Raw genomic sequence first — 72,089 nt, 5'->3', positions numbered from 1 at the left:
AATTAAGAAAAGAAGAGAAAATGATTAGTGCTTAGGTTGAACCGAAATAGATAAATGATCTTAGAAATGAAATGGTGACTCAAAATACATTTTTTAAGTGGTTCAAAGGTTAAAATCCTTCTACTCCACTAGTCAGTGTTATTGCTATATTCTGGGTATTTGATTACAGGGTCTTTCTTACAATATATCATCCAACACTTATTAACTCTCAAGGTCTCCATATTTATAGGAGATGGCACTTGGGAGTTGGTAAGAAGGTCATCCCGTGACCTTCTTACCTATCATATCAACTCTGTGACATTCATGATTAATTCCTAAACCTGACACATAAGTGTGGTCAAATCAATAGGTAAGGGGATAATGGGCCGCACGGCCCAAACTAGTTGTGGATGTCTGAATACGCACGTTCCTGCTGCGTGTCCGAGAATTCAGGGGTATATCAGACACGTGATGTCTGATATATGCACGTTTACCTTGCGTGGTTGACTTTATAAAAGGTCACAGCCTCCAACTCCAGCTCGCACCACGAGCTGGATGCTTCCCTCGACCTGCGGCCTTCAGAGTCCAGACTCAGTCCTTAAGCAATCTTGGCGAACCCTTAGGTTACCTCGAGCTAAGGAGGTAGGACCTTACGATGGCAGCTCCGGTCTTGGGGATGTCCACGTGGTAGTCATGATTAGGCCGTATCTCAGCTCGCTAATCAGCCCGTGGGAAAATCAGGGTGTACAACTTTTATATGTTATCTACTTGAAATATATTCGATGCATAATCGATGCTATTTCGATGACATATCGATACATTGTTTGTTAATTTTATTTTGTATATAATCGATGAAATTTCGATGTTGATTCGAGGGTGGCTTAGTCAGTTGTTATTTGATAAATGTATTTTGATGCCATTTCGATGGTACATCGATAGTTTGTTTGTTTATTTGTAAAATCAGTTTCGATGGTATATCGATAGTATTTCGATGCTGATTCAAAGGTGACTTAGGTAGTTGTTATTTGTTAAATGTATTTCGATGCCATTACGATAGTTTATTTGTTTATTTGTAAAATCAGTTTCAATGTGTTGACGCGGTTCTTCGACAACAGATAATTATATGAATAAAGGAGAGGGATTAGTGCTAAATAATGAACCGCAATAGATGAATGATCTCAAAGGAAAATTATAACTCGAATAGTTTTTTTAGGTGGTTCAAAGGTTAAAATCCTTCTACTCCACCAGCCAATATTATTGATATATCTCCGATATTCCTTACAGGGTATTTCTTTACAAATAAGAAGCCAACCCTTTGCAACTCCCAAGGTCTCCATATTTATAGGGAGAGGGCACCTGGGTGTTGGCAAAGGAGGTCATCCCGTGACCTTCTTACCCATCATGTCACTTCTGTGACATTCATGATTAATTCCTAAAACCTGACAATGAAGTGTGGTCTAATCAATAGGTAAGGGGGATAATGGGCTGCATGACCCAACCCAGTCGTGGGTGCCTGAACACGCACGTTTATGCTGCGTGTCCGAGAATTCAGGAATGAAGTAGACACATGATGTCTGATATATGCACGTTTACATTGCGTGGTTGAATTTATAAGAGGTTAGAGGTGTCAGCTCAAGCTCATACCCCGAGCTTGATGTAGCCTCAGCTCGTGGTGTCCACACTGCTGACCCGATGCCTTAGTAATTGCACTAAACCTTTGGTTATCTCGAACTAAAGAGGTGGGGCCTTGTAATAGCAGCTCCGGGTAGGTGGCTTCCACGTGGCTGATATAATTATGCCCTTTTCCAGCTCGCTAATAACCCGTGGATATTTAGGGCGTACACAATGGTATATCGATAGTATTTTGATGCTGGTTCAAGGGTGGCTTAGTCAGATGTATTTTGATGGCTTATCGATAGTTTTTTTTTGTTTATTTGTAAAATCAGTTCGATGGTATATCGATAGTTGTTTAACGCCCAAAATGTGACAACCACTAAGCGGTGGTTGTAGTATAATCGGGCGGTCGATCCACAAGGAGGTAACCTAAAATCAAAAGATTAGTAGAAAATAACATAAAAAGTTAGTAACAATAAATAAATAAAATTGTAAATGGAAAGAGGTTTGAGATTTTGGTATTGTATTTTTTTTGATGAAATGATAAAGTGAGATAGGTAAGATAAATGTAAGATGTAATCAAGAGTTTGAGAAATGGAAAGGTTTCAAGAATCATCCATATGCTTGCTTAGTTATTAGTTACTTGATTTACAAAAATACACAAGTAAATAGTTCACATCCCAACATTTACTTGGAAAATCTAACATTAAAGTCCATAGTTTTTTTTTCTAACAAAAGTTCATTTGAGTTATAAAGTTCTTTACTTTAAAAGCACAAAGTTAATCTTATGAAACATCTAAAAATGACAAAATACCCAAGGGCAATAATGCAATAAAAGATTAGACATAAAATTATGTATCAATATTACTTTTACTAATTAGAAGCACATAGAAAGAGCATGACTAATCCTATATACTATTAGCATAAGTAAATAAAGATAACAAAATAAAGATAGAGATGAAAGAACATAAATAACTCAAATATATTACATTAAGAACATAGTAAATCAAAGTAGCAAAATAACATCACTTGCATATGGAATCATCCCTAACCTTCCTAGGAAGATTAGGCCATTATGCTCATGATTCTCACAAAATTCTAAGAAGAAAATATGAGAAGAAAGTGAGTGGAAATTTTGCTATAGTTTCTCTACTCTCAAAATTACATTCCAAATGTGAAGAAAGTGTCCCTATTTATAGATGGGGAAAATGACTAAAAAGAAATTAAACAACAAAATGGGGTTTACAAAATAAATCTGAAATATTAATAATAAAATATGATTTTGAAAAATCAAATCTTATTATTAATATCACCCTAGCTATTTTTGTGTATAGTCAAAATGCTCTTTTTCTAAAAAACCACAAAAACATAATCTATAAAGCTCAAAATAGCAATTTACAAAGCCCAATACCCACAAAACATGGCTGGTGACACAAGGGGGTTTTGACCCATTTTCAACCAATGAGAGAGTGCCACGTAGGCAGCCTTGGCTGAAGAAAATGCCTTGGGCCTTGACTGGGTCGTTGGGTGCCTTGGGTGCATGGAGTGTTGGGCTTTCATATGCATTTGAGCCTTTGTGGAATGGTCACGTTGAAATGCTGAAGAAAATATGCATATATGCATATATGTGGGTCAATGCTGATGGTCACGTTGAAATGAAGCAAAGGGCTAACATGGGTCAGTCAAAGGTGGGTCAAAGATGGCTGTTGGGACGCGTGGTGGGCTGTGGTGATGACACGTGGTAGCTGGGCAAAGAGAAGAGAGAGCTTGTTGCTGGGCTTGGGCCGAAAAATTGGGCTCCTTCACTTCAAAAATGCCACATTCCCTTTTATTTTTCAGATTTAACTCTTTCTTTATTCTTTTCTTTTTCTTTATGCCAAAATACCAATTAATTCCTACAAAATAACAATAAATTAAATCATAATCAAATATTTTCATTCATAAAATAAATCATATTGATTCCATGAAAATATTAATTAAAACTTAATTTATTTTGACTATTAAAATCAATAAATGTGTATTTTTTTCACCACTAATCAATAGTATTTCGATGTTGTTTCGATGCATGCTTGTATATGTTTAGTTTTATTTTTGCTTCGATGCCAAATCGATGGTAATTCGATGGCATTTCGACGACAACAGCAGACTGAGTATTTTTTGTGTAAATTCAACTAATTCTCTCTTGTTTTTTTAGGTATTTTACAGATGCACCCAAACATATCCCACTGCTTGAGATCCCCATAGAGGATCATTATGTCGTTCGTATGACCTATAGGGGTTCTGGGAGGTTAACAAAATTGAAGAAAAGGTTTGAGGAGCATGGATTGTTGGGGAGGGTGAATGAGTCTATTTTATGACCATTCTTCACAGCCCTTGCCTTTTTGTTCTCTGGGGCATTGGTGCACACACTGATTTTGCGGAAGGTGAAGTCTCCGCGTGGCGATGATGTGCACTTCTTGATGGGCCCAAACTTATGTAAGTTTAGAGTGACGAGTTTACCATTATGACTGGCCTGAGTGGCATGAGCTGCTCATGTCCACCACTTTCCGCTGACATTCAACCTCACCTTACGTTCTCCCGCCTACTTGATACATATTTCAATGTGGAACCCAAGAAAGACATTAGGTTCAATATGTTGGAACGAGCTTTTAGTATGTGCGATGTACCTGATGATTTGTACAAGCTCGTTTTGGTTTACTTTGTGGAAGGGATACTATTGGCTGCTGAGAACGACAATGCTATTTGGCGAGATTCATTGTCGATGGTTGAGGATTTAGATTATTTTGAGAAGTATCCATGGGGATCCCTTTCATTCGATACAAATGTGAAACAATTCAGTAGAGATATGGAAGCAATTGGTGCTACAATACCTGGTAAGAAGGCGAAGAAGACCACTGAGGTGGAGTCTTCTAAGGGTGTTTAGGTGGAGGCAAAGTACACTTGTAAGGGGTATCCACCAGCCTTGCAATGTTGGGCATTCGAAATGATTCTTGATTTGCAGAAGGAATATGCCAAGCCCTGTGGATTCAAATTTCCTAGGATGCTACAGTGGGAGAGCACAGGCCAGCTGAAGCATTTGCATGTGAAGGATGCTCCTGGGGCTTATAGGTTGTGTTGGGTGAGATGGCCAGACTATTAGGTGCAGTGGACTAGGTTAAGGCCTCTTTAGATATCATCCTTAAGAATCAAGAAGTCTTATTGGAGAAGCTGGCAACACTTGGTGGTATACCTACTCTTACACCTACTCCAACAGAGGATGTAGAGTACGCCATTCTCCCCACATGTTACGAGCCTCCTGTTGGAGAGGCCACATGTAACGCCCTAAACTCCAGAGACTGTTACGGTGCGCATTTTAAACAGTGCTAAACTCGCTAAATGAGTCATTTGGCCATAATCGTGTAACTAAGTATGATTAGCGATCTAGGATTAAATTTTTTGGCTAAGATATAATGTTTCACTAGAACGTTTACTATATACATTGGGATCCCAAAAAATATAATTTAAAGGTTCATTGCAAGAAAATATTTACAACCAGCCAATCTAAGCGGCAAAATAAGGCATATCCTTAGTTCCTCTTTCAACCCTCGGCCGTGGCGGTCGAGCAGCCGCATATGTACACATCGTCACCTAAGCTCTCCAACTCAAGGATGGTCCAGCTTTCTTTTGCCTTTACCTGCACCACATAGCACCCGTGAGCCGAAGCCCAGAAAGAAAAATTAATATGCTCATGATCAATAATATCTTGTCATCAAATCATAAAGTGCATGCCTAGCAATAATAGCCTTAATCATGCATGCAAATAAGTTCAGAAAATGAACGAGTGATTGATCAACAAGTCACTAACACGGGGTCTGCACCTTTAAACGAGTGACTGATCAACAAGTCACTAATAGGGGGTCTGTACCTATAAACGAGTGACTAATTAACAAGTCATTAACAGGGGGTCTGCACCTTTAAACGAGTGGCTCATCAACAAGTCACTAATAGGGGGTCTGTACCTTTAAACGAATGACTAATTAACAAGTCACTAACAGGGGGTCTGTACCTTTAAACAAGTGACTAATTAACAAGTCACTAACAGGGGGTCTGTACCTTTAGCCATGTGACGAAGCAATCACTTGAACCTTTTGGCGTTGGCTCTAAGTAACTAGTCATAGACTAGACAAGCGCTTATAATTTTCATCGAACTTAGGGTCGGTCCAGCATTAATACTCCATATGAGTCATTCAATGCTGATGTCGATTAGATCTAATCTTTTATCGGCTCTGCGTTCATGACGCTTATGCCGTTTCTGACTCTTAGGTCAGTAACACGCGACCAGTGCCGATTCTGACTAGTAAGTCAGTGCCAATGTAATGCCCCGAATTCTCCGATGAGGTTTAATGGCGGGATTAGTAGGCCGGGAGGGCCATACTTGTTTAATTAAGCCATTAAATGATATTATGCACGTGTATGTGAATTATATTATAATATGATGTTAAATGCATGCATGTGGGTCCGCATTTTAATTATAGGGGTGTGATGATAATTTTGCCCGTTGAGGGTATAATTGTATATTTGTATGCATGTCGGTGATATATGTTGAGACCACATTATAATGTGGGTTTGTTCGAGCTTTTCGGCATGAGACGACCATGGTATGTTAATTAGCGGTCTGGTCATAACAAGTTTAAGTTCGAGGCTCGGGAGGAGTCTCGGGGTGATTATAATGATTAGAGCGTTACTGGAAATTAAAGGGTAACAGGATGTGAATTATTGGTGTTTGGGATTATTGAGAATAACGGGAATTGGAGAGCGTTAATTATGATTAACGAGATAGGTTGGAAATGACAGATATGCCCTTTGGAGCCTTTAAAAACCCTTAATTGACCTAGGGGTATAATGGTATTTTACCCCTAGGGTAGATATAAGCTGAGTTCAGCAGTAAAATTGGTGAGAAAAACAAAGCAAGTTTGGAGCTTACCCGTACCTTCCTTCCCCTTCATTTTCTTTGTGATTTTTGGTGATCTTGTTGAGGATTCAAGCTTGAGAAATAGACTTTGGGAGTTTGGGAGAGTGTTCCACCATTGAAGAGCATCACAACTTGAGTTTGAGGTAAGTTTCTAGCCATTAGTTTTCTGGCATACTTTGTTTTGGTGTTTAGTTTCAGCTCATGTTTTTGTGGTGGATTGTTGGAATTGATGGAAGTTTTGGTTGGGGTTTAACTTGGGTTTTGCTAAGGGAGTGATATAGATTAAGTTTAGGGGTTGTGTTGGGGGTTTGAGTGGTGTTTAAGCTTGGTTTGGAAGGTTGGTTCCAAAAGAAATCGCAAGGGAAGAAAAACAGGGATTTTGGCTGAACTGGAGGTTGGGCCGCGGCATGGCCAGGGAGGGCCGCGGCCCTTGAAGAGTGCTGAAGTTGGCCACCTCTGTTTGAGGGGCGAGCCATGGCATGGTCAAGGAGGGCCGCGGCCCTTAGTGGCTTTTTGGTCAGAAATGGATTTTTGGCTTAGGGATGTTAGTCTTAGGCCTCGGGGTCGATCCTACTACCCGGTTTAGTAGTACTCGATGTCTCGGAGGCTAGATTTGGGTTTGGGACCCCTTTATTATTCATTTTATTGATGGAATCTCATAATTGGTTATGACCAGGTAACCGCTAAAGGACCAAACGGTTGATCGTTCTCAAGGGTCGTTCTTATTATTAATTCTCGCTCGAACAGTAGGTAAGAAAATTGCACCCTGTGTATATGTGACATGCGAGTTTGCTATTGAGGCATGTTGATTGATAAATGTGGATATGGATTACATATTAAATGCTAGTATATGTTGATTACTTGTACATGTACTGACTAGTCAGGGACACTGACCTAAAGAGTCAGAAATGGCAGAGCGTCATGAACGCCGGGCCAAATGAAGATTAGATCTAATCGATATCAGTGTTGAATGGCTCTAAAGCATTAACACTGGACCGACCCTAAGGTCGATGAACTTATAAGAGTTTGGCTAGTCTGAGACTAGTTATTCAGAGCCAAGGCATATGGCCCCAGTGACTGTTTGTCACATGGCTAGGGAACGCTGTTCCAGGGTTATGACTCTAAGGTCATGAGGAAGGTTATGTTGGTGACTATTCACCATACACCTATCGTGTTCAAACTTATGAAAGGTTCACTTATCAGTTAAGCCCGAGTGACCCTATCGTCACATGGCTAGAGGGGGCCGTACCCACTTCTGTGACCTTTGCGACTGTCACCTATTTGTTTGGGCTGTTGGTCCTGAAAGATTATTACGATCATTGTTGATATTATATCATGTTTTATTATGCTTTTCTTGCTGGGCCTTGGCTGATGGGTACTATGTGGTGCAGGTAAAGGGAAAGAAAAGCTCACCCAGCCTTGAGTGGAGAGCTTAGGTGGTGATGTGTACATATGCGGCCGCTTGACCACCACGACCAAGGAGTTCTCAGAGGAACTAGGGGGTTTACCCTATTTTGCCGCTTAGGTCAGCGGGATTGTAATTTGAAACAGTAATGGCCATTTTGTACTGAGAATGATTTGTAAATGTTTTGATTAGCTCTGCAGAGCAGTTTGTAATGAAAAATATCCATTCCTTTTTATTAGTTTTCCACCTTAACCTGTTAATCATACTTAGAGCACATTTCTAACCAAAGGACTCGGGTAGCGGGTCAAATTTCTGGTTCACCGTAACTGTTCTGGGGTAACGAGGGCGTTACAGCCACGCACAAGTAAGCAATGCTACCAGGCATATATCATATGTCAAATATCCGAATACAGGGTGTTGAATCCCAAAAGAGGGTGTTTTAATAATTAAACTCGCAAGTGCACGAATCGTTTCGGAATATAATGTTCATGTAAGTACGAGGTCGAACCCATGAGAGTTGACTAACATCAAAAGAAACTATTTCAAACAAAGCAATAATATTCTAACCTAGTTCCAAATATTTGATGAGATTTTGTTTTAGAAAAATAAAAGACAAGTAATAAAAAGATTTAAGATTAAATACAAAGAAATGGTTTTCAAATGAAATATATAAAATAAGATTATTAAGATTTTAGAATCCACAAAATGCAAGTTCAATAGTATTTATAAGTATATTGATTCCTAAGTTTTGATATAGTTGAAATAAATCACACTATATATTTTTTTCAAAATATATTTTCTATTCAAGCACAAGTTACTCTTTCAAAAATGTAGGATTTTTCTTCACTTATATAAGATATAATTTCTAAGCATTAGTTGTGTTACAACCTAATGAAACTACAAAAAATCAAAGAGATTATGTTTCGGCAAAATATGATACTTATTCTCTAAGAATTAGATGTGAACAATTTAATGAAAAACATTTAATCAAAGAATATCATATTTTTGCATAATGAAGAACTAAGTGTAATATGCTTTAACACTCAATAATAGATGAAAAATGCATATCTTTGATAGAAAAATCCATAAACAATATTACACAAATGGGAAATCAACATACAATAAAAAATACTTTCTAGTTACATTTTGCTTCATCATCATCTTAATAACTTTTGAAAAAGATTAGAAGCTCATAACTAGATAAAAATTACAAAATAACATACTTGACATGCTCTTCAAAAGATGAAAATGGTAGAGAGAAACTAGTGAAAAGAAGAGAGAAAAATGTGTAGAAGATGTTGAAAAAAAGATGAAGAAGAAGAGCCCCCCAAATGGTCTTACAAGACTCTATTTATAGGCAAAATGTGGAGATTAAATTAATCAAATTAAAATAAATAAATTGATTAATTTAATTGTGTTGGGAAGTGGTAGGATAAATAGAGTAAGTGTAAGGGTATTGGAAAGATGAAATGTTTGGTTGGGTAAAAGGATTAGTGAAAAGCTAGGGTAAAAAAATAAATTAGGAATGTTTATTTAGGTAAGAAAAATAGGGAAAAGTGAATTGATATTTGAGTGAAAAATATTGGGAATGAAAATGTGATTTTTGGGTCTTTTTGGTGGTTGTTTGGTGCTTGGTCTAGGCTGGCCGAAATGGGCTTGGGCTGAATGCAATGGGGCCCGTGTGGCTGGAAATGGGCAGCTGGTCATAAGCAGGTGTTGGAGTTGCTTTGGAGGTTGAATTGGAGCTGGGCCAAACGTGAATTGGTGCTGGGAATTGCTGGGGAGTTGAAACGTTGACAGCTGGCGTTGGAAGCATATGCTGAAGCTGAAGCATAGGCGTTGGAAGAAAGTGGCATTTGACTTGGGGCTGAAGCTGGCGTTGGTGGCAAGAGCTGATTGATGAAGTAGTGGCAAGGACAGCTGGCGTGGAGAGGGAATGCTGAAGGCTGAGGAGGACAGCTTCGGATTGGGCCAGGCAGCAGGTGGGCCTTGCTTGGGCATGGAGAAATACCACTTTCCTTGCTTTCCCTTTACAGAAATGCCATTTTTTCACCATTCTACTTGCTTTTAAAGAGCAAATATCATACAAAAAATTTTCCCTATAAAACAAAAATAAATTAAATTAAAACTAAATATTTTCAATAATGAAATATACAACAAAAGTTCAATGAAAATATTAATTAAAATTTAATTTACTTAAACATTTAAGCTCAAAATTGCATCTTTTTACTCTTAACTTAACAATATTATTTTTAAATAATTAAACTATAAATTTTTTCAATAATATACTATAAAAACACACAAAAATATATAAAAATCAAAATTAACCTAATAAATTCAAAATCACTTAAAAACTTGATAAATCAATTAAAAACTCAAGGATTAAGCAACAGTTAGCACATAAAAAGTGGTAAATAACTCTATTTTATAGAGTTATCACAGGGCATTCAACATGCTTACTTAGCAATTGTTAGCATAATTAGGACCATGCACAAACACAGAGACTCAAACTCTGATCAATCTCACATTTAACATTCATGGCATGCCCTAACCACATGTTTCTCGTGCATCACAAATAAGCAAGATTTTCCAAGCATTTAATATGCAATCAATGTCCACATTTAGATACTCAACATGCCTCAATAATAACCACGTATGTCATATATATATGGTGCAGTTTTCTTACCTTTGGTCCAAGCACATGTTACCAATAAACGAGCCACAAGCACGATCTTGATTCCAAGCCCCTAGTGAAAACCTAGTCACAACCATAATATAAAACCTCATCAAAATGAGTAAATAAATACTTCTAAACCCAACCCAAGCCTCCAGGACGTCGAATCTCACTCAACTAGGTAGTAGGATCGATCTGAGGCCCTTAGAGTTAAGTTCTCATGACTAAAACACAATTCTGGAAACTTTTTCCCTTAAGTGTCGCAGCCCTCCATAAATCATGTCGCAACCCGCCCCCTGACAGAGCCCTCCTCCTTTTTCAGCAAGCTTGGGCCGCGGCCCAACCATGAACCAGCCTAAAAACTTCATTTTCTCCTTTTTAAAACCTTCCAAAAACCTATCCAAACGTCTCCAAACTCAAAAAATCAAAGTTCCCAAACTTCCCCATGATCTAAAACCAACAAAACCCAAGCCTCAATTCAACAAAAAACACATCAAAACACAAAATCCAATTCAAGCTTAAAAACTTTAAAAACTTAGAACTTAAAACTTGGATTACCTCCGCTTGAGTTGTTTCCCAACTAAATCCTCCAGCTAATAAGCTTCTAATCTTCCCTAGAATTGCTATGCCTTGATCCTCGCTTGAATCCGAGTCTTAGAACTCAAGTTTTCTTCGAAAATGCGATCAGGAGACGAAAATGGAACTTTGAAGGAGAGAGAGCGTTCTGAACGTTCTTTTTATTTCTTAACAGGTTACTTCAAGCTTAAGTAGCCTCAAACAAATCCTAATACTCGGGGTCTCAAAAGCGTCCCCGGGGGAAAAATAGTCAAAACCTCCAGAATTTCCCTCTGATCTTACTAACTCCCAATTGATCATCAAATACTTATTCCCATTACCCAATAACCCGGTAATGTGCTAAATACCCCTTGACTCACTCCGAGTTGAGAATAAATCCCATTGTGACTATTCCACTAGCTTACCTCCTAGGATCGTCTCGTGCGGAGTAACCCTAGCATAACCAAATAATAATAAAACACTATACACACATCACATATATGCCAAATGTGCCCGAAATGACCAAAATATGAAAATCACCCAATTAATCAGAAATGGGTTCACATGCATATTTAATACACATAAACATGCATATAATCATTTAATAACATAATAAATCAATTATGGCCCTCCTGCCCTCCTAATTAAGGTCCTAAACCTTATTAGGAAATTTGGGTCATTACACCACACCTCCTCAACCAATGCAAACAATCTTAGGTACTACTAATCCAAGAGATTTTACATGTTTTAAAGAGATTGGATACTAATTGCTCCTGTTATAGGTAAGCGCACTAGACAGAGACCATGTTTTAAAGAGATTTGATTAATTTGGTGATTTTCATATTTTGGCCATTTCGGGCATATTGACATATATGTGGCATGTGTGTGAGGTGCTTTATTATTATTTGGTTATGCTAGGGTTACTCAGCATGAGACGATCCTAGGAGATAAGCTAGTAGGAAAGTCACAACTGGATTTATACTTAACTCGGAGTGAGTTAAGGGGTATTTAACACATTACTGGGTTATTGGGTAATAAGAATAATTATTTGATGATAAATTGGGAGTTAGTAAGATCAAGGGAAATTCTGGAGGTTTTGACTATTTTCCCCCGGGGGATGTTTTCGGGACCGCGAGCATTATGATTTGTTTGAGGCTACTTAAGCTTGAAGTAACCTATTAAGAAATAAAAAGAACGTTCAGTAAGTTCTCTCTCCCTCAAAGTTCTATTTTCGTCTCCTGATCGCATTTTCGAAGGATACTTGAGTTCTAGGACTCGGATTCAAGCGAGGATCGAGGCATAGCGATTCTAGGGAAGATTAGAAGCTTATTAACCAGAGGATTTAGTTGGGAAACAACTCAATCAGAGGTAATTCAAGTTTTAAGTTCTAAGTTTTTAAAGTTTTTAAGCTTGAATTGGACGTTGTGTTTTGATGATTTTTTGATTGAATTGAAGCTTGGGTTTTGTTGGTTTTGGATCATGGGGATGTTTGGGAACTTTTATTTTTGAATTTGGAGATGTTTGGATAGGTTTTTGGAAGGTTGGGCTGCGACCCTGTTCTAGGGCGTCGCGGCCCAAGCTTGCTGAAGGAGGAGGCAGGCTCTGTTTGGGGGGCGGGCCGCAGCATGGTGTCTGGAGGGCTGCGACACTTAAGGGGAAAAATTGCCAGATTTGATTTTTATTCGTGGGAACTTAACTCTAAGGGCCTGTGATTGATCCTACTACTCAGTTGAGTGGGATTCGATATCCCGGAGGCTTGGGTTGGGTTTGGAAGTATTTATTTACTCATTTTGATGAGGTTTTATATTATGGTTGTGACTAGGTTTTCACTAGGGGCTTGGAATCAGGATCGTGCTTGTGGCTCGTTTATTGGTAACCTATGCTTGGACAAAAGGTAAGAAAACTGCACCCAGTATCTGATGCACGAGAAACATTTGGTTAGGGCAAGCCATGAATGTTGAATATGAGATTGATCAGAGCTTGAGTCTCTGTGTTTGTGCATGATCTTAATTATGCTAGCAATTGTTAAATAAACATGCTGAATGCCCTACTGTTAGGGTATCATTGCTTACTTGTGTGTGGCACTGACTTACTAGTCAGAATCGGCAATGGTGTCAGAACTGACTGTGAAGCTGTGACTTACTAGTCAAATTCAGCAGTGGTACTGAGCACTGGTCGTGTGTTATGGACCTAAGAGTCAGTAGCGGCATAAGCGTCTTGAACGCAGAGTCGATAAAAGATTAGATCTAATCGACATCTGCATTTAATGACTTATCATGAGCATTAATGCCAGACCGACCTCAAGTTCGATGAAAACTAAATGCGCTTGTCTAGCCTATGGCTAGTTACTCAGAGCCAGGGCCAGAAGGCCCAGGTGACTGTATCATCACATGACTGAGGGTACGGAACCCACACAAGTGACTCCTTAGCCACTCATCTAAGGGTGCAGATCCCATGTTAGTGACTTGCTTATTAGTCACTCATCTAAGGGTGCAGATCCCATGTTAGTGACTTGCTTATCAGTCACTCATCTAAGGGTGCGGATCTCATGTTAGTGACTTTGAATAGGGTTATAAGCCCCAACATGGTTATCAGAACCTCAAGTGTAAATCACTCATCTGTTTAGGATTGGCTTGATAGTCATCCTTATAGATGGACCCAAAACGGGTATGTTTTAAATATTTATAACTCGCAAGCGCAAGAATCGTATATGAAATATAGTGTTCGTGTAAGCACGGGATCGAACCCAAAGGAGTTGTCTAAAATCGAAAAGAACCAAAATTAATAAATTCTAACCTAGTTCCAAAGATTGATGAGAATTTGTAACAATAAAAATAAAATAAAATATAATAATAAAGAAATTAAAGACAATATATATAACATAAATTAATAATAGAGATGAAGGTGGTAAAATAAGATTATTAAGGATTAGAATCCACAAAATATAAGTTTAATAATATTTATAAGTACATTGATTCCCAAGTTTTAGTGATAGTTAAAATAAATCAAACTATCATTTTCTAAATAGATTTATAATTTTAAGCACAAATTATTTCTAAAAAGATAGGGTTTTTCTTCACTTTTCAAAATTATAATTTCAAAGCATTTAGTGTAAATCAATCTAATGAAATAACAAATAAATCAATGAACATTATTTATAAGGCAAAACATAATATTTTTTTTCTAAGCATGGATGTGTACAATTTAATGGCACATCTTACACAAAGAATATTATGTTTTGCACTAATGAAGAACAAAGTGTAAATATGTGCTAACAATCCAAAATACATGATATTTAAGATGAAAGAAGATATTTGAAGAAGAAAATTCCATAAACTTTGTTGCACAAAATGGGAAACCAACATACAAAATAAACACTATCTAGTTACATATTGTGTCATCATCACCTTAATAATCTTAAAAAGATTAGAGACACATAACTAGGATAGCAAATACAAACTAAAAATTACAAACATAAATAGGAAAATTTGGAGGATGAACCCCCAAATTTTTCCTCTAAAAATACATAGAAAAAAAATAAAAAGAAGAAGAAGATGAAGAAAATTGAGAGGTTTTGAATGTGTAGAAACTTTGTGTAGAGTAACCTCCTCTCCTCTAAAATGGACACCCTAAATGGTCTTCAAAACTCCCTATTTATAGCCACAAATGAGGTATTAAAATAATCAATTCAAATTAATCAAATTGATTAAATTAATTTAATTAATTATAATATGGTAAATAGGGGTAAATTATAGGGTATAATAATTATGTTTTGGGGTAAAATGTGTAGAAAGTGGAGTAAAAAGTGATATTTTTGTCATAGGGGACAAATGTGCTTTTGGACAATTTATGGGTTCAAGATACAAAATGGCATGCATGGGGTGCTAGGCAAAGTGGCTGCTATGCCTGGCGTTGGGAGCAGCTAGGCAGGCTGCTAGTGGACGAGGCGTTGATGGCTGGGAGGACTTCTGCTTATTGGGCCGAATGCTGGTGGCTGGCCCACGGCTGAGAAGAGGCAAATGAGATATTGCTGAAGGAAGGAAATGGTGATGTTTGGAGGCTGGCACGTGGAGGTGGAGAGGTTGAATTGATGAGGAATAAATGGTGGGCTCTGGTTGATGAAGGAATGGGCATGGGCTTCCTACTTGGGCCTGGACAGGTGGGCCTTTGCAACTTGATCCATGGCATTTAAAAATGCCATTTTCTTTCTTTCTTTTCCTTAGAAATGTCAATTTTCCTTTATTTTTCTTGCTTTTTCAAGAGCAAAAATTCCCTACAAAATAAATATAAAATAAATTATAATACAATATTTTCAACTATAAAATAAATCAATTTAATTCTTTGAAAATATTAATTATAACTTAATTTATATTTTATATTTGAGTTCAATAATACAACATTTTTTTACCACTAACTTAACAATAATAATTCAAATAATTAACTACAACATTTTACAACAAAATAACTATAAAAACACACAAAAGTATATAAAATCATGATAAGACTAATAAATTCAAAATTACTTAAAAACTTAATAAATCAATTAAAAACTCAAGAATTAAGCAACAATTAGCACATAAAAAGTGTTAAAATAACTCTATTTTGTAGAGTTATTAGAGGGCATGGCCCACAACCATCATTATTTGAACTTATTTGCATGCGTGATTAAGGCTATTACTGCTAGGCATGCACATTATAATTTGATGACATGTTATTACTGTTTATGAGTATATTGAGTTTTCTTGCTGGGCTTCGGCTCACGGGTGCTATATGGTGCAGGTAAATGCAAAAGAAAGCTGGACCATCCTTGAGTTGGAGAGCTTAGGTGACGATGTGTACATATGTGGCTACTCGACCGCCACGGGAGAGGGTTGAAAGAGGAACTAGGGTTTAACCCTGTTTTGTCGCTTAGATCAGTTGGTTGTAAATATTTCCTTGTAATGAAATTTTAAATTATATTTTTGGGATCCCAATGTATACATTAAACGTTTTAGTGAAACGTTATATCTTAACCAAAAATTTTAATCCTAAACTGCTAATCATACTTAGTTACACAATTATGGCCAAATGACTCGGTTAGCGAGTTTAACACTGTTCAAAATGCACACCGTAACGGTCCCCAGAGTTTAGGACGTTACAGGACCACTTATCAAAACCCATGCCTTCTAGGTATTGAGCAATAGCTGGGTCTTTTGATTTGATTTTTTCGAAGTGAGTGTGGAACTCAGATTTCCTAAAAGCATATGCTGCATTATACATCAACACATGAAAATGACCAGTCTTGAATTTAGCAACCACATTCATACTATTGTGGTGGTGGCAAGCACCGTGATAGGCATCGGGGAAAATAGTTTCAAAGGCATGTATAATACTTTCATGCCTGTTAGATACTAACGCCAGGTCCTCAACTTCCCCAATCATTTCCTTTAACTTTGACATGAAATACTTCCAAGAATCATGATTCTCACTATCCATAATACCAAATGCAACTGGATATAGATGGTTATTTGCATCCAGCGCGACTGTACATAACATCTGCCCACCGTATTTTGTCTTTAAAATAGTGTCGTCCACACATAACATAGGACGACATGTACGAAACCCTTTTCTACTAACTCCGAGTGAGAAAAAACAATATTGGAACCGATCATCCTCAGTGACAAAATTTGTCAACGTCCCGGGATTTTTCTGTTGAAGCATGAACATGTACGATGGTAACTTCTGGTAGGATGCGTCCAGTGTCCCTTTGACATAAGAAAAAGCCTTCTCTCGATATCTCCAAGATTTTCCATATGTCAACTCAATGCCATAATCATTCTTAATGTCTTCTCTTATGTTATTTTCCATGTACGCATTCGATCCAGTCTGAGATTTCTTCTTTATGCAATGACCAATAACCCAAGGTGCAGCTTGACAATGGCCTTTATGTCAGAGGTAAAGTGGGCAAGTGTGTTTATTGGTGAAACGAGTTATCTCTAACATATCCGATTTAGGCATTCTCTTCCCGCTCAATCTCCACCCATAATCAGGACCCTTGCAAGTGATATACCAAACTTCAGTACCTGACTTATTCACCACAAACTCGAAGTTCTGCTTCATTGCATACAAGTGTGCCTTCGTCTTCAACTCTAACTTTTTTTCGAAAACCTTCCCAACTTCTATTACTCCACAACTCATTGCATACAAGTGTGGGGATAACATAAGAGGGGTATGGGATATCTTCAGCAATATATGCCGGAGACTCCATCTATTTCTATCGTCTTGTGTAGTTGGACGACTGCTCTCTGAGCCAGGAGTCCTCCGTCCTTGGCTTTCTTGATGTCTTAGCAAGGGTCATACATTTAAATTATCTACTTGCTCCACATGTAGCATCGACAACCGATCCTCGAAGTTATCATCAGAACTACTGCACCCCTCAACTTTTTCATCATCATCACCAAAATGGGCACATGGATTTGTTGGGGAAAAAAGTTTCATTTTGACTAGGACCTCCCATGCATACACTTGGCACAAGAGTTGTTTATGGAACAGCCGTGCAGGATTGATTATTGTTGACGCGGTTTTTCGTTAACAGTGTATTACGAAATTAGCTGGAATAAATTAGTGCTTAAGGATAAACCATAATCAGGAAAATAACACTTGGGAATGTTAGAAATGAAATATCAAGAGCACTCATTTCTTTTTTACGTGGTTCGGAGGCTAAAATCCCCCTAGTCCAAGAGTCGATATTATTAATGTATATCTCTCTATATTTTTGCAGAGTATCGCATTACCGAGAAAGAACCCAACCCCTTCCCTATCCAAGGTCTTGGTATTTATAGAAGAACCATCCCAGGAAAGGGGTCGGGGTCCTCACGTGAATACAAATTCTTCCTGTCACTTGTCTTACACAAATGATGAATATTATAATTTACAATAAGGTATGGTCTAATCATTAGGTAAAAATGATCATGGGTCGTCTGGCATAATTGGACACGTGATGTCTGATCACACACGTTTATATTACATGTCCAAGAATTCAGGGATAAACGGACATCTGATGTCTGATCATGCACGTTTATATATAACGTATTCATGTATATACAGATTCCTGGAAATGTCAGATCTGTAGCGTACCCCGACCTGAACATAACTCCAGCTCGTGTCAAGGACGCTGCGCTTTATATGTGTCTCCACATCGTGTCTTATTGCTTCGTATTCCTCAGCTCGTGTTATTACCTGGGGAGTCGCACTGCCCTCGCAGAGGAAATATCACCTTGTAGATCCTTTAGTATTGTTCTTAGCTAGTCAGTTGTACTCGAGCTGTCTGAAAGACCCAGGCTGAATAGCAGGACGTACATTTTCCCCCCAAGTCCCTGCCCATGTCCTAAGACGTCACTCTGACTGACATGGTGGGGACTTTTAAACTTCTGCCGCGATTTCCCAGGTTCGACACTACTTGAGTATGGGACACGTGGAACGCCGTGATTGGCGTCTGTTCGAGTTTCGAGGATTGCATTAAATGGCCTGGCCACCTTTTCGCCGCCGTTTAATCTTTTGAAACATGACCTTTATATCTTGCACTAGCTTGATTGGATGGTGCACGTTTCCTTATGCCTTTTACGTATAAATAGGGCTGGCAATTTTCAGTGTTCATCACCTTTCATTCAAAAAATTTCCTCATTTTCTCTCTTCTGAGCTTAAAAAACCCTTCTTCCTTTTCTGATAAAATCCAAAAAATCCCAACAAACTGTCACCAAAACCCTCGGAAACCCAGTCACCAAGGATTCTTCTAGGAACTCTCCATCTACGCTGCTTGCTTATTTTGTTTGAAGAATACACTGCAAGTTTTCTGTTTTTCCGAAACTTTTCTTTCACTGGTTTTCGCGTGTTTCTATTCTTTTTTTTTATTATGCTAATCTGCACTTCACCGTCATTAACATTAGGTTGTTCCTAAACGTTTTTGGTACATAGGTTTCGATTTAGGTTTATTGAGTAGGTCCTAAAATATGTCCAGGATTGTGTTGTTCATATACTAGGTAATTTCTGGGTAATTTTAGGAAATACCCATTCGACTTGGAGAAGATGAAAGACTTTTAGGGCTCGACATTAGTTTTCTTAGGGGATACGCTTCTAGGGTGGTATTGGTCTAAACCGCTTCCCAAGGAGGGTAGTGGCCTGATTTTCTGACACACGGATCCCTAAACATCAGGGGTCTGTTGGGAAACCTAGGCGCGTAGCATAGATAGCGCGTGGCACCACATCGCAGGCTGAGCTTGCATTAGCTCGTGTGTTAGAATCCTCAGCCCTTTGTTATTTCTTGCCTGTATAAAAAATTCTAGGTCGCCCACTAAGAGTTCCATCGTTCTTGTTCGATAGGCGAGCTCATGGCACCCAAGAAAGGCGCGCCCAAGAAGAACGTAGCTGGCTCATCGTCTCAATGAGCCAACAAGGGAAAAAAGGTTGCCTCCAAATCCCCCATCCCCCAGCTCCGATTATCAAGGACCTTTCTTTCTCTCTCAAGCTCTCAACCAAAATGCACTCTTAACCTGCAATAATTAATTAATTTCAGCTCTAATTCTCTTGCTATTTTTATTTCCAATTCCAACTAGAACAATAGAAAGAAGCCTCCAACATTTTCTTGGATAGGGGGTTGTACACCCCAAACTTAGCTTCAAAACTGCCTCTTTCTCTCTTTTTTTTTTTTCAAAATAACATTGTAACAGTAAAGATATATATATATAGCAAGAGAAATATGAATATTTTTATGTGAGCTCATTCCCACACACCCCCAACTTAGATCCCATCATTGTCCCCAATGTGGCTACACAAATACATTATGCCAATTATTAACTCACTCCCCTAACCAATAGTAAATAATTTGTCCTTGATAAATTTCAGAGGCTAGGTTCGGTCACTGAAGGATAAAAATTATGGGCATGGGGGTGGTAAACATTGATGGGTGTTAAGAAGGATTAGGCAAGTTGGCTCAAATAAGGGTGACTAAGGGCAATTAATATTCATCGGGTTAGCTTGAAAGGCTCAATCGTCCAAGGATGGCCTAGATCATTTCTAAGTTGTAAAGCTAGCTAGGATTTCCCCTCAAGGATTACACTAACCAATTCTAGATGCTTAAACTTTCTCAAGGTGTTGGTTATTCTAGAAAATCAAAGCATAGTAGGATAACACAAGCACACATCGGTTGAAAGAATAACTATTAGATTAGGCATTTGGACAACAATAGCACCTAAACTAGCATATTCAACACACAGACACAAGGCATATCACAAATGGAGGAAAGTGGAAGTTTTCATCATCGAGCTCTACGCCAAACAAAACTAAACAAAAGTACCTCTCGATACAACTAACACATACTGACAAGAACAAAGACATCAACAACAAAACAAATAAAACAAGACAGAAAACAGAAAAACATATAATTATTTAACATAAAGTCGAAAGGTAAAGGAACGAAGAAACCCCCTTGCAACTAATCAGACTCCTCAGCAAGAGAGTCCATCGCGTTATCTTCAACAGCAGCCCATGGCTCCAAAATCTGCTCGGGGAAGGCAGGAAACGAAGGTGCAGTTTTGGGGAGATTATTTTGAAGTGCTTTATTAAAAAGGCTTGTTTGCTAAATTCCATGCTCTAGCATCCTGGAACATTTTATAAACTTGCTTGCCAAAACTGAACTGCTTCCCCAAACTGTGAAAATCAGTAATCGTAACCCCAAAATTGCACCTCCATTGTACCTAAAAAAAAAAAAAAAAAGAAGAAAAGCACTAAAACAAAAAAAAAAAAAAATTAATAACAAAAAATATATTTATGAAATGAAAAATGCCTCAGTAACTTTTTGTTTTTTTTTTACTTTTCAAATTTTTTTTTTAGTATGTGCAGATGCAACTAGCTGCCCTCATGATTCATCTTTAATCACAGCAGCTCTATTCACTTCATTATTCAAGGATCCATCAAAATGGACAAGGTCTTGTTTTGATTAACCTCGCCACCCCCAAACTTAAGGTTTTTCCCCTTCACCTTCAACTTTCTTCCTGAAATTTCATCACGCAAGTCCAATGCACCACAAGGAAAGACTTTAATTATCAAGAATGAATCAGAGAAACTTGATGCTAGATGTCTGGAACTTGCTTTCATTTTAGAATTAGAGAAATACACCCGCTGCCTCACTTCGAACCTTTGGGAATGAGTGATGGACCCAAAACGGGTATGTTTTAAATATTTATACTCGCAAGCGCACGAATCGTATTTATAGAATAGTTTTGTGTAAGCACGAGGTCGAACCCAAAGGAGTTGTCTAAAATTGAAAAGGAAACTATTTTAAATCAAAATTTATAAATTCTAACCTAGCTCCAAAAATTGATGCAAATTTGTAACAATAAAAATAAAATAAAAGACAATAATAAAGATATTAAAGACAATATATATAACATAAATTAATAATAGAAATGAAGATGGTAAAAGAAAGATTATTAAGATAATAGAATCCACAAAATGTAAGTTTAATAATATTTATTAGTATATTGATTCCCAAGTTTTAGTGATAGTTAAAATAATTTAAACTATCATTTTCTAAATAGATTTATAAATTTAAGTACAAATTATTTCTAAAAAGATAGGATTTTTCTTCACTTTTCAAAATTATAATTTCAAAGCATTTAGTGTAAATCAATCTAATGAAATAACAAATAAATCAATGAACATTATTTATAAGACAAAACATAATATTTTTGTTCTAAGCATGGATGTGTACAATTTAATGACACATCTTACACAAAGAATATTATGTATTTGCACTAATGAAGAACAAAGTTTAAATATGTGTTAACAATCCAAAATACATGATATTTAAGATGAAAGAAGATATTTGAAGAAGAAAATTCCATAAACTTTGTTGCACAAAATGGGTTATCAACATACAAAATAAATACTATCTGGTTACAAATTGTTTCATCATCACCTTAATAATCTTAAAAAGATTAGAAACACATAACTAAAATAGCAAATACAAACTAAAAATTACAAACATAAATAGGAAAATTTGGAGGATGAACCCCCAAAATTTTCCTCTAAAAATACATAGAAAGTAACCAAAAAGAAGAAAAAGATGAAGAGAATTGAGAGGTTTTGAATGTGTAGAAATTATGGTATAGTAACCTCCCCTAAAAAATTGACACCTAAATGGTCTTCAAAACTCCCTATTTATAACCAAAAATGAGGTATTAAAATAATCAATTCAAATTAATTAAATTGATTAAATTAATTTAGTTAATTATAATATGGTAAATAGGGGTAAAATATAGGGTGTAATAATGATGTTTTGGGGTAAAATGTGTAAAAAGTGATGTAAAAATGTTGGCATTTTTGACAATAGGGGACAATTGTACTTTGGACAATTTATGGGCTCAAGATAAATAAAAGGCTCGTTTGGGGTTTGTTGGCTGAGTGTGGCTGGGAGGGTAGGGCAGGCGTGATGAGGTGCTTTCGGGCAGGTGGATTGCTGGCATTGGGGTATGCTGCTGGAGCTGTGGGCTTCGTGGGCCTTGGTGGTTTGATTGCTGAAGGTGCACGGCTGGAAAGAGTTGATGCTGGCAGGAAGCTGGTGCATCAGGAAGCTTGAACGTGAGGCAGGAGGAAGGCTGATTGAAGGAAGTGCTTCGTGGGCCAAGTGGCTGTTGGGCCTAGAAGGTGGCAGGGCCCATGAGGCTTATGGCGTTTGGGCCTTTGCAACTTGATCCATGGCATTTTTAAAAATGTCATTTTCCTTTCTTTCTTTTTCCTTAAAAATGCCAATTTCTTTCATTTTTCTTGGCTTTTCAAGAGCACAAATACACCAAAATTCCTAACAAAATAAACATAAATTAAATCAAAATTAAATATTTTCAATTATCCAATAAATCATATTAATTCATTGAAAATATTAATTATAACTTAATTTATATTTAACATTTAAGCTTAATAATACCATATTTTTTTACCACTAACTTAACAATAATAATTCAAATAATTAACTACAACATTTTACAACAAAATAACTATAAAAACACACAAAAATCTATAAAATTAAAATAAGCCTAATAAATTCAAAATTACTTAAAAAATTAATAAATTACTTAAAAACTCAAGAATTAAGCAACAATTAGCACATAAAAAGTGGTAAAATAACTCTATTTTGTAGAGTTATCAATGAGCTTTCCTACCACACTTCTTTTTCTTCTTTCTACGTGGCTCTTGCAAATGAGATGGTGCCTTGTTTATACTTGCCCCTAGCTCATTGTTGCTCTCAAATTCTTTAAGAGATAGCCTCATCTTCACTTTCTTGTTATACCTTGTGGGTACCTCTTCCTCCATATTAGAGTTCTTGACAGTGATGGCAAAACAATCTCCTACTTCATCTGGAGAACGTATAGGATTGAATACCTTGAAAGTTATCTGTTCTTCTTGAGCTCTCATTGTGAGATCCCCTTTTTCCACGTCAATCAAGGTCCTCCCGGTAGCTAAAAATGGCCTACCCAAGATAATAGGAACATCTCTATCCGCTTCATAATCAAGGATGATGAAATCAGCCGGAAAAATGAATTTATCAACTTGCACAAGTACATCTTCAATTTTTCCTTCCGGGTGCGCCATAGAAAGATCTGCCAATTGCAAAGTGACTGTAGTTGGCCTCGCTTCTCCAATTCCCAACTTCTTAAAAATAGACATGGGCATCAAGTTAATACTAGCTCCCAAGTCACATAAAGCTCTACCCACATCTCTTCCACCAATAGAGCAAGGAATTGTAAAGCTACCCGGATCCTTCAACTTAGGAGGAATTTTACTCTTCAACATGGCACTACAGCCTTCCGTCAAGGCCACCGTTTCAAACTCACCAAGTCTCCTTTTCTTAGTCAAAATGTCCTTAAAAAACTTTACATAATTTGGCATTTGCTCCAAGGCCTCCACTAGTGGTATATTGATATGGAGTTGCTTCAAAACGTCTAAAAACCTTCGGAATTGGCCATCTTGTTGCTGTTTTTGAAATCTTTGAGGGAATGGCGGAGGTGGCTTGTGTAAAGTCTTTTCTGCAGTAGAATGCTGACCCGATGTTGTATCAACTGGGGAGAATTCAGCAGTTGCACTTGCTGGTTTTTTACTCGTTTCCCCCTTGGTTTGGATTGAAGTGGGCTCCTTGCTGCCCTTTGTTTTCTCCTCATTCACTTCCAGATTTTTCCCACTCCATAGATTGATTGCCTTGCATTGTTCTTTGCCATCCCTCCTTGGATTCTCTTTATCACTAGGCAAGGAACCTTGTGGCCTATTTTTCAAATCATTCGCCAAATGCCCCAATTGAATTTCAAGATTCCGGAGAGAGGCTGCTTGACTCTGAATTACAGCATCATTCTTGGCCATATAATCTCTCATTAAACTCTCCAAAGAACTTGATTGAGAGCCTTGAGGTTGGTGAGCTCTTGGTTGTTGAGGAAACCCCGGTGGAAATGACTGTTTTCCTTGTGCTTGTGCTCCACTTGAACTTGCTCCTTGACCCCCCCATGACAGGTTTGGATGATGTCTCCAAGCTGTATTGTAAGAGTTTGAATATGGGTTGTTGCGGTTGAAATTTTGATTACCCACATAGCAAACCGAGGCTGGATTCGAAGGGTAATTCTCAAAAGTATGTCCGTCTCCACAATAAACACATGAGATTTCTACACTTTGAATGGCAGCGGCTGGCTGTATGTTCCCTCCCAAACTCATGTTCTTTAGAATGTTGGTCATTGAGGTCATTTGAGCGGTTAGAGCGGTTAACGCATCAACTTCAAGAACTCCCGCCACCTTTCGACTTGTAGGGGCTCTAGTGGTTGACCATTGATAGTTATTGCTTGCAATCCTTTCCAAAATCTCGAATGCTTCATTGTAAGACTTGGAAAGAATGGCTCCATTGGCTGAAGCATCCAATACCATTTGAGAGGCTGCATTGAGACCATTGTAAAATGTCTCTATTTGTATGCAATGAGGGATACCATGGTGCAGACGCTTTCTCAACAACTCCTTGAATCTTTACCAAGCTTCACTAGTGGACTCATCTTCCAATTGCTGAAAAGACATAATCTCACTTCGAAACTTTGCATTTCTAGTGGGAGGGAAGTACTTCCTTAAGAATTTTTCAGCCAAGTCGTTCCAATTTGTCACCGAATCGGGAGGAAGGGTGTTGAGCAATGATCTAGCTCGATCCCTTAAAGAGAACGGGAACAACTTCAATCTTAGCGCCTCTTCACTTACTCCTTGTAGCTTGAAAGAGTCACTCACCTCCAAAAATGAGCGAAGATGGAGATGAGGATCTTCTGTTGGCAACCCACTAAATTGACCAACTGTTTGGAGCATTTAGAACATGACAGGTTTGAGCTCAAACTGAGGTGCTTGAATTTCGGGCCTCACAATGCCCGGATTGAGCTCGTTGAACATAGGGGCAGCATATTCCCTTATTGCTCTGGCTCTATCATCCGCCAAGGCAATAGGATTAGCCATGTTATGCGCACCCCCTTCTTCTCCAACATTTTCAGCCATGTTGCAGCGGCTTTTAGCCTTTTGTGCCTTTCTTCTTTGTCTAAAAGTACGTTCAATTTTGGGGTCAATAGGAGCAAGTTCAAATTCTTCTTGTTCGTTCATGCACTCGATTAATCCTGAAAAACACACAGTCCAAACAAGCAGAATTAGAACCAAACAAACAGAATAAATTGCAAAATAGTTGATAATACACAATTTAATTTCAATCCCCGGCAACGGCGCCAAAAACTTGTTACTCTTAAGCCAAAAACCTTAAGCCAAACCTCACCATAAACCTTAAGCCAAAAACAAAGCCTAAAATCTCTAGCACTAACACCATTTCTCATCCAAAACACATAAAACAATAAGATCAAAAAAATAGAATTTGATGAAAGCACAAGACAAGTTCAGTCGTGGGGGTTTACGTGAAAGTTATCAACCGGATAGGAGCTTTTGAATGACCTCAAGAACATTTTGCTAGAAGAAAAGTTTATCATATGAGAAAATCGTATAATAAACTTGGGGGGGGGGGGGCAAATGTTATCCCCAAAAATTGGAGATCGATGAAGTGGAAATAGAGGTGACAAGTGGCAGTACATGGTCCGTAAACGACACATTAATAGTCAATAAATATATTGGCTCCTCAGAGTTGTGATAAAGTGATCTGGCTAATGAAGAATTTTGACTGGCCAGTCAAGTGTTATGACCGACTAGGCATGACCTTGTCCGACCAGTCATATGGTTGTCTGCCCAGACATGACCTTGTCTGCCCAGGAATGACCTTGCCTGCCCAAGCATGACCTTGCCTGCCTAGGCATGACTTTGTCCGACCAGGCATGAACTTGGCCGATCGATCATGACCATGTCCGACCAGTCAAGTGCATGTCTGCCCAGTCAAGTGCGTGACTGCCCAGTGAAGGTGTGTTCGACCAGCTTGAATGAGGTATGGGTCGACCAGATAGAGGAGGACTACGCCAAGATTCCCAGAAACGACTTCAACAAGAATCGGTCTTGGCATACACGGGAATCTCTCAATTTATCCCACAAATTTAGTGTATTGTTACATTTTGAATATTAATGTAATTTAAATATAATGAGAATAATAAAATATCCCGAATATGGGGGGATATCATCTGTACGATCCTAAGCTTATAAATACAAGGCTTATGGCATCAGAAAGATGATTCTTTTTTTTTTTGAACTTTTGGGTGTTCTTGGGGAACTTTTGATCCGAATTTTCTAGAGAGAGAGAGAGTACTTGTATTTGAGAGAATTCTTGTATTCTTGTAATCTGCATTGAAGAAACTCAGTTGACTCAGGTTCATTTGATCTTGAGTGCAGATCTATAATCACAACTCTAAGTGGATTAGGCTATTACCAACATATTGGGGCTGGACCACTATAAAAATTACGTGTGTTATTTACTTTCTTTTCAAAATCGTCTGTGTCGTTTATTTCTCTTGAAGGTTTTTGTCGTTTTTGACGTCTACACGTCGTTGGCCAAAAACGCGGTCAACAAGATACATCTCTAATTCTACGTTAAGGGGTAGTATCGCCACGAAAAATTATTTATAAAAGTATTAAGATTTGTATGCAAGATAAAGTTTTTATTTAGTTTGTGGGAATTGTATGGTTTGAAGTTATGAACATTAATTTATGTATTGTTTAATAAAGTTTTTGTAAATTCAGAATTTCAGTATTGTCGTATTCAGGTTAAAATTGTTTTTTTTACAATATATATGTATGTTAAGAAATGAGGTCGTTACAGGCTGGCTCATTGACGATCCTTGGGAAAGTTGTCAAACGGGGGTACTTGGTGATTATGCGACATTGGCGCAGAACTTGGAGTTGAGGTTCTAACCGATCGATTTGGCCTGGGTCAACTATCCCGGCAGGACTTACGAGTCCCGCCTTGCCTCTTTCCGACGTTAACGTTGGTTGCAAGAAGAGGTAGTTGAGCCAAGACCTCCTCGATTTTCTTGTTTACTTTGGCTAGATGGCTCCTCAATTGCATGTTCTCCAAGTTCGGATTCGGCGGCAGAGGCGCTAAACTTCCCGTATCGTCTTGGCCCATCGGTTGCTTTCCCGACCGCTGCTGAATTTCTGGGCTTTGTTCGTCAGAAACAACGATATGGTGAGCCTCCTGCCCACCATGCTGATCTGTTTCGTTACCGTGCCTTGAACGAGTGACCACCATGATGAATTTTGTTCTGAATCTTTTTTCACTAGCACTAACTTGCAGCTTTCAATGAAAACACCAAACTGTTGACGCGGTTTTTCGCCAACAATGTATTACGAAATTAGCTGGAATAAATTAGTGCTTAAGGATAAACCGTAATTAGGAAAATAACACTTGGGGATGTTAGAAATGAAATATCAAGAACACTCGTTTCTTTTTTACGTGGTTCGTAGGCTAAAATCCCCCTAGTCCACGAGTCGATATTATTACTGTATATCTCTCTATATTTTTGCAGAGTATTGCATTACCGAGAAAGAAACCAACCCCTTCCCTATCAAAGTTCTTGGTATTTATAGAAGAACCATCCCAGGATAGGGGTTGGGGTCATCATGTGAATACAAATCTTTCCTGTCACTTGTCTTACACAAATGATGAATATTATAATTTACAATAAGGTATGCTCTAATCATTAGGTAAAAATGATCATGAGTCGTCTGGCATAATCGGACACGTGATGTCTAATCACGCACGTTTATATTACGTGTCCGTGAATTCAGGGATAAACGGACATGTAATGCCTGATCACGCACGTTTATATATAACGTATTCAGGTATATAAAGATTACTGGAAATGGTAGATCTGTAGTGTACCCTGACCTGAACATAACTCTAGCTCGCGTCAAGGACGATGTGCTTCATATGCGTCTCCTGCTCGTGTCTTATTGCTTCGTATTCCTCAGCTCGTGTTATTACCTGGGGAGTCGCACTGCCCTTGCAGAGGAAATATCACCTTGTAGATCCTTTAGTACTTTTTTTAGCTAGTCAGCTGTACTCGAGCTGTTTGAAAGACCCAGGCTGAATACCAGGACATACACTGAGCTAGGAGTCCTCCGTCCTTGGCTTTCTTGACGTCTTGGCAAGGGTCGTATATTTAAATTATCTACTTGCTCCACAGGTAGCATTGACAACCGATCCTCGAAGTTATCATCAGAACTACTGCACTCCTCAACTTTTTCATCATCATCACCAAAATGGGCACCTGGATCGTCATTGACATAAGGTTCGTACTCATACCCATCATCATGCGGGAGATTTGTTGGGGGAAAAAGTTTCATTTTGACTAGGACCTCCCATGCATACACTTGGCACATGAACTGTTTGTGGAACAACCGTGCAGGATTGATTATGATTTTCCATATTAACACTTGCTTTAGGAGATGGATCAAGAAGAGCAATATTCTTTGCAATCGAACTAACGCATAAAGGAACCCGATGTCTTAAGGACTTCGAATTGTCAAGAATAAGAGCACTAACTCCTTCATCATCCGTGATTTTAGTGGGATCTAGGCTAAAATCATTGCATGTAAACGACACTTCCAACTTTAAGTTAAACAATGACCTATCCACTTTCAGCTTCGAATACAACTTCTCCAATAATTCTATGTAACCAACATCAATTGGTATGTGTATTATAGTGTTCAAACTAGCTTTGAAATTCTATTTCTCTCATTTCAGTTCCCAAACACCGTTGTAAGAAACAATTATATTAACTCTGGAACCTGCAAATTTACAAAAAAAAAAAGCATAAGAAAATTATAAAAATAAAGTATAATTGATGATGAATTAATGGTAAATCGATGTGAATCGATGCCTAAGTAACGCTATCTATATTGTAGTTCAACATCGATGCCACATCGATGATATTTCGATGCATAATCGATGTTGATGGTCGCCATCTGTACGCGATTCTATTTCGATGGTATATCGATGCTGAACCAAATCAACATATATGGCATCAATTCAACATCGATATACCATTGATATTATATCGAAAATAACATCTAAATTATATGTTTGCCCCAACATCGAAATTCCATCGATGTATTATCGAAATGCAATCGATTTACCATCGATTTCGAATGGTACCCACATATTTCCAGATCCGAAGAACAGATCAAAAAATGTAGAAAAAATATCACACTCAATACCAGAACAGTTCAAATATAATATTTAACCATGACATTTCATATTCACACGTAAATAGAATGAAATAATACTTACTCATGATTTTTTCTCTTAAAAAACGCCAGTAATGACAATTTTTTCACTTGAAATGAAACTTCTAGATCTGAGTAGTCTAATTTCTTCACTGATTTCAGTATATTCGACAATGCTATTTAGGTAGCTGTGAAAATGATTGTCAAGGATGGAGGAGAGAGAGAGAGAGAGAGAGATAGTGAGAGACATGTGTAAGTGTTAAATTTCTCAAATTTTTAACCTTGGGTATTTTTGTCCAAAATAAAAATGGAAGCACATTAGTAGAAGAATTTTTATGATGACATGTTAAAAAATTTAACTATATTATGATGCATATAGTGTAAAATTTCCCTAAGCAAATTAGTAATCAAACTCATTACTTTATTCTAAACAAAGTTTTATTCAATCCTTTTGAGATTTGGGTCATATGGGATTTTTTGATATATGAAATGTTTTTTCATGTCTTTATTGTAGTCATGTGTCTCATTCATTAATAAATATGCCTAGTTTAAATCATACACTCGAAAATCATAAATAAACATGCCCACGTTGTTTGACGCAGTATTTGTGTAGCAAATTTAATCAGAGAGTGGGCCTTCTAAGCAACTTAAATGGTACATCATTCATTAAGCATATCAGAGTAACTTCCTTTCTCAAAATCACATGATCAATATTGTTATAAATGGAAAAAGAACAAAAAAAAAATTAAAAAAAGGACGCTGTGGATTGAATGGTCACATGACATATTTTATAATTTATAAATACTAGGATTTTTTTTTTTTTTGGATTATTAGCAACACGGGTTGTCACTACTTATTCGAATATTTTTTTTTTTTACTTTTTCCTTAGAAAAGTGCTTCATCATTTAAAAAAGCACAGCCACATAAGGTGCAGATTCCTTACAAGAAAAAAGACGGTGGTAGCTAAGACATCAGATCACTTAGCTAAACTATCAGCAGTAGAGTTAAAAGCTCTAGGAACATATTTGAACCAATAGTTCATCACATGAAATCAGAATTTCGGAAGAAATAAAAAACCGCACGAATAAATAAATGAATCTTGAAGTTTTATTGAACCATTACCAAAAACAGAGATTTTGTCCAGCATTTCGAGCTAAACAAATAGTAGATTTGACAAAATTCAAAAGGTTAAAAAAGACTCCCATACCATCATCACCAACAACTTTGCAACAAAATCAAATTCCATAACCCTTTCAAAAGATCATAATAATAATAATATTCATGAAGAGCCTTTACATGTTATTGTCAATCAAATTATATTAATAAAAAATCAATGTATAAAAAGTAATAAAACAAGAGCAAAATATTTTATTTAGAATAGTTACTAGAATTTTGAAAATAGAATATCAAATTTGATATATAGTTAAACTGAATCTGAAACGACTAAAACAATAATTTTCCATTAAAAATCATTAGAAAACGTATTTGTTAGGCTAGTTTATTTTATTTTAAATGAAGACGCAAGCTATACCATTGGCCTCTTCAAAATCCATAACAGGCCAAGGTGTGATAGTGGGAACCCTGCAACTGCAACAAGTTCAGCCAAGGTGAGCGTGGCACCACATAACAGGCCAGCTCCCTAGTCTAAATGTATTATTAGGGGCCATGGGAGGAACCCCTTCCATCAGTTTTTTACTTCTCCCTCCTCATGAGCCTGGCCTGGCCTGGCCTGGCCTGGGCGTGGCACTGGCACGGCATGTTTCAACTCCCGGCCCCATCTCAACTTTTTATTGTTTCTTTTCCTGAGATCTCAAACCTATGCAACACGTTGAACTTCGAGCAATTTTTTTTTGTTGGTTTTTATTTTTATTGTCACGAATGACCATAAATATTTATATATAATCACTGTTCAAATTTCAACGGTTTGAATTAGTTGTTTTCTAAGATAAAACAATTTAACAGATAGGCATTGCTTTGATCAGCATCACTAATATCTGACTTTTGCAACTTAAATAATACAGGTTGGAAAACGTTATTTTGTTTCTTAGCCATATATTTGGTTTTAAAGCGCGTTAATTATTAATGATATAGTCAAATTAATCTTGTTCTGCCTTGGTCTAACTGTCTCATTATTATATAACTCGAATCGAGAAGACTAGCTAACCCAAAAGGCAGAGTAATAGTTTTAGTCCTTCAAAGTCAGACAGAACCAAAGTAGATAGCTCTAGTTTACACATAAATACAGATATATGTACTGCTATAATAATAAAACAAGCCACATTATTGGATGAACACAAACATTGTAGTCTTTGTTCTGAGAAGAAGTGAATCATGGGCAGATTAAGTCGTGTGTTCCTTGTATTCTTCCTTGATATCTATGTGGTCCTACTAATACTCATCACACCACCTGTTTGTGGGAGTAATACTATTACTGGATCGCCCTCGAAGAAACACGGCGTTGCTTTCTTCATCTTTGGAGATTCTTTCTTGGACGCCGGTAACAACAACTACATCAACACCACAACTCTAGACCAAGCAAACTTCTGGCCTTATGGAGAGACTTACTTCAAGTTCCCCACCGGAAGATTCTCCGATGGCCGGTTGATATCGGATTTTATTGGTGAGATTTGCTTATGTGCATCATATCTATATTTATATGTGTATATCTCGAGTCGAGATACCAATGTTGTCTTCTTGTTTATACAAAATCAACTTTGGTCTAACTAACTTATATCTTGTCTCTGCCTATACTTTTTTAATCATCTACTCCCATAATAATTAATAGCCCTTTGTGTTTATTAATTGTTGTTTATTTTGTATATGTCATATGTCTATATATGTTTTTTTGCAGCTGAATATGCTAACCTACCACTCATTCCACCTTTTCTACAACCGGGGTTTCGCCATTATTATGATGGGGTTAACTTTGCTTCTTCAGGAGCTGGTGCTCTGGTTGAAACATTTCAAGGATCGGTATGTTTGTATTAAACTATTTAGATTCTCTTGTGTAATTAATACCAATCAATATTGAGCGAGACTCAATTCAATTCAAACATACATTATAATTTATAGTTAATGGTTCTCTAACTTGTAGAATACTAAAATCATAATGGTTCAGTTTCTTCATTTCCCCTGAAGAAAAGGGCCATAAGAAATGAATCTGGTTAGCTATAATTATCTGTCATTTGAATGAGCCAAATTCACTTTTGTAAGTGTGGACATGTACCTAATATTTTATGTCCACAAATTGATAAAGTGGGAGCAGATTTTTTCAAATGAGGCTCTCAAGAAACTACTTGGTTATTCTTGTCACGTGATCATATATTTGATAGAGACTATTTCAAGTCAAAAAGGGAAATAAAGTGAAACAATGTAAAAAAAAAAAAAGAGAGAATTGATATCAATGGAAATGGTTGGTGGCTTGTAAGCAGCATTGTTTTTAGGCTTTTACCATAGAGAAAGAGAAGTAGAGAGCGCATGCATTTGAGTTTGAGTACTTTTTGTATATAATAATTGGAAGTATATCTTCTTCTTCTTCTTCTTCTTCTTCTTCTTTTTTGTTTTCTTTTTGGTTTAAGGTGATCGATCTGAAAACTCAACTAAGGTACTATAAGGAGGTAGAGGCTTGGTTGAGAAAGAAGTTAGGCAATGTTGGAACAGAAGTGACGTTGTCTAAAGCTGTCTACTTGGTTAGCATTGGCAGCAATGATTATTTGAGCCTTTCCTTAACCAATTCCACCATCCTAAATTCCTACTCCCAATCACAATACATTGAGATGGTCATTGGCAACTTGACAGCTGTCATCAAAGTAAGCATTTCCCTTCTCTTAATTTCTCTAGCTATACATATAGATTGACCTTTACAAACAATAGATGCCAACATATAATTATTATATCTAGATAAAAAAAACACATAATTATTATACATATAGACTGATAGTAGGGTACCAAAAAAAACAAATTACTAGACTAGTAATAAATGTATTCGAACTGCCTGGTTATGTTATCTTTAGAAATAGAGGTTTTTTTACTCATAGAAGTGTAAGCTGTCACTTGAAAGTCGTTCTACACATACAATACTACTAAGTCTTTGGACGACCTTAATATGGTCTAACACAGACTAGTAAATATTTCTTAGTGAGTTTTGTGTAAAAAATTAATTACATGTTATCCACATTATTATTAATGCATCTAATAAATGTTTGACATGGTTAAAGAATTTCTTTATTTATATAGTGGTGAAATATATGAAATGAAGTATCTAATTTGCAGGATATATATGGCATTGGAGGTAGGAAATTTGGGTTTATAAACTTGCCAGAATTGGGTTGCATGCCGGGCATGAGAATAATTAAACAAGAGACCAAGGGTAAGTGCTTAGAAGAAGCTTCGTCTTTAGCAAACTTACATAACAAAGCTCTTTCAAAGCTTCTCAAAAAACTATCAAAGCAGTTTAAGGGCTTCAAATATTCACTCTATGACTTGAACACCAATCTCAGAAGGAGAATCATTCACCCATCCCACTATGGTAAGTACGCTACTTTTTATTTTCATGCACACTACCACAAATTATGCCTTATGAACTTTACTAAGCCCAAGTTTTAGTTATGATTTTTTTAAAAATAATTTTAGTGAAAAATAATGCACAGAATTTAATAGATAAATTCACTATTTTTAGATTAAAAATACAAAAGACAGTAGATTTGTTGTAGAATATTTGCATGACTATTTTTAGTATTATTTTTTTTCTTCTGGGAATTTCACAAATTTGTAATCAATAGCAATGTTTTTTGTATTTGTTTTTTTTTTTAAATCGTAGTCGAAATTTTTTGTGTTCTCTGATTCATTACAACATATTATAAATGTTAAGAAAGTCTAAAACACGTCATTACGAAATAATAAATCTAGAAAAACATTTTGACACACATTACTCATGCACGTATCCTTTTTCCCTTAGTTATCTGGAACTAGACGAATGATTTTTTTTTAATTTTTTTTTTGGTCCAAATAGCTGTCTCAAGATCACTTTTTTGTATAATGATTTTATTTTTTTGGACAGAACTATGTATAATGATTTTTAGTACTAGAAACAAAAAATTCTGGTTTTTTGTGACCTTTTTAAAAACCTTATTAATTTCAATGAAATTTATGACAAGTACTCATAATTTTTGCAGCGGTCGTAGAAAGTCACATAATATATAATACAAGGTCATAATTTTGTGTCTAGTCTTAAGAAAGTTTTTTTTTTCTTTCAAAAAACATTATAAGATAGTTTTGACCAAATTACTCCTATTCAACTCCAAATTGTCTGTACTTTTCTCTCCAATTCATTATACCATTTAGATTAGTAATATGTAGCACTGACTGTATATTAATATACTTGTAAATATGTTATTTATTTTTGAATGAAGGGTTCAAGGATGGGAAAAGAGCTTGCTGTGGAACAGGGGAATTTAGAGGAGTGTTTAGTTGTGGAGGAAAAAGAATTGTGAAGGAGTACCAACTCTGTGAGAATCCCAATCACCACGTCTTTTGGGACTCTTACCATCTCACTGAAATTGCTTACAAACAATTTGCTGATGAAATGTGGACAGGCCCCCACACTGTAGTTGGGCCTTATACTATGAAGGATCTCTTTCTGGCCCATTAAACAATATGTCTTCTACTAAATGTTATTATTCTAAAATCTAATTTACAATATCAAAAGTATAAAATAAAGACAAAGCTCGTTTCTTCCAAAAAAAAAGAAAAAAGGAAAAACAAACACTATTGCGTATAGTAGTGAAAAACTTACTAAAATTTTCCCATTTTTGATATTAAACAATCAATCCCATCAGCAATTTAATACCTCGTTGTGGAATAATGATGGAGAAACTAGAGGAAATATGTTGGCTCAGAGAAGTGTTAAGAGGCAAGCGGAATTTAGGCTTGTCTGATATTATTTTATGTTTTTTTTGTTCTTAAAGTTGTATACAAACGAGATAAGAAAATAATTTTTGTAATGTTTAAAAAATAAGATGTGTTTCTAAAAATAATTTTTTAGTTTTATTTTTTTAAAATCTTAAATAAAATCTTAACAAATATATTTATAAAGAGAATTTTTTTTTAAAATTTTGTAATAAATAATGAGATAAAATAATTTGAAAGACAAAATGATGAAAAATAAAAAGTGAAAAAGTAAGGAGAGAAAATTTGAAGAAGTAGAAATTGAGAAGAGATAAATTGATCCAAGAAAAAATGAGAGAGAATGTGAAGAGAGAGAAAGTGATGAGACAGAAAGTGAAGAGAGAAAAACTAATGAGAAAGAAAATGATGTAACAATAAATGATGTTAGATAATAATAATTAAAAAAATGATGTGAGAAAAAAAAAGATAGACAAAAAAAATTTGAGAACAACATAAAATAATTTTTTATTATTCTTAATATTTTCTGTTTTTTGTAACTTTGTTTTTAAAAATTGTTTTATGAAAACAATGCCAAGCACCCTATTTTATTTCCAAAAAATAGTTTTTAGCTTTTAAAAACAAAAAATAATTTTTTAGTTAATGAGCCAAACAACCTTATAATATTTATAGAAATTGTAGCCCAATTTTTTTTATATGATGATGTAATATTGTAGTTACAGTAGTCACTGCACCAATTTTTAAAAAAAATTATAAATACTTTACAATGTCGAAAATTAGAGTTCAAAATAGTTAGTTGCATCCATATTAAAATAATACTCGTGCAGTTGACTGTTTAAATCATGTTTTGATCATCATAATTTATTCAGAATTTCTCAAAAATTAGTAGAATGCATACTATAACTATAATGCAAAATGTCATATAAAAAAATTTAAATTATAATTTCTTTATACGTCGAGATCGGAAATGCCTACGTATAAAACATCAATCAAATTAAATTATTTTATTAACTTGTTTTTTTTTTACTTTCTTTACATGTGTATAAATGTAAACTTTTTTTTTCATTTTTTTCCACGAAGATTTGAAATATATATCATTGTATTCTTTTAGAATATGAAAGAATATGAAAGAATGGGAAAAAGAAGAAGAAGAAAGAGAAATGTATTATATTAGTTTTTTAAAATTTCACGAGTCAATAATAAGATCCTAAATAAGTAATATATTTAACATTAAAAAAATGTTTAAATTTACTTCCTACGCACAAAAATTTATAGTTCGGACTGTAGAGCTCCATGAGCCCTTAATTTGAGAGAGATATTTGATTTAATAAAATTTTAAGTTTCAATACTCCAATCTATTGTTTAACAAAATTTATTCTTAAATAATATATACATTAATCATTGTTTTTCCGCCCCCTTTGTTTATATATGTAATTGTTGTAATTAAATAACTAATTTTTTTTAAAAAGTTTATTATTTGTCACTTAACTAGAAAAAGTAATTGCTGCAACAAAATATAAATTTTAGTTATTTATGCTATTAAAAAATAAGTTAGTTATTTAAGTTAAACACATCCATAAACTTAGTATTTAAGTGAAACTCATCCATAGCATTTATGCTCCCAATATATTGCGGCCATGAACTCCTTCTATCCATGAGCCTGGCATGTTTCAATCCCTGGCCCCATCTCAACCTTTTTCTAACTTCATATTTTATTTCTCAACTTTTTATTGTTCTTTTCCTGAGATCTCAAACCTATGCAAAACGTTGAACTTCGAGCAATTTTTTTTGGTTTTATTATGTTTGTGTCAAGAATGACCATAAATATATATAAAAACTGTCCAAAGTTCAACGGTTTGAGTTACTTGTTTTCTAAGACAAGATTTTGACAAATAGGATTGCTATTGCTAAGATCAGCTTCACTGAGGTCTGACTTTTGCGCAACTTAAATAATACAGGTTGCAGGGACACGTTATTTTGTTTCTTAGCCATATATTTGGTTTTAAACCGCTAATTAATTATATAATCAAATTAATCTTGTTCTGCCTTGTCTAACTATATATCTCATTATAAAACTCAAATCGAGAATATATATAGGAAACCCAAAAGGCTGGGTAATAAGAGGTTTACTAATTCAAAGTCAGACAGAACCAGCAAAGTAGCTTGCTCTGTGTGTAAATAAATACAGATATATATGTACAACAATTATAATAAAACAAACCATATTGTTGGATGAACACAACATTGTAAACTTGTACGTTCTCTTGTTCTGAGAAGAAGTTAGTCATGGGCAGATCACGTTGTGCGTTGCTTGCAATTTTTCTTGATATTTATGTGGTCCTACTACTACTCATCACATCACCTGTTTGTGAGAGTAATACTGTTTTTAGTCCAACTTCAGAGAAACATGGAGCTGCTTTCTTCATGTTTGGAGATTCTTACTTGGACGCCGGTAACAACAACTACCTCAACACCACAACTCTAGCCCAAGCAAACTTCTGGCCTTATGGAGAGACTTACTTCAAGTTCCCCACCGGAAGATTCTCCGACGGCCGGTTGATATCCGATTTTCTTGGTGAGATTTGCTTATATACAACATATTTATATTAATTTAAACGTGTATATCTCGAGTCGAGCTACCATTGTTGTCTAAATCAACTTTGGTCTAACTTAACATATGTCTTGCATGTCTGCTATCAGCCACTCGCATAATAATATTTAATAGCCCTTTGTGTTTATTAATCGTTGTTTATTTTGTATATGTCATATGTCTATATATGTTTTTTTGCAGCTGAATATGCTAACCTACCACTCATTCCACCTTTTCTACAACCGGGGTTTCGCCATTATTATGATGGGGTGAACTTTGCTTCTTCAGGAGCTGGTGCTCTGGTGGAAACGTTTCAAGGATCGGTATGTTATTTGTGCTAAACTATCTAGACTCTAATATTGAGTGAGATTATCAATTCAATTCAAACATACATTATAGTTAATATTTCTCTAAAATCATAATTAATGGTTCGGTTTCCTCTTTTCCCATGAAGAAAAAGGGAATAAAAAATGAATCTCTTTTGGAAGCATGGACATGTACCTAATGTTTTATGCATGTCCACAAGTTGATAAAGTGGACACGTGATATAATATGAAATATATATATATTGCGAAGTGGACACGTGACTATTTTGAAGTCAAAAAGGCCGGAAATGGTAGGCTCGAAAGCAATTAATATTGCGATCAGGCTTTTACCAAAGAGAAAGTGATCGAAGTAGAGATTAGAGAACACATGCCTTTGAGTTTGAGTACTTTGTATATAATTTAATTATATATATATATATTTTAAAGGTGATCGATCTGAAAACTCAACTAAGGAACTATAAGGAGGTAGAGGCTTGGTTGAGAAAGAAGTTAGGCAGTGTTGGAGCTGAATTTACATTGTCTAAAGCTGTCTACTTGGTTAGCATCGGCACCAATGATTATTTGAGCCTTGCCTTAACCAATTCCACAATCCTATACACATACTCCTCCCAATCACAATACGTTGGGATGGTCATTGGTAACTTGACAGCTGTCATCAAAGTAAGCATTTACCTTCTCTTAATTTCTCATTCTTTAACAAAATATTGTTATATTTAAAAGTAGATTGTAAATATCACTTAAATTTAAATAAATAAATAATTAAATAAATTAAAATATGATATTTTTGAGATATTTATAATGATAATTATTTAAAAATAATAAAACTATATATTTAATAACTTAAATAAAATCTAATTAAACTTTAAACTTAATATTATATTAAACATATAATATATAATATTGTCACTGCTAAATTCAAAAATTAGAACAAACATAAAGTTAAACAAAAATAAATTAATTAATTAAAATAAAATAAAATATTTTAAAGATATTTTATGATAATTTAAATAATTAAATTATATTTATTTAAAAATAATAAAGACATAAATATCAATTTTTATCTTATAAATATGTGTGATAGTTGTTTTTTATCAAGTGATTAGAGTTCTTTTTCTTCATCAAATTCACCAAAGACACTGTGAGATACATTAGAAACTAAAAATAGTTTATGCATGTATATTACTGTCTACAATATGTCTTTTTCTATTCTTATTTTATTTATATTATTAATTTCTTTTTAATTATTATTGTATTATATATATATGTCATGTAACCATATAAATATATATGTCAACATTGTGTTTATATGTCATATATATAGAGATTATTATATATATACTATAGAACTATAATTTATTCTATTATATATATATTAAAAAAAAAACAGTGAACTAGTTTTTATTAAAATTATAGATAATGTTTACAAATTTAAAACTAAGCAATGCACGTTTGCTTCTACCTAGTATGTATATATATATATATATCTGAATACTACAAACAATATCAAAATATAATTATTATACGTATAGACACTACTACAAAATAAGACTTTCTGTGTGGTTTTTTTTCTTAATACATTGTGGTTTTTTAGAGTAATGAGAACCGCAGTGTATTCAACCGCAGAGAAAAGTTCACGAAAAATCGCAGAGAAAAGTGCTACTTTTCATTACAATTTTTTTTTAAAAAAAAAGCCCAGAGAAAGAATCTGTGGTTTTTTTTTTAAATTCGTAGAGAAATGTGTTTTTTTTAATATATAATTATTTTTGTTTTCTTTTTCATATATTATTTTATTTCAGATTAATTTTTTTTTATACCAATAAAATTATATTAATAATATTATATTCAATACAAAATTATATTTAATTTTTTTAATATAAAACACCATATTTTATATAAATAAATTTAAACATAATGTATAAATTAAAATTAAGAAAAACATTCATATATTATTACTAATTAAAAGATGTCACTTATATATATGTATATACATAAGTAGTTCAATATACATACATAAGAAAAATTAATAAGAACATATGAATCAAGTTAGTAAGTTACACATAAGAAAAATTATACTTCATAAATAAATGACACCAATCTTGCTAACAAGTCAGTTTGTAGTGGGAGTAGGTCGTCTTTGACACTGAATACGTTTTTGTCAAACCAATACAAAATTGACAAGTAAATATATATTAGATGATTAAGTACTATATACATAGTTTTTCTTAAGCAAAAAATAATATAAAATATACATAAAAACCACAGTTTGTGCCCATTCAGCAGACGACGAGCCCATGTGTTAGTGCAACATATTGGACATCCCTGGTAACCTCTTGTGCTTAACCCTGACAGATTACCATATGCCAGAAAATCATTAATAGTCCACAACAACACAACTTTTAAGTTAAAGACTTCTTTCTTAAAATTGTCATGCATAATTTCAATCAATATATTTATCTTAAAAAAATTGGACAGAGTTTCTTTTGTTTCTATAACATATCCAAATTTATTACTACCTATAAATTTAATTCAAACAAACACAACAATCGACATGCATAATTTCGTCCATAAATCACCGCAGCACACAAAATTTGCAGAACTTACTTCACAAAGACACACATGTTCTCAACCTTCTGTTATCTTCGCAGCACACAATTTTATCTTAGAACCTACTTCTCTAAGGATGAAAATCTAATATTTTCAAACTCCTCTAACAATAGTTTGTATAATATCAAAAATAAAAATAAAACATTAAATAAAAATTATTACTAAATTAATCTTCAACAATTTCAACACATACACTTCAAATTCAAACAAGTATTTCTTACAATAAAAGTCTAAACAATGAATAGTAAATATGGTAATTTGTGTGATTTACAGTATTCAAAATTATTTATTAAATTAAAATAAGTAAACTCGAATTTTAAGTAGTAACTTTCTAATAAATTAGTTAAACTACTAAAATTAAATTTACTAAATCATAATTACAAAATTAGTGATAAATTAATAATAAATTTGGATTCCTAAAATAATAAAAAAAATTAACTTAAAAAATTCATTATGTAAATAATATAAAAAGATATGTAAAAAACAATATTATAATACAAAAAATTATGTAAAAAATAATATATTGTACATAATTAATACTAACATTATGAAAAAAAAACAAATACATTAGGTATTGATATCCCAAAATCCGAAATATTAAAAAACAAAAGTCAAGTTTAAGAGATAATACATGTTTTGAAGCATGAAAATGTCTTCTAATCCTCTACAAACATTCAAAAACGTCCAAAAATTGCAAAAAAAAAAAAACACAACCTACAAACATGCATTAAAACCCCATTAAACCTACTCAAAATTTCTTCAGTTTTGCCCTAAAACTTCAAAATAAATTATTTTTATGAATATATACATGATTTAAAGCATTAATGTGGAAAAAGAATAAAAAAAACACATAAAAAGAGTGAAAATTATGATTACCGTGGCTAGGGACGATGAGTTTTCCGTTCTTGGGCGCAACTGAAATGAGGGAATTGAAGAGAGTGAGGGTTGGGGACGAGTATATGGGGAACGAGACTTTTCTCTGCGGGTATTTTGAAAAACCGCAGAGAAAACTCTTCTTTTCTCAGTGGTTTTTTTTTGAAAAAACCGTAAATAAAAGTAGTGAAGCTTTTCTCTGTGGTTTTTTCAAAATAACCGCAGAGAAAAGTCTACGTCTCCCCTTTAAATCTTTTCTCAGTGTTTTTTTTTTTAAGATTGAAAAAAAACATATAGAGAAAGTTTATATTTGTAACAGTGTGTTGATGGTAGGGTACAAAAAACAAATTAATTACTAGACTAATAATGCGTTCCAACTGTCTATTAATCTTTAGAATTTACTTTTTGTTTAATCAGTCATAGAAGTGTCAGGGCCGGCCCTGGGCATGGGCGGGCTAGGCCCGTGCCTAGGGCCCACCCCTACCCAGGGCCCAAAAATATCATGTAAACTCTTAAGTGTGTTCAAAGAAAAAAAAAATTTAAATAAGGTCTGCCCAGCAGCCTTTCCCCTTCCCAAATTAACTAAGACGTATAATATTTAAGTAATATATTGAAATTTATAAGTTTATGTAATGAATTAGTAGTTTTGAATGTATTTATATTACTAAATATTAGTTTAATTTTATTTAAAATTACATAAAAAAATTACATATACAAAAGGGCTCATTTTTTTTAAATTTATTAAAACCGTCTTAGGCCCACTTTTTTTCAGGGCCGACCCTGAGAAGTGTAAGTTGTCATTGTCATTTGAATGTTGTTTTACACATACAGTGTTACTTAGTCTGAGAACAAGTCACATGATTAATGCATCTAAAATATGTTTGACATCTCAAATTCATTGTATATGTGATTATATGATGAACTCTTTTATATAGTGGTGAAATATATGAAATGAAGCCTCTAATTGGCAGGATATATATGACATTGGAGGTAGGAAATTTGGGTTTATAAACTTGCCAGAACTGGGTTGTTTACCAGGCATAAGAATAGTTAAAGAAGAAACCAAGGGTAAGTGCTTTGAAGAAGCATCATCTATAACAAACTTACATAACGAAGCACTTTTAAAGCTTCTCAATAAACTATCGAAGCAGTTGAAGGGCTTCAAATATTCACTCTATGACTTCAATACCAATATAAGAAAAAGGATGATTCTTCCCTCCCACTATGGTAAGTACGCTACTTTTTATATATATGCACACTCCCACTACCACGACCACTAACAGTAACTTTAATTTAGTAACTCTTTCCCTCATTTTTGTTAGATTTGTCAAGCAAAATTTTCAGAATACATCTGCTGTTTTTAATCATTAAAAAGTGCATGTTAATTTAAAAAAAAAAAATCTTTTAAGTGTTTTTTTTTTTTGCACTTAAGGAAGTGTTTAATTGGTTGGTGTAAATAAATAAAGGGAATATATACGATTTTAGTCCTTTGAGTTTATACAAAATACCAAATATATCTCCCAATCTTTATAAATACCAAAATAGTACATTGTGTTTTGTTGGTCATACCAAAATAGTATACTGTACCTATTTTTGGTTAAATTTATTTTTTTAAAGACTCTTAAACTCTCACCTATATATTTTTTCTAAGATTAAAATTATTTTTACTTATTTTAATAAATTAATAATAATAATACTTAAACTTTATTTTTAAAAACATATACAATAAAAAAATAAAAGAAAAAAGAAAAAAATGATAATAAAATAAATAAAATCAAGTATTACATCTTATTATTATTATTATTTAATATTTGACTTTTAACTTAAATAAACGTATAGTAAATATAGTATTATTTATTCAAGTATATATATTTATTTAAGTTTTATTATTATTTATATTTTATTTAAGTTTATTTAATTTATTAATAATTATAAATAACTTTAATTATAAACAAAATATATAAGTGAGATAAAAGTGTCTTTAAAAAAAATAACTTTGACCAAAAATAAGTGTAGGGTACCATTTTGGTATGAACAACAAAACATAGAGTACTATTTTATTATTTATAAAAATTGAGAGATATATATATGATATTTTGCAAAAACAAAGGGAACTAAAATCCTATATTCCCATAAATAAATTGGTTGAGCTACGTTGCGGTAGAAATGTCCAAAAATACCAAAAGTTTTTTTTTTTAATTATAGGGATGTATAAAATAAAGTCACTGTTTTTTAAATAAAAAAAAAACAATATTGTATAATTGTTCAAAATTATTCGTCTGATTATTATATTTTTTTATTTCTTTTTTTCTAGGAATTTCACAAATTTATGGTCAATATGATGCATTTTTATTTTAAAAATATCGCAGTCACAATTTTTGTGAATGTTTTGTGATTCATTACTACCAATAATAAATGTTAAGACATTATTAAAAGCGTCATTATGGAATAATAGTTCTAGAAAAATCATTTTGACCCACAGTACTCACACGCGTATCCATTTCTCCGTAGTTACCTGAAAATAGACGAACGATTTTTTTTGGAGCCCAAATAGTGTCAAGGCCGCTCTTCATAATGATATTTAGTACAAGCAACAAAAATTCTGATTTGTTGTGACATTTTTAAAAATCTTCTAGGACTCGTACTCAGAATTTTTTCAACGGTCCTAAAAAGTCACGAAGTAGATAATGCAAAGTCATAATTTTGTGACTAGTCTTAAAAAGTTATTTAAAAAAATATCATTAAAATATATTTTTGACCGAATGACTACTCAAATCCTAATTGGAAAATCCTTTGTTGCATTTGTGTTTTCAACATCCTAGCTCTGTTTTTTCTTTCCAATTCATTATACCATAGATTAGTGATATGTAGTTTTACCTATATACTAATAAAGGTAAGGGATTAATGTAAAAACATAATTATGTTATTTTAATTTAATTTTTGAATGAAGGGTTCAAGGAAGGGAAAAGTGCTTGCTGTGGAACAGGGGAATTTAGAGGAGTGTTTAGTTGTGGAGGAAAAAGAATTGTGAAGGAGTACCAACTCTGTGAGAATCCCAGTGACCATGTGTTTTGGGACTCTTTCCATCTCACTGAAATGGTTCACAAACAGTTTGCTGATGAAATGTGGACTGGCCCTCAAACTTCACTTGGGCCTTACACTATGAAGGATCTCTTTCTGGCCCACTGAACAATCTGTCTTCTACTAAATGTTATTATTATTCTAAACTTTAGTTTACAATAATATCAAAAGTATAAAATAAAGACAGAGCTACGTTTGTCCCAAAGAAAGAAAAGGAAAAATAAATACAGTATTAGTAATGAATAACTTATTAAATAAATACTCCATATCTCAAATTTTGATATTGATGATCAACCCCAGTAGCAATTTTATACGCATGGAATAATTATGGAAAGAAAGAGTTAGAGGGCGGGGGTAATTAATTGGTAAAAATAAATAAGATAATAAGTGTATATATATATTTTGTTAATTTCAATTTTTTATCCCCACATCTTCATATATATTTTAAAAATAATACGTACATATGTAATTTTTATTTGTTATTTTACTGTTACTTGTGTTTCTATTATATTTTAGACTATAAAAGAAGTTGAGAAAGTGAAAATTGAGATGAGAAATTTGGAGAGAATGAAATCTTTTACTGAAGAGAAGAGTATATATATATACTCTGTTATAGTCGGTGCATATTACAGTCGGTGCACTTTGAACTAATTACCAAGATTATGTTAAACATAATAACTAATTACAACTCAGCAATAACAGAAAGCTAACTAAGCAATAACAGAAAGCTAACTAATTACAACTCAGCTATAACAGAAAGCTAACAAATGCATAACTAACAGTAGTGCCTAACAGCCCCCCTCAAGCTATAGTTGGAGTAGTCCAAGTTTAGCTTGTTACAAAGGAACTCAAAGCGAGGTGAGGAGATTGGTTTGGTGAAGATATCAGCAGGTTGTTCTTCTGAAGATATGTACCGAACCTCCAGTTGTTCGTTAGCAAGGAGATGTCGAATGTAATGAACATCAACTTCGATACGCTTGGTTTTGGCATGAAATACAAGATTGAGAGCTAAAGCTTGTGCTCCTTGATTGTCACACCAAAGGACTGGTAGTTGAGAAGATAGTTTGATTCCTACTTCAGTAAGAAGCGAATGCAGCCACACTAATTCTGTTGCAGCAGAAGCTAGAGCGCAATACTCAGATTTTGTAGAAGAGCGAGCAACAGCTTGTTGTTTTCGTGAGGCCCAACTAATAAGATTTGCACCAAGAAAGAGGCAGTAACCACTGGTAGACTTTCGATCATCCAAATTAGAAGCCCAGTCGGCATCTGAATAGGCTACTAAGGTAAGAATAGGAGATGACTGAAAGTGTAGCCCAAGATGGAGTGTGCCTCTGATATAGCGGAGGATGCGTTTGCAAGCATTCCAATGGTTTATTAAATGAGCTTTGAGAAATTGACTCAGTTTATTAACTGAGTATGAGAGATGAGAGATCTGGTCGTGTAAGCGTAAGATACTGTAAAGCACCAATGACAATCCTATACACTTCAGGTTTGTCAAATAAAGAACTATCACCAAGAGACAACTTGTTGGCAAGAACCATTGGAGTGGGAACCGGTTTAGAGTCATAAAAGCTTGTCTTGACAAGTAATTCAGATGCATATTTGGACTGTGTTAGATATAACCCAGTGGCTGCCCTTGTTGCCTCAAAGCCCAAAAAATAACTAACAGATCCAAGAGACTTTAATGCAAACTTGGTGTGCAATTGTTGAATAAGATGAGCAATAGACTCTGAACTTGCACCAGTGACCAGAATATCATCAACATAAATAAGGATGAACAAGGGAGACCCTTGCGTTGTTTTGTAGAAAAATGAGTGATCGGAAGTAGAACTCTTAAAACCCCAACTTTGTAAGGTGGTTTTGAGCTGATCAAACCATGCTCTAGGAGCTTGTTTAAGGCCATAAAGTGCCTTATGTAGAAGACAAACATGATTTGGATGTTGAGAATCAATAAAACTAGGTGGTTGTTTCATGTAGACCCTTTCTTGTAAAACTCCATTTAAGAAGGCATTGTTGACATCTATTTGTTGAATATCCCAGCCATATGTAACAACAAGAGCAAAGACCACTTTTATTGTAGAAGCTTTGATAACTGGACTAAAAGTATCAGTGAAATCAAGACCCGACGTTTGTTGAAATCTCTTGGCCACCAACCGAGCTTTATACTTATCTAAAGATCCATCAGCTTTGAACTTGGTACGATATATCCATTTGCAATTTACAACATTCATGTTGGCAGTGGGTGGTAGTAAACTCCATGTGTTGTTCTTCATTAAGGCTGCATATTCAACCTCCATAGCATTTTTCCAAGCTGAGATACTTAAGGCATCTTTGACAGAAGTAGGAGCACCCAAAATCTCGTTTGAAGTAGCAGCAACATAAATTTTTGGTTTGTATATGCCAGACTTGGATCTTTGTTTGCATGGGATGCCCACTTGGTAAGACCGGCGGTACAGGAGAGAGAACATCAGCAGAGTTTAGTGGTACCTCTAATAATAATGAATCAGTAGAAGAAGCACTTACCTCAGTTGTGTTAAGAACATCGTTGGAAGGAGGTACTACTTGAGAGGATGATGATGAAGGATCGGCTTGATTCAGTGAGATAGGTTGGCCAGAAATGGAAGGAGTGGACTCAAGGGAAGAAGGATTTTGAAAGCTCGAAGGAGTTGGTGTTATAGGCGAAGGAGATGGTATTATAAAGGCCGGGGTTGTAGTGTTTTGCCGAGATAAGGAGGCGATATTGGACTGTGAGAACAAGTGAGTATATGGAAATTCAAGTTCATTGAAATTTACACTTCTAGCAATATATATGCGGCCAGTGGGATGTAGACAGCGATATCCTTTGTGAAAGGGATTGTAACCAAGGAATACACACTTTGTGGTTTTGAACTCAAATTTGTGATGACGATAAGGACGTAGATATGGAAAACAAGCGCAACCAAAGACTTTTAGAAAGGTATAGTTGGGTGCAATATTATACAAGCATTCGAAAGGAGATTTTTATTGAAGAGTGAGTGTGGGTAGTCTGTTTATTAGGAAGACAGCAGAAACACAAGCATCCCACCAAAAATGTAAGGGTAGATTGGCTTTGGCTAGGAGTGTAAGAGCGACTTCTGTGATGTGTCTATGTTTTCGTTCTACTCGACCTTGTTGTTGATGGGTGTGAGGGCAAGGGTGGCGAAACAAGATACCAAGTTTTTGAAGATGAGTTTGAAATGGGCGAAACTCTCCCCCCCCCCCCCCCCCCCCCCAATCTGTTTGTAGGTATTTTATGGGTAGATCAAGTTGTTTTTCTGCCATTGTTTTAAACAGTAAAAAAATACTATATGCTTCATATTTGAGACGCATAGGATAGATCCAAGAATACTTGGTGAAATCATCAACAAACAGAATGTAATATTTGCATCCTTCAGGTGATAGATTTGGTGAGGGTCCCCATAAATCAGAATGCACTAATTGCAAAGGTTTAGTTGTTTTCAGTGTAGAACTTGGAAAATTCATTAGATGGTTTTTACCATATTGACAGGCATCACAGAAATTAGCAAGAGATTTTGAACAAGAAACTTGAATTTTATTAAGAACTTGTGTTAGAACAACATGAGAGGGATGTCCAAGTCGGTTGTGCCATAGAGCTACAACTCGAGAGGACCGAGTACAATGAGGAATTTCCGAAACAGCAGAAGAGTTATTGCTACTGGTATTATTGAAAGCAGAAGAAAAATCGCTAACATAGGCAGTAGGTTTGGGATTGAAGGGAGCTGAAGTCTTGGTAGTGGTTGGAAGCATGAGCTGATATAGTCCTTCATGTAGATGCCCCTGAAGTAGTACCTGGTTCGTAACAATGTCCTTAACAAAACACAAGTTAGGTGTAAATTCTAAAGAAACATTATTATCTAAGGTAAACTTAGATATACTGATAAGATTTTTCTTGATGGTAGGGACATGTAATACATTTTTAAGATGTAGAGGTCTGCTAGAATGTATATAAGCATCACCAATATGATGAATATGAAGTTGGGAGCCATTACCTACTACCAGTTTTTCCTTGCCTTTGTAGTTGGTGGGAGAGATGAGCGAATCAGTGTGAGCCGAGACATGATGAGAAGCTCCACTGTCCATATACCAGGAATTGTCAGCAACAGTTGCAGGAGTGGCAAGAAGTGCTTGAGGAGTAGGATCCTGAGACAAGCCATTAGAAGGAGTGGTGTTGTTAATTGGTGCTGCATCACCTTGGTAGTTCAGATCAAAGCGGTGATAACATTTCAGAGCTATATGTCCCATTTTGCCACAAATTTGACAAACCGGTCTGTTGGAGGTATTGTTGTTGCCACGCGGTGAATAACCACGGCCACCATGTCCTCTTGGTGGATAGCCACGACCACGGTAGCCTGGAGTAGAGTTGTTTGAATTTCCACTTTTCTTTGTGGAAGTAGTGTAGTTGGCTGATGGATTTTGAAGATCCACAGTGGTTACAACTTGTTGATTCTCAAGCCTGATCTCATGATTTTGGAGATTGAATTGTAGGTCAGATAAAGTGACTGTCTCTCGAGCAGTAAGATTAACCACAACGGACTCATATTCTGGATGTAATGCCCCGGATTCCCTAATATGGTTAATGGCTGGATTAGTAGGCTGGGAGGGCCATAACTGTTTAATTATGCCATTAAATGTATTTATGCATGTTTATGAGAATTATATTATAATATGATGTTAAATACATGCATGTGGGTCCACAATTGTTTACAGGGGTGTGTTAGTAATTTGGCCCGTTGAGGGCATAATTGTATATTTGCTTGCATGTCAATGATATATTATGAGGCCACATTATGATGTGGATTGGTTTGAGAATCTCGGCATGAGACGATCTTTAAATATGATTTAGCGGTTTGGTCATAATAGGTTTAAGCTCGGGGCTCGGGGTGAGTCTCGGGATGTTTTTAATGATTAGAGCGTTACCGGGAATAATAGGGTAACAGGATATGAATTATTGATGTTTGAGAACATTGAGATTAGCGGGAATTGGGAAGCGTTAATTATGATTAACGGGATAAGTGGAAAGTACCAATTTTACCCTTGAAGTGGTTTTAGAGGCCTTAAGTGACTTAAGGGTATTTTAGTCATTTGGATGGATTTATATAACCCTTTAGTTAGCTGTAGAAGCATATAGAATAAACAGAGCCAAAACAGGGTTTTCTTCTCCAACCCGTAAACCATCCTTCACCATTTTCTCTTTTGGAGTTTTTGAGCTCTAAGTGGAGTTTCAAGCTAGGAAATCCTAGGGCTGGATTTGTGGACTTGGTTTAACCATTGAAGGAGGTTCAAATCTGAATTTGAGGTGAGTTTAGCCATGAGTTTCTGGTTTACACTCAATTTTTCTTTTAGTTTTTCAGCTTATCTATTCTTGTTGATAGTTTGGATTTGGGGAGGTTTTGATTGATGTTTAGTTTGGGTTTTGATAAGGGTGAGTTATGGGTGATGTTTAGAGGTTAAATTGAGTGTTTGGAGGAGGTTTGGAGCTAGTTAGAGGGATTGGTTCCAAGGGAAATCGCAGGGGAGAGTTGGCTGGCGCGTGCTGCCATTTTGGTAATTCTGGGTATTGAGCCACGACATGGCTGTGGTGTGCCGCAGCTCATGGCGTCTGGTAGAGAGGGTTGCCTCTGTCTGAGAGGCGGGCCGCGACCCTTAGTGGCTTTTTGGGAAAAATGGTGTTTTTAGCTTGGGGATTCAAGCCTTAGGCCTCGGGGTTGAACCTAGTACCCGGTTGAGTAGTGTTTGATGTCTCGGAGGCTAGGTTTTGGTTTGGGAACCCTCTGTTATCATTTTTGTAATGCCCCAAATTTCCTAATAAGGTTTAGGACCTTGATTAGGAGGCCGGGAGGGCCATAATTGATTTATTATAGTGTTTAATGATTATATGCATGTTTACGTGAATTATATTATTATATGATGGTGAATGCATGCATATGGGTTCATATGTTAATTATGAGGGTATTTTGGTAATTTGGCCACTGTGGGCGTAAATGTGTATTTTGGGTGCATGATTGTGATTAATTAATATAGCCACATTATAAGGTGGATTGGTTCGAGCTATTCGACGTGAGACGATCATGAGATGTAAGTGTTCGGTCTAGTCATAACGGGTTTAAGTTCGGGGCTCGGGGTGAGTCTCGGGGTCATTTTAATGATTAGAGCATTACCGGGAATTAAAGGGTAATGGGATATGATTTATTGGTATTTGGGAATATTGAGAATAGCGGGAATTGGAGAGCGTTAATTATAATTAACGAGATAGGCGGGAAAGGACGGTTTTACCCTCGAAAGCTTTTAGAGGGATTTATTTGGCTTAAGGGCATTATGGTCTTTTGACCTTAAGGATTTATATAAGTTTTGGGGGGTTTGGAAGGCTGTAGAAAAAATACTAAAACAGAGCCTATCCTCATCTCTTCTTTTCTCTCCCGTACAAGTTTTCCTTCACTCTTTTCTTTGAATTTTGAGAGCCACCTTGAGGAGTTAAGCTTGGAGGTCAAAGGGGGAAGCTAGGGAACTTGTCTCATCCATTAAAGGGGATTCAAATTGTGTTTGAAGTGAGTTCCAGTCTTGTAATTTATGGTGTGCTCTGTTTTTTAGTTGATGATTTGTTAATGGAAAGTTTGGATTAATAGAAGTTTGGGAGAAGTTTTCTTTGGGTTTTGATGAGGGAGAGTGCGAGTCCTAAAAAAGTTTTTAGGACTCGCGCCCCGCGAGTCCTCTATTTGAGAGCCTTAAAAACCTTAGTTTTTAGGACTCGCGTTGCGAGTCCTAAAATGATGTTTTTAGGACTCACGTTGCGAGTCCTAAAAGAATGTCTGCGAGTCCTAAAAGATCTTGCTGAGTGCCTTTAAGTAAGGTTTTTAGGACTCGCGCTGCGAGTCCTAAAAAATGTCCGCGAGTCCTAAAAGATCTTGCTGAGTGCCTTTAAGTAAGGTTTTTAGGACTCGCACTGCGAGTCCTAAATAATGTCCGCGAGTCCTAAAAGATCTTGCTGGGTGCTTTTAAGTAAGGTGCGAGTCCTAAAAAAATGTCCGCGAGTCCTAAAAGATCTTGCTGAGTGCCTTTAAGTAAGGTTTTTAGGACTCTCTTTGGGTGACCTTAAAAGTTATATTTTTAATTTTTAAAAAATTTATTTATTGTTATTTTAAATTAAAAATTATGATTTAAATGAAACATTTATATACAAATTAATCTAAAAATTTATAGATTAAAATAACAAAACTTATTAAAATTATAATCGTCTTGACCTTAAAAAATATATAACTAGATTTACAAAGTAAATAATTAACCATTCAAACAAGAATCATTTACTCTAATAAAAATTACAAATATAATAAAACACTAAATTCATTGTCAAACAACATATATTTCTTCTTCTTGTCCTTGTACTCACCCTCGTCACTGCCTTTCCAAAGTAAGGATTGGCTGCCATGAATTTCTTTATAAAATCATCCCTGAAACATGAAAAATCACATTATTATACACCGAACATGAAAAATTATAACTAGATTTTTATTGTAGTGTACATAAATAAGTTTATTCACAATTGCTACAATTAATGGGAATATGACAAGAGAGTATGAGTTAATATATCAAGCATAACATGTAGACTTTAATGGGAATATGTCAAATATCAAGCATTTGAATCAATATAATAATAAAAATTTCAATGGAGGCATAAACCTTTACTTAAGATGCATGCTATCATGTGAAAAGCTAGTACTCTTTGAATATTATTATAATCCAAGTACTCTTTGGATTCCAACCCAGTTGCTGGGCACGATAGAACTTCAAGAAAGTGTTGGCAAAATAAGAATTAAAACCCATCAAGACATGCCACAGAGCATGACCCTAGCAGTACTATCCTTCTACAATATATATATATATACACTCCTACAATATATACACTCGCAACCCATCAAGACATGCCACAGAGCATGACCCTGGCAGTATTATCCTTCTACAATATATATAACCACTATTAACTAAAACATCTTTTTAAGTTATTTTCTTGCATGACAACTCATACCAGCAAAAATGAGTTGATCAAAAGGTTTAAAAAGGAATGAAAGCCTTTTTTATAAAAAGTTTTGGTAGTGATTGATCATAACAAAATCAAGTTTTAGATGCTTTAATGTGGTAGAACTATAATATTCAATTCAAGAACTAACAGTTACACCCAAAATTGGGAGACTAAAGTTAGACTGTATACTCTTTTATACAAAAACATAGTGTACAAACCAAGGTATTTTGTCTATTCAAATACAATCCAGGAATAGATTTAATATATATTTATATCAAATGAAGAAATATCAATCTTGGGAACACAATAAGTGTTGAAATAAAGATCAAATATAACCTAAACAGAAACCATAAAGAAGAAAAGTGATGAAGTGAATGTCCAAAAATCAAATTCACAGATCATGACATGGAGAATTCTTGGAGTGAATTGAATTCAAAGGCATAACAAAGCTAATAATTAAGAGTGGGAGATTTTATTACATAACCAATAAATGTCTCAACTTAACTAGATTCCAAAGAACTCAACTCATCGGTCCGATCCGCTTGTTCTTTCTTGAACTTTTCAATCTTTCATAACCACTACATTCATAGTATATATAACCACTATATATATATTAGTATGCAAGTTCTCTCTTATTATTATTTTTATACAATCAGATATAGATGTAGTATATGCAACAACAGCGGTAGCACAGCAGCAGGGCTGAGTTATTTCAAAGGTGTTTGAATTGAGAGAGAAAGAGAAGACTATGTATATATAATAGAAATAAGAAGTAGGGTTTATAGCTGACACCATGGAAAAGCCTCCTTCTCATCTCTCTCTGTATAAATATATGTACATATATATACGAAAAGCTAACAATATAATTACAAAATCTCTTTCGGCTATACATATTTGGGAATAATTAATACATTTACATATTATGTACTAAATGGCTATAGTGCAGTGCTATAGGAAATGTGATCTTCTACTGCGTATAAGTATAATTATTCTTAATACAAGTATTAAGAACTTTACTAAACCATGTTTATCATGGAAAACATATAGCTGTCTTTACTGACTAAATCAACCATGGAAAAGATACATCAGAACCTCAAAATACTATATCAAATACTTCAAAGACAACCATTGTCGGTGAAATTTGATTAAGAGAACTCTCAAACTAGTAGTAGAGAGAAGAAGGTACCTGTTGTTATATCTTCAATCTCTCATTCCCAATTTATTATTGATACTTTAACAATTTAGCATTGAGAAACAAAGACACAATAACTAACATAAAACACTACCAAATTAAGTATTTAAAAAAAAAAAAAAAGAATACCCATTTTGAGACTTAATTCACCTCTAAACCAAAAACTGTGAAACTAGAAGACTAAAAACATTCACATATTATTGAAGATTAGAACACTATTAATAATTGCAGAGTAGATATTCAATATATTTATATTAAATGCATTAACATATACTTCATTGAGAATTGTAAAGAACCTCAAACAAACTCAAAAGACTATAAAAGATGAAACTCTTATCGTTATATTGGCTACCTAAAAAACTATTATAAATAGAAATCCTTGCATGGGTCTACTCAAACATCATTCAATCAATGGCCAGCAAAATACTTTCAATCATCATTCAATCAATGACCACTCCTTCCATTTGTCCCTTCTACTCAATTCTAAGGCCCTCACATGAAAATTGTTCAAAGCATAACCAGCAATGATTTTGCTATTACAAAAAAAAAAAAAAAAATGAACCTAACATCTTATACCATGTTTTCCTAAATCTCATTAGAGCATTATTACAAACATATGGTGGGCAGAGGCCAAAACTCTCTCAACTATAACGTGAATCATTTAACTTTACAACAAGCCAAGAAAAATTAATCAAAGATTAATGTACATAAGCTGCCAAATCATTAGAACAAGAGCAAAACTTATACTAAAAATACAAAAAAAAAAAAAAAAAGACTCTAAAAGAAATGAGATAATTGACTATTAAGCTAAACTAAGCTATATTGAAATTGAGAGTAATGAAATTCTCATGGAAAATAAATCAACCAATAGAAGCTGGAAAATCATTCATAGAAGAAATTCAAAGATTCTTTCTCAGATTTGAATCTTTTTTCTAGGGCACAAAAAGAGAGAGATAAGAGAAAGATATGGATAAACCTTGATTGAGTGAAATGCTCAAGAGAATGGAGATGTTGAGGCTGAGATTAGTGTAGAACCATTGGAGCCAAAGAACTTCATAGGGAAGAACTCCATTGTTGCTCTCTCCTTTTGTAAAGCCCCAAATTCTCCGATGCATTTAACGGTGTGAACAGTAGGCCGGGAGGGCCATACTTGCTTAATTGTGTTATTAATTGATAAAATGCATGTATACGTTGATTATATTATGATATGATGTGAAATGCATGCATGTGAGTCCATATTTGTTGTTACAGGGGTGTGATGGTAATTTGGCCCGTTGAGGGTAAATTGATTATTTGTTCGCATGTCGGTGGTATAATTTGAGACCACATTATGATGTGGGTTTGTTCGAGCCATTTGGTATGAGACGATCAAAGAAATGTTAAACGTCGGTTTGGTCATAACAGGCTTAAGCTCGGGGCTCGGGGTGAGTCTCGGGGTGTTTTAATGGTTAGAGTGTTACCGGGTATTAAAGGGTAATGGGATGTGAAATATTGGAGTTTGAGAATATTGAGATTAGCGGGAAAAGGGAAGCGTTAATTATGATTAACGGTGTAGGTGGAAAATGTCAAAATTGCCCTTAAGTTGGTTTTAGAGCCTTAAATGACCTAGGGGCATTTAGGTCATTTGGCTAGGATATATGTGGTTTTAGAAGGCTGTGGAAACCGTTCAAAAACAGAGCAAAAACAGAGAGTCTTCTTCTTCCTTCCCCTACATCATTTCCTCTCTATCATTCTTTGAGGTTTTTGGTCCCAAGTTGAGGTGGCAAGTTAGGGAATCAAAGCTTGGAGGTTGTGGTCTTAGTTCATCATCTTAAGAGGGTTCAAAACCAGTTGGAGGTAAGGAATTGTCTTTGAATTTCAGGTTATACTCTGTTTTTGTTTATAGCTTTCAATTCATGTTTTTGGATGTGGGAAGCATGAATCAAAGGAGGATTTTGTGTTAGCTTGATTGGGGTTTGATGAGAGTGAGTTAAGGGTGTTGATAGGGGGTTGAATTGGGTGTTTGGAAGAGGTTTAAAGTTGGTTTGAGAGGCTGGTTTTAAGGGTAAAACGCAGGGGCAATTTTGAGTTCGCGTGCTGGTTTTGGGCTGAACTGGGCTGGGTGCCGCGGCACAGCTTTTGCGTGCCGCGGCCCACGCGCGTCTGGCAGATGGAGCTTAGAGGCGTGCCGCGGCACGACTTTTTGGGGCCACGGCCCATTGGCCAAATTTTGTTAAAAATGGTTTTTAGCTTAGGGATTCAAACCATGGGCCTCGAGGTTGGACCTAGTACCCGGTTGGGTAGTATTTGAGGTCTCGGGGGCTGGGTTTTGGTTTGGGAATCCTCAGTTATCACTTTTTTTATTGATGAATCCTACATTTTGGTTATGACCAGGTAACCGCTAAAGGACCAAAAAGTCGATCGTTCTTAGGGTTGTTCTTTTGTTCGTTCTTGCTCGAACCAGAGGTAAGAAAACTGCACCCCAAGTGTAGCGTGCATGGATATTCCTGAGGCATGTTGAATGTGAGAATATGGACATGGATTGAACATAGAATGCTTAGCATATGTTGCTCATTTGTGCATGGCACTGACTTATTAGTTAGGTTTGGCAAGGGTGTTAGTATCACTGTGAAGCTGTGACTTATTAGTCAGGTTCGGCAGTGGTATTGGGCATTGATCACGATGAACTGACTTATTTGTCAGGACGGCCTTGGCGTGTGTCACGCAAGCCAGTAAGATTGGATCTAATCGATTATTATCATTGAATGACTCAAAGAGCATTAATGCCAGACCGACCCCGAGGGTCGATGAATGAAATAAGCGCTTGGAGGCTAGTGGCTTACTCAGCAGCCACTCTCCCACTTGAATTAGTGACATGCATGGCAGTCACTCAGTGCGGTTTACCAGAACCCGTTGAAGGCTAGTGGCTTACCCATCAGCCACTCTTCCATCTGAATTAGTGACTCGCTTGTCAGTCACTCAGTGTGGTTTATCAGGACCTCGTGTGGTGTTCACTCATTTGCTTGAAAGCTTTATGCTCAGTGTGATTATCATGATAACCATTTGATAATGTTTACATTAAGTGTTATGTTTTCTTGCTGGGCCTTGGCTCATGGGTGCTATGTGGTGCAGGTAAAGGAAAAGAAAAGCTCACCTAGCCTTGAGTGGAGAGCTGATGTGGTGGTGTGTACATATGCAGCCGCTTGACCACCACGGTCAAGGTGTTCTCAGAGGAACTAGGGGGTTTAACCTATTTTTGCCGCTTAGGTCGGCGGGTTTGTAACTTTACAACAGTAGTGACCTTTTGTACTGAGAACGGCTTGTAAACGTTTTGTTTAGCTCTGCAGAGCAGTTGTGATAAGATCTCCATTTCCTTTTTACTGGTTTTATACCTTAACCTGTTAATTACACTTAGAGCACGTTTTTGACCAAAGGACTCAGGTAGTGAGTCAAATTTCCGGTCCATCGTTCACCGTAACTGTTCTGGGGTAGCCAGGGCGTTACACATTTGCTCTTTGTTTGTTTTCTGAGAATTTTGAAAACACACTTAAGTTTTTTTTCTGAATTTTCTATTTTTTATAACTCAGTTTTTAAAAGTTGTTCATAGAAAACAAAGCCAAACACTACTACTTGTTCTCTGAAAACATTTTTTTTATTTTTTAGAACAGAAAACTATTTTTAAGTTATGAAGCCAAAGAGGCTCTATGAAACTATCAACTTTCATAACCCCAATGCAAAATATATTTTCCATCATCTAAGTTCTTATCTCTGCTTGATCAGTCCCAAATGAACAAACAAACAAACAATTCCATAAAGGGGGGAGACAGAGAACTGACATAGAAGAAACCCAGTTCAGAATAACTTAAAGTCAAAATTCATCAACTTAAAGTCTAAAACTCACTGAAAACTTCCATAATTTGACAAATGAACAAATTAATAAGAAAATAAAACTGCCAAAATTTTCGTCACCATCAATCAAAACCGAAAAAAAGATACCTAAAAATACAGAGAGAGAGAAAAAAAACCATTTAAACTATCAATCAAAATACGAAGAAACGAATCCAAAACAGAACAATAGCTTGAACAATCTCAGGTATCCATAAACAAATGAACAGAAATTCAACATAATATTAAAAAAAAACCTGTTGCCGAGACCATATGCAACAGTGTCGCCGCCGAGACCCTCTGCTACAGTTGTAGGATCCGAGAGAACCTAGGAGTCGTGCGTGCCTTCTTCTCCGCCTTCGTACGCCTGCAGCAGGAACCCACGTCGACGACAACACACCAGTCGACTTCACCGTCTGCAGCAGGATCCTTCGTGGTATGCGCGCCTGCCGTGGAGATCGTCGACGCCATCGCTGCCCTGCTACCGTCGCCCCTGGTTTCAAACCCAGCAGCCGAGACCCTATTCTCTTCTTTGTGTGCTGAAAAAATTCTATGTGGATCCCTAAGTAAAAATCCCCAATTTCAAAAATATTTTAGTGTATTTATCAAATTTTAGTTAATAGTTAAAAGTTTTTAGGCTTACTTTGGGAGTCCTTAATATTTTGTTAGGATACTCAAAGTGAGTCCTTAAAAGTTATCACTCTTAAATATTTTATTCAGGTTTTTTAGGATTCCCACATGTTTTTAAGACTCTTATTGCGAGTCCTAAAATGTGATTTTTAAGAACTCTCAATGAGAGTCCTGAAAACTCCAGAGACATTTTTTAGGACTTACATTTAGGTGCGTGTCCTAAAAAAGTCCCGTAAAGTATATTTTGTAGTAGTGGTGGTAGATGATGTTTGGTGGTTGAATTGGGTGTTAAGTTGTGATTTGAGACAGGTTTGAAGGGCTGGTTTCAAAGGAAAACGCAGGGGGAAAATTCAGGTGTGTGCTGTCATTTTGCCTGATCTGGGCTAAGCGCCGCGGCCCTTGGCGTCTGGCAGGGAGGCCCTCTCTGTTTGAGGGCGCGCCGCGGCGCAGCTGGGGAGGGCCGCAGCCCTTAAAGTCATTTTAGCCCAAAATGGTGTTTTAAGCTTGGAGATTCAAGCCTTAGGCCTCGGGGTTGTACCTAGTACCCGGTTAAGTGTGGATTGATGTCCCAAAGGCTAGATATTGGTTTGGGAATTTATGTTGACCATTTTTATTGATGGTATCTTATATTTGGTTATGACTAGGTGACCGCTAAAGGACTAAAAGTTTATCGTTCTCAAGGGTCGTTCTTTTAATCATTCTAGCTCGACTTTGAGGTAAGAAAACTGCACCATGTGTATATGTGAATGCATGGCTATTCCTGATGCATGTTGGTTAATTGTTGAACGTGACATGCATGGCAGTTATTGGTGCATGTTGGATTGTTGATTATGGTGCATGTGATGCACGAGAAACATGTGATTAGGATATGCTTTGTATACTGGGTATGATGCTGTTCAGAGCTTGAGCCTCTGTGTTGTGCATGGACCTAATTGTACTAGTACCTGTTAAGTAAGCATGCTGAATGCCTTGTTTATGGATATTGGATATGTGATATATGTTTGGTGGCATGGCTTACTTGTGTATGGCGCTGGCTTATTAGTCAGAATCGGCAATGGTGTCAGATCCGTCTGTGAAGCTGTGACTTATTAGTTAAGTTCACAATGGGCTGAGCACTGGTCGAGTTTCACCGACCCAAGAGTCAGAAGTGGCAGTGCGTTGCGAATGCCGGGCCAAATGGAGATTAGATCTAATTGAGGTTGGCATTGGATGACCCATATAGGGTATCAGTGCTGGACCGACCGGAAGGTCAATGAGAACTATAAGCGCTTACCTGGTCTAAGACCAGATGATTTCAGCCAAGGTATATGACCCCGGTGACTGTTTGTCACATGGCTGGGGGACGCTGTCCTTAGTTACAACTCTAGAGTCGGGAGGATGGTTATGTTGGTGACTATCACCATGCACCTATCCTGATCAAGCTTATGAAGGAACCACTTATCAATTGAGCTGTACCCATTTCTGTGACTTTTGGCTATTGACACCTACCTGTTTTGGATCGTTGGTCCTGAATGGCTGTTACAATTACTGTTGATATTATATCATGTTATCTGTTGATATTATATCATGTTACCTGATGATATTACATCATGTTATCTGTTGATATTATATCACGTTATATTGTGTTTTCTTGCTGGGCTTCGGCTCACGGGTGCTACGTGGTGCAGGTAAAGGCAAGAGGAAGCTGGACCATCTTTGAGTTGGAGAGCTTAGGCGATGATGTGTACATATGCAGCTGCTTGTCTGCCACGGGCAAGGTTTAAAGTGGAACTAGGATTAAACCCTGTTTTGCCGCTTAGAACGGCCTGTTGTAAATATTTTCTGTAATAGACTCTGAAATTATATTTTCGGGATCCCAATGTATATATTAAACGTTCTAGTGAAACGTTACATCTTAACCAAAGTTTTTAACCCCTAAACCGCTAATCATACTTAGTTCACGATTTTGGCCAAATGACTCGGTTAGCGAGTTTAGCACTGTTTACAAGGCACACCGTAACGGTCCCTGGAGTTTGGGGCGTTACAATTTTTATTGATGAATCCTATATTTTGGTTATGACCAGGTGACCGTCAAGGAGTTTAAAGATTGATCGTGTAGTGCACCAAATTTTTTTTTTAGATTATTTAAATTTTGTGCTTTATTTGATTTAAATGTTAAGTGTGATGAATTGTTTTATTTAAGTGTTGTTATTTTATTTAATTGTTTATTTGTTTTATTTGATTGTTTGTTATTTTATTTAATTGTTAGAAATGTTTTGGTTAATTAATTTAATAAGTGAATAATTGTGTAACATGTTATTTTACTATTAGTGTTACATTTTATTTAAGTGTGACAAATGAGGTAATTATGTGAGCTATGGTGGAATGCACTAAGGTGCATGATAGATAGTAATGCACCCTAGTGATTTAGTGAGTGCTAGTGCATGGTAGCATGGTGCACATGTGTAGATTTTCTACACATTTTATGTTTCCTTATTTTAGATTTTATTTAGGTTAATGTATTTTATAAAAAAAAAAAAAGAAAAGAAAGGGGAAATGGGAAGTGGGCGTGTGACCTAGTGGGAATGGAATATTTCCTTAAGATAGTAAAAAAAATCAAGACTTGAAGACCATGATCATTTGGGGATAGGCATGATCATATCTTATCCCTTTGTATCTTTTTGAAATAAAGAGAAATCAAAGAAAATAAAAGAGAAATGGAAACTTACCTTAATATTATTTGGGGAGACTTTATGAGAGGATTTGTGATAAAGGGGCTAAGAAAGGAGAGAAGAGCCATTGCTCTTGTGTGTGTGTGTGTGGCTGCCGTGACCTAGAGAGAGAGAGAGAGAGAGGAAGAAAGAAAGAAAGGAAGAAGGAAGTGAAGAGGAACCCCCTAGAGTATGTCTTCTTGTTTTCTCTTTGTTTAATCTCTTTATTTGATAATATGATATTGATTTGTGTTATGTTTTGTGTGTGTTTGGATTCTTCTTTCTCCTCATGGTGGCTTTCCCATAAAAAAAAACCCTAGGCTTGAACAAGGGTGTGGAGTTTGGGGTATTGATCTTTTGTGTTCTTGATTTTTACAATCAAGAGAGGTAATGGTCTTTTCCTTAGCCTTATATTGTTTTTGGTGGGTTGTATATGAGGTTTTTGCTAATGGTGCTAATGGTTGATTTTGGTAGGATTGATGTATAGGATTTGGATTTTGTGAGAGTATGATTTGTGTTTAAGGGTTGTGATGTTGATTTTGCTATGCATATAAAAATTGTAATAATCTATGAATACTTGTATGGTGATTTCGGCCTAGGTGCACCCAAGGGTGTTCTTGATATGTTGTGTGATTTACAATATGTTTGATCCATGTTTTAGGATCTATGATATATGGGTAAGAGAAAAAGTGGTAATCTTGATATTTTGATCATGAAATCTTGTTAGATGCATGTTATATTTTGAATGATTAAATTATAAGATGCATGAAAATAATGATAGAAATATGCTAGGTTAATATAAGGCATATGTGAATATGGTGCTTATAAATTTACTATATGCTATTTTTATTGTTAATGTTTTGTTGGTTTTCATGGAATTGCAACAAATGATTTTAAAAGGATTCATGTGATTATGTTAGTAGAATCATGCATATTATAAGAGCATAATGAGATTTTAGGCATGAATGATTTTATGTAATTTTTAAGACAAAAGTTGAGTTTTACAAAGAATTAAGCTTGCTGTTTTTTTTCAAAATAATTAGGTAAAAGTTGATAAAAATATGAGCTGCATGCATAAATAATGTTCTTGATGAATGTGTTAATTTTTATGAAATTAAAAGAGGATTTTAAGTCTCATGTTATGATATTTTACCCAATTAATTTCCTACAGAATTTTTATTGAATTTTGAGAAAATATGGGTTTATAAAATTGAATATGGTGATTTTTAATGATAATAATAGTTGCTGGAATTTTGTAATAAAATATGAAGTAAGTTTCACTAAAAATGAATTTGAGTAATTTTTGGAATAAATTATTTTTCCTAAGTTATGGTAATATTGAAAAATGATATTTTAATGGTATGAATGCATATTTTGATAAATAATGATTTTTCTTTATTTTGATTGAGAAAAATATTTAGACTCTATTTATTTGTGATTTTTGAATAAAATAAATAGTGGCTGAAAGTTTGTTTTAAAAAGATTAACAATTGTTATTAAATTGTCACATATGGGTTTTTACTACTTAAAAACTAAGTCTTAAATAAATTAAATCAAAATGTATTTTTCCACACTTAAAATATATTTTTCACATCATTTTTTTTGTAACACAATAATAAAATATATTTTTCTAAAGAAACATGTTAAAATAGGTATTTTAATTAAATCCAAGCTTGTTGGTTAATTCTTGGTAAGTTAATATTTATTTAATGAAAATGTCACATATTTTATTTTGAGCTAAAATAAAATAAATTTTTGAGAAATTTAATCAACTTAGAAATTTTAAGAAAATGAAGCATATAATATGTCTATTGATTTTAAAAGGGATAATTGAGGCAAAAGTACCCAATGTTTGGGTTTTGTACGCGGCATAGACCCAAAGTTTATTTTTAGTGGCAAAAGTACCCAAAGTCAGTAAAACTGTAATTCCGTCAACCTCATCCGCTAGACTCCGTTAGGTAGACACGTGTCACGTTTTTATTGGTCCAAATCATAATTATTTTTAAACATTGGGTACTTATGCCGCGTACAAAACCCAAACATTGGGTACTTATGCCGCAAATATCTCTAATATATTATTGAGTTGGACCAATCACGAAGTGACACGTGTACACTCAGATGTAACTAACGGAGGAATCCAAACGGAACCAAACGGAATAACACTTTTTGGTACTATGGGTACTTTTGCCACTAAAAATAAACTTTGGGTCTATGCCGCGTACAAAACCCAAACTTTGGGTACTTTTGCCACAATTATTCCATTTTAAAATAATAAAAGAAATGTTGAATTATCATTTTTGAAAACATCGTTATTACGCAACGTTCCCACGTATGCATGTTACATGCAAATCAACTTTTACGTCCAAAATCATGATTATTATTCAACTATGTAATTTTTATAAAGCAATCATGTTAGTAAAATGGGAAGAACGGGCATTATTCTTTTTGGCGATAATTGCATATTTTAGTGTAACTGTTATCATGAGTGCATGACCCATGCACACATGAGTTGTATGGAAGGGCAAAATAGAAACGTTATTTTGATTATGATATAGGCTCGTTGAACGATTGTGAAATTCTTAGCTTGGACCTGAGGTAAGGAAGTTAGATAGATTTTATGATTTTATGCTATGAATAGTAAGGCTGTTATAAGAATGAACTGTTATGAAATTATGAATGTCTTAATGTGATGATATGATTGAATGTGATATGTGTATGGATGTTAGATACATCAAACAGAATACGATGTTAGATACATCAAACAGATTTCGATGTCAGATACATCGACCGAGTTACTAAGGACATTGAGACGTGACTCCTAGGGCGGACGCGCCGAGGTTATTCAAGGACCAGTGATCTCATGTTTACCTCATAGGGTGACATGGACAACTAGCGTTCCATGCTCATCATGTATGCTGTATGATTGTGATATGATGATATGTCACATTTATGTTATGATATGTTGATATGTCACATTTATGTTATGATATGATGAAATGTTACGATTATGTTATGATGTACCATGATGTTTTTAGATGAACGTTAGTGTTTGGTTGTTTGTTGTCTTTCTTACTTGCTTATTTGCTTGTACTTCCTTACTGGGCTTTTAGCTCACCCCCCTTACTTTCCTTCCAGGTAGCAAATAGGATTTCTCTATGGCACGCGTGGTGACGTGAGGAGTTCTTCATCATGGGGTGCATGGCGTGGGGCAATCCTATGGACGATAAAACGATCAACGCAGAACGCCATTTAAATTATGTTTTGTTTTAAGGGACTTTTTCCTAAATTATCAGTGGGACTCTGTTATTTAACTTAATTGGTTTTCTTTGAACTTTGCATAAAAACCTATGTTTTATTTTAAACTTATGGCGCCAACTTGCATGATTTTAAATAAGTCCCCCTGAGACTTTAATAATGGATGGTATTCTTTCATAAGCTATGTTATGCGAATATTTTGTAAGTATTAGTCTAGGGCGTTCTTTACAGATCGTTCTCAGGGGTCGTTCTTATAATAACTTTCACTCGAACCAGAGGTAAGAAAACAGTGTATAAATACAGTTGCACCCCGGATATGTATAAGACATGCGTGGTTTGTTATTGAAGCATGTTGGTTGATATATGTGGGCATGGATTGCATATTAAATGCCAGTAAATGTTGATTACTTGTTTATTGCACTGACTAGTCAGGGACCGACCCTAAAGTCGATGAACATGCATTGAATGGCTCCATAGCATTAATGCTGGACCGACCCTAAAGTCGAAGAACTTATAAGCGCTTGCCTGGTCTAAGACCAGATGTTTATAGCCAGGGCATATGGCCCCGGTGACTGTTTGTCACATGGCTAGGGGACGCTGTCCTTAGTTATGACTCTAAAGTCGGGAGGAAGGTTATGTTGGTGACCAATCACCATACACCTATCCTAATCAAACTTATGAAAGAACCACTTATCAATTCAGCCCAGGTGACCCGATCGTCGCATGGCTAGAGGGAGTTGTACCCACTTTTGTGACTTTTGGCTATTGTCACCTATCTATTTTGGACTGTTGGTCCTGATTGATTATTATGATCATTGTTGATATTACATCATGCTTTATTGTGTTTTCTTGCTGGGCCTTGGCTCATGGGTGCTATGTGGTGCAGGTAAAGGGAAAGAGAAGCTCACCCAACCTTGAGTGGAGAGCTTGGGCGATGTTGTGTACATATTGGGCCGCTTGACCACCACGGTCAGGGAGTTCTCAGAGGGACTAGGGGTTTACCCTATTTTTGTCGCTTAGGCCGGCGGGGATTGTAAATTTAAAACAATAGCGACCCTTTTGTATTGTAAACAACTTGTATACGTTTTGAATGGCTCATGAGCAGTTTATTTACTCAATGAAATGTATCCTTTCCTTTTTACTGGTTTTTCACCTTAACCTGATGATAACACTTAGATCACGTTTTTAACCAAAGGACTCGGGTAGCGAGTCAAATTTCCAGTTCACTGTTCACCGTAACTGTTCTGGGGTAGCCAGGGCGTTACACCGGACCTAGTCCGCCTAGGATGTACAAAACAAGTTCATCATCTGTGATTGCTTGTCCTGCATCCATTAAAGCAGCAGCCAAGCATCGCATCTTAAGAATATACTCATCAATATGTGCAGATCCTTTTTTTGCCAGTTGAAGATGAGTACGTAGTTGAAGAATACGAGCCTTAGAGGTGTTGGAGAATAGTTGTAGAGTCCAAGAACTTTACTTAGCTAGTTAGATAGTAGTATTATAGTATTTATAGCATTATCTTTGTAACTGTGGATTTTTGGTTCAGACCGGGAATTATTTGGACACTCATAGTAGTACTTGTAGATTTTCTAAGTTTAACCTATAGTTTAAGAATATTAATGTTAACCTAAGGTTTGATTATATGACTGATATTAAGGATAATATTTATTATACTATAAGGTTTAGATAAGGACCAATAGGATTTTAAGCACATGTTATGTATGGATGATTAAGGATTAAGTATTTTGAGGATTTAATTTAATAAGGGTAAAAGTTTGAATGCTATAAGGTCAGTCAACAGCTTTGAATACGTTGAGGGCTTAGTCAAGGCTGTTTACTCCATTCAAACTTAGCTAAAAATGTGTAATTTCGTGTTTAATTAATCAGCGTTTGCCGATATATCGCAGCTATAGGGGGCGATATATCGCAGCACGTAGATACGGAAAACACGAGACGATGCACGACAGCCTCGGGCATACTGGCCCAGGCGATATATCGCCTACAGGGGGCGATATATCGCCTCCTTCAGCATATTTTGAAACATTTTGAATTTGTTTTCCATTCAGCCATTCAACCTCTTGATAAGTCCAATACCTTTTTGAACAAGTCTTCAGCCTCTGCTGAACGATTATTCAAATTATTTTCACCTAAAAAGCTATTATTTTTATTCAAGTAAAATTAAGATCCTTTCATTCCTAACCTCTATAAATAGGACCTAGTACCCAGCCATTATTCACCTTTTACTCTAAGTTCAGAGGCTGCAAGTGCTAGGAGAGTGTGAGAGTTAAACACTTGGGTGGGGAAATCATAAGCTTGATCATCATAAGCTTATCAAACACTTGGGGAAGTAAGGTTTCATAGTATTTCGGTTCGAGGTTTAGATTGGTCTACAAGTCTTCAAGGTATTTCTATACCGTAGTTCATTGGTATTATGCTATTTTCTTTCTCATAGTCTTCTACTCAGTCTTCTAACCTTATTCTTATTTTGGTTAGGAAATCTAAGAACTTGCGCATAAGTTTTTGGTAAGTATGTTTCTCAAAGGTTTAGTCATTCCATTCCTTCCATTCCTTTCATTTCTTTTTCTTCAAATCTACTCACTCTGTTATATAGATTTTTAGGAGTGTTCCAAAAGTCCCAACGTTTTCCTCTTATCCCGGTAACTTTGGTAAGGAAAATAGGATAGAAATGCATATGTTATATGTCTTATATGTTATCTTATGTTTCTTATGTTATGATATGTGTTATGATATGTATGTTGTAGGCTTGGGCATATGACCCATATGACTAACAAGACCCCAAATAGATTATGGGCATATGACCTACTTAGCTAGTAGGACCCCACTAATCTCATGGGCATATGACTTGTTTAGTCTATGGGACCCCAAGTAATAATGGCCATTATAGTATGTGTATGATAAAGTGTTATGTTAAGTTTTTATGTTTCTTATGAAATTTATGTATATGAACTATGTGTTAGATTTTCCTTGCTGGGCATTAGGCTCATTCCTTTTTGTTTATATGTGCAGGAAAATAGCTATAGTGGCGGTAAGATTCATGGATGCTTGGGAGAATGTGTATCGGTGGTGAATGGAGTCAAGGAGTCGAGAGTTCGATTTTCGAGGATGTAGTCTTGTTTTACCTTTTTTATGGTTTTACATGTATTTTTCCGCACTTTCTATGTAACTCCTTTTTATTTTAAATTATGTTTTGTTTTTAAGACAATGGGATCCCATATTCTACTTATTTTATGAAAGTAACTTTTATTTCTACAAGTATCCAATAAAGTTATGGTATTTTCGCAAATGTACGTTTTATTAAGGATTTGTATGTATAGTTTCGTTAATGGTCCAAAAGTCTAGAGTAGTGGGTCATTACAATAGTTGAGCAAGTTCATACCAGATTTGAGCAGAGGAGACACATCGAGCTACATGACCGAACATATTTTCAGAGATGAAGTTGAAAAGCCAGCTCATTGAAAACTGATCAAGTTGCAACCAGGAAGCAACTTCAGGATTTGAAATATGATGATCGTGGTCCAGCGGATCTAAAATGGTTGCCGGAGGGCGAGATCGGTCACCGGTGAGAAAACCTTCAAGATCGTAAGCGCAAACGGTCGAAAGAACTTGAGATCTCCAGTACATGTAGTTGGTGCGAGTTAATCGGAGATTTAGAGGAGCCATGTGTACTGGAAGTGGAGGAGCATTCACCGGAAGAGAATTGGCCTGTGATGCAACAGCTTGTGTGGTAGGATGTTCTTGAGGAAGATTGCTCGATGAAGACGCCATTGACAGAGGAATGAAGAGCGCTCGAGAGAAAAAAAAAAAAAAAAGACCTAGGCACTGATACCAGTTGAGAAAGTGAAAATTGAGATGAGAAATTTGGAGAGAATGAAATCTTTTACTGAAGAGAAGAGTATATATATATATACTCTGTTACAGTCGGTGCACTTTGAACTAATTACCAAGATTCTGTTAAGCAGAATAACTAATTACAACTCAGCAATAACAGAAAGCTAACTAAGCAATAACAAAAAGCTAACAAATGCATAACTAACAGTAGTGCCTAACAAAAGAGAAGAAGAAAAAATACAGAAGGGGTGTACCTAATTGTTTTTCTTTTTGACATGCGGGGGTGCATAATTTAAAGGATATATATTTTTTATTTTAATTTTTTAATAATTGGGAAGGGGTCTTTAGAGCGATTTGAGAGCCATTGAACTATAATATTATATATTAGGTTTTAGTTATTTTGCTATTGTTGATTGCGAAATGCCTTACCATTTGCCTGTGTATTATTTTTACAGATTTTTCTGATCCAAATAGATGTTGTTTATTGTTTATTCTATCAAACACTGAACCGGTTGACTCTTTATGGATGATACATTGCTGGGTGGTTTTAGTTAACAAATATATCATAGAGAGGAACTTTATTATTTAGAAAACGGGTTTGAAGCCAAATAAATAGCTGTACCAATGTCACTTAATTTTGTTTTTTTTTTTTTTTTTGGGATTTTGATGAAAGGATATGTAATATCCAATATTTTTATAATACATTTATTTATTATAAATCAGAGTTTTAATACATAAAATGTACACGTTTACAAATTTAAGAAATAGTAATGAAAAAATAGTGTTTAAAATATGATTTTATGTTTTTAATGAGATTAAAAAGAGAGAAACTTGAGTAGTCAAGTATTGGACCCAAATGTCATATAATTTTAATTGGGTATTTTTATAAAATTAAGAAAATTTTGCTAAAAGGCTTATTTGAAATTTTTTTTAGTATTTTGGGTCCAAGTGTAATTTAAAAAAAATAATAAATAAAAAGAAAAGGCTTCAGCTTTTCTTTTTACCCGAGCCTCTCTCTCTCTCTCCTTAGAAATTCTCTCTCTCTCTCTCTCTCTCTCTCTCTCTCTCTCTCTCTCTCTCTCTCTCTCTCGCGTGCGTGCGTCTGCCCGACCACCGAACATCCACCGGCGGTCACTGTTTATAGCCACGTGCCGGACCGTTGGATTCAGAGGCCTCCGAACTATCAACCACGCGAGAATCTAAAGCTCACTCGCCGATTAAACACCTCAACTGGTCGATTTAAGTTCGGCCACCCCGCGACTTTAAAGTTGCGATTCGGCCACCTCGGCCATCCGTTTGTCGATCCGTCACCACCATCGTGTTCCTCGTGTTGTGGGCTTCAAAACCCAATAACTTGTTTCTACATCTACCATATATGAGTAGTGGGCCCACCACGAGCCACCACGATCCACCGTAGAACAACGGTCGAAACTTAGTGTTCGAGGTTTCGAAGTACGTTTTGAGTCTCAGAAAATCATCGTTTGACTTGTTGTGGAACCCGATCATTGTGGTATAAATTCTTTGACCTATATTGTTATTGATTAGAGTAATTGTTATTATGTGTATTTATGGTATATAATTATATATTCTTGATATATTGAATATTTTTCTGTAATTATACTGGCTGTCTGGGATTATATGTATTTTTTATACAAGTTTTGATTTTGGGATTGTCCACTTTATAGCCGTTGTGCTGTCTAATTTTCTAGAAAATATTAAATATTAAATAAATTATAAAAATACATATTTAATTGGTTTTCCATTAATATGGAATTTATTATGATTAATTAATTTTAATTATTATTGTTATTGTTTTGTTAAATAAATCAAGAATATAGTTTCATATATATATATATATATGAAAAGTGTGATTTATAGTAAACCTATTATTTAACCATTATTATTGTATATTAATATTTTTGTTAATATTTGAATATTAAAATAATATCAAATATTAGTTTCTTACCGTTATTGATATTTATAAAGTCAGTGAATTTTAGAGAAAGTATATTTATTATACCACTGTGATTAATATTTCAATATTAAAAATATGATTTCTTTATAAAATGACTATTTGAATATATACATTCACATATGTATTGTTATTAAGGTATTTTGTTATTAATATTGAAATAAGTTTATTTAAAGAATTATTATTATTATTATCATGAGAGTACATTATTTTATGAGCAAGATTTAAAGCATGGTTTTATATGAAGAGTTAATTGCATTACGTTGATAATAATTATTATTATCATTTTTATAGTTTCTAGTATTGTTAATATACACTATTAATAGTGTATATTTACGATTTTGATAGAATTTAATAAATGATGTGCCTTGAATATGATTTGTATGGATTTGATTGATTGACTCTTGGTGAGCAGTTTTAAAATAAGCTAAGGACCTAAGGTAAGTAAATCTCACCTTTTGTGCTTAAGTGTAAGATGCATGGCTACATTGATTGTGTATATCTGATGAGTTAAGTATGGGATGATGATGATGTATATGATAAGTATGTGAAGAATGGTTATATGAATATCATAATGGTGTTGTGTGATATGTAATTGAGGAATTTCGTGATATGTGAAAGTTGTCTTACTTGGTTAAGATTGATATGAATTATGTGCAAGTATGTGTTCTTATGTTGATGAATATGTGGATTATTTTTATGTTTATGATTTTGTTATATGTTATGATATATGAAGCGTTTAAGTTTTTAGGCTGGAAACCTTAGACCTGAGTCATAGCTCTACGTTAAGGTATAACAACACCACCAATCCAAAGCTTCATGTATTATGACTAAAGATGTTTTGAGTTATATGAGATGTGATACAAGGCCTTGATGGAATACCATCAAACATGAATCATGAACATGAACATTGGCATTTCAGCATCTACATGTATGCATGGCATGTATAGTTATGTGAAACATTATTATGTGATAGAAGACCATGCATATGAATATGAGAAAAGTTATGAAATGCCTTGAAAAAGTCTTATGTAAAGTTGAACATTTTAATGACACAAGGCTTAAGCAAAGTGATAATAAGATGTTAAAAAGGGTGCCACTGTTTCTGATATTCCACAATAGAAAAATAAAATGGAACGAATTTACCGAACATAATTTTCTGGCTGAGTCGCGGACAAAGTCGCTCTCTTTAAGACGTTTCGCGGCTCTGCCCTAAGTGTGCACGGCAGTCTATCAACCACGCCGTCCCCAGGATAAAACAGCCCTCTGTACGAATCCTCCCTGCACCGAGAGGATCGTTCTTGTACACCCTTTATAAAATTGCTCTCTGA

General features: G+C 35.3%; 3 protein-coding genes across 3 annotated transcripts; 2 read left to right on the top strand and 1 right to left on the bottom strand.

The window, feature by feature from the left end:
- Nucleotides 1-23,355: 23,355 nt before the first annotated feature.
- On the bottom strand, nucleotides 23,356-25,116 carry LOC133795032 (uncharacterized). Its single transcript, XM_062232485.1, has one exon. The coding sequence runs from the start codon at nucleotides 25,114-25,116 to the stop codon at nucleotides 23,356-23,358; it is 1,761 nt and encodes a 586-aa protein (XP_062088469.1).
- A 6,807-nt stretch (nucleotides 25,117-31,923) lies between these two features.
- Nucleotides 31,924-35,763, top strand: LOC133794611 (GDSL esterase/lipase 5-like). Its single transcript, XM_062231938.1, has 5 exons — nucleotides 31,924-32,494; nucleotides 32,726-32,847; nucleotides 33,453-33,683; nucleotides 34,147-34,402; nucleotides 35,286-35,763. Exons 1-5 carry the CDS (start codon nucleotides 32,206-32,208, stop codon nucleotides 35,522-35,524), a joined length of 1,137 nt encoding a protein of 378 aa, XP_062087922.1. The 5' UTR covers nucleotides 31,924-32,205; the 3' UTR covers nucleotides 35,525-35,763.
- A 2,301-nt stretch (nucleotides 35,764-38,064) lies between these two features.
- LOC133795031 (GDSL esterase/lipase 5-like) lies at nucleotides 38,065-45,360 on the top strand. Its single transcript, XM_062232484.1, has 5 exons — nucleotides 38,065-38,353; nucleotides 38,570-38,691; nucleotides 39,121-39,354; nucleotides 43,143-43,398; nucleotides 45,122-45,360. Exons 1-5 carry the CDS (start codon nucleotides 38,065-38,067, stop codon nucleotides 45,358-45,360), a joined length of 1,140 nt encoding a protein of 379 aa, XP_062088468.1.
- Nucleotides 45,361-72,089: the final 26,729 nt, after the last annotated feature.

The sequence above is a fragment of the Humulus lupulus genome, chromosome 8, assembly GCF_963169125.1.
Source record: "Humulus lupulus chromosome 8, drHumLupu1.1, whole genome shotgun sequence".
Taxonomy (NCBI): Eukaryota; Viridiplantae; Streptophyta; class Magnoliopsida; order Rosales; family Cannabaceae; genus Humulus; species Humulus lupulus.
This window is presented reverse-complemented; position numbering and strand designations above follow the sequence as displayed.

What these genes read in the sequence shown, in the direction of transcription:
- LOC133795032 (XM_062232485.1), bottom strand. Translation starts at nt 25,116, where the DNA reads ATGGTATTGGATGCTTCAGCCAATGGAGCCATTCTTTCCAAGTCTTAC.
- LOC133794611 (XM_062231938.1), top strand. Translation starts at nt 32,206, where the DNA reads ATGGGCAGATTAAGTCGTGTGTTCCTTGTATTCTTCCTTGATATCTAT. An exon ending in GTTGATATCGGATTTTATTG is followed by an intron (nt 32,495 to 32,725) that starts GTGAGATTTGCT and finishes GTTTTTTTGCAG; the next exon opens with CTGAATATGCTAACCTACCA. An exon ending in ACTTGACAGCTGTCATCAAA is followed by an intron (nt 33,684 to 34,146) that starts GTAAGCATTTCC and finishes TCTAATTTGCAG; the next exon opens with GATATATATGGCATTGGAGG.
- LOC133795031 (XM_062232484.1), top strand. Translation starts at nt 38,065, where the DNA reads ATGGGCAGATCACGTTGTGCGTTGCTTGCAATTTTTCTTGATATTTAT. An exon ending in GTTGATATCCGATTTTCTTG is followed by an intron (nt 38,354 to 38,569) that starts GTGAGATTTGCT and finishes GTTTTTTTGCAG; the next exon opens with CTGAATATGCTAACCTACCA. An exon ending in GATTCTTCCCTCCCACTATG is followed by an intron (nt 43,399 to 45,121) that starts GTAAGTACGCTA and finishes TTTTGAATGAAG; the next exon opens with GGTTCAAGGAAGGGAAAAGT.